The following is a 56,408-nucleotide window of genomic DNA, read 5'->3' as shown; positions in this document are numbered from 1 at the left end:
CAAATTCTGAACCTACCATCTGAATGTCGCATCTAAAATTGAGACTCATCAGACCAGGCAATGTTTTTCCAATCTTCTATTGTCGAATTTTGGTGAGCCTGTGCGAATTTTAGCCTCAGTTTTCTGTTCTTAGCTGACAGGTGTGGCACCCAGTGTGGTCTTTTGCTGCTGTAGCCCATCTTCTTCAAGGTTTGATGTGTTGTGCATTCAGAGATGGTATTCTGCATACCTTGGTTGTAACAAGTAGTTATTTGAGGTACTGTTGCCTATAATCCCAAAATAGTCTGCCCATTCTCCTCTGACCTCAACAAGGCATTTTCCGCCACACAACTGCCGCTCACTGGATACTCTCTCTTTTTTGGATCATTCTGTGTAAACCCTAGAGATGGTTGTGTGCAAAATTCCCAGTAGATCAGCAGTTTTTTAAATACTCAGACCAGCCTGTCTGACACCAACAACCATTCCATGTTCAAAGTCACTTAAATCCCCTTTCTCCCCATTCTGATGCTCGGTTTGAACTTCAGCAAGTCGTCTTCACCACGTCTAGATTAGGGATGCACCGATCCGACTTTTTTGGATCCGATACCAATATCTGGCGTTGTGAAATCGCCGATACCGATACCGGAATCAATCCGGAGCTACACACAAAGCAAGCGGCTGCAGTACAGAATAAAGCCGCTGCTTCATGTGTGTGGCTCCTCCATTCACAGGCGGAGTGCATCTGATATCACTCCGCCTGTGAGCCGGACCTATACAGGAAGTAGCGGCTCCCATCCCATACTACTACTGCACCTAGTAAGGGATGGCTGAGCCGTTACTCAGCAAAAACCGGATCGGCCAGTGGATTGGTCAATGTTACCAATCCCCTGATCCATCAAAAATAGCCATATCGGCGCCGATATCCGATCCGAATATCGGATTGGTGCATCCCTAGTCTAGATGCCTAAATGCATTTTCTGTCATGTGATTGGCTGATTAGCAGTTTGTGGTACCAAGCAATTAAAGAGGTATACCTAATAAAGTGGCCAGTGAGTGTATACATACTGTAAATTAACCTACGAAAAGATTCTCTCTAGCCGGACTTGTGATGCACTTATCCCCCAATGGACAGTATATCATGATCAATGATAGTTCACATCTTGTTGTTGCACTAAGCGTTAACCTGTGCTTTGCTCATACTTGAAAAATGAACAGGTGAACATTAAGAGCCACCATAAGCAGCCTCTACTTACCTCCCCATGCTTCCCTGCCACCTCAAACCACTACCAGAGTTCCCTGAAATAAAAGTTTTAACTTTCTGAAAGTCAAAACACGCATAGTGTTCTCTCCAGCATGCTTGCTCTGTAAACGCTTCCATACCTGATAGTACTATGTTTTCCTTCGGATTACAGTAGTAAGCAAGGGGAAGGAGGGTAAAGACAGCTTATGGTGTCTAAAGTGGTAGACACCATAAAATCAAAACTTACACAGTCTGTTGCTAACATTAACAAAGCAGTCTTTTTCTTAAGTTTCCCTGTAACTTTTTTTTTTTTTTTTTAACTTGTTGATCTTGAAGGTTGAGACAAACCATTTAACCCCTTCCTTCCGCTGCCTCCTTGCCCTTTAAGAACTTGTGAATGCCAGGAAGTGAAGGCAGGCATTCAAGTCATGTGACTGCTGTGATTGGCTGTCATAGTGGTCACATGATTGGAAAGCTCCCAATGGAAAGCATGCATTGGGAGCTTTGCAGGCCCTGGCAGTGACTGTTCTGGGAGCACGCAAGGTGTGTGCTCTCAGAACAAAAAAAACTGCTCATGTAAGGCCGCATATATGTTAAAGCCCACCCACCGAGAGGCTCCATAAATGCGGAACCTTGGCTGGAAGAGGTTAACATTGGCAGGGGTGCTTACAATGGGGTCAGCTTTTATTTATTTAGTTAAAACCTTTATCTAAATCAAATAGTCCATCTAAAACTACCCTCTCCAGACAATGCTGCTGTCCAAGGGTGTCTCATTTGCCTCTTCATTGATAGAGGTGCCTCTCTAAGACAGGAAGTGGCTGGATTACCAGGTGAAAATAAAGGAAAAAAAATCCAAAAACAGTAAATGAATGCAGCCATGATATCTAAGGTTTGGTAAGCTATAATAGATTACATTTTCGTTTTTCGTATGTAAATATGAGATAGTGTTGGTCAACTTCTTGATATGTGGGCCTCAATTGCAGCCACCGACATCACCAAAGGGACTCTCCTAAAATTTAATAAATATTTATTTTCCTGGTCACATAGTACACATACGGCAATGTTTCAGAGCCATGCAGGGGCCCCTTGTTCAGGCAAAGGGGCTGATGAAGGGGCCCTGCGTGGCTCCAAAATGTTGCCGTATGTGACCATGAAAATAAGGCTTTGGACCTGACGAAAGGGCCGTGCGTGTCTCGAAACTTTGCCGTATGTGTACTATGTGACCATGAAAATAAAGCTTTGGACTTTTTGAGGAATCCTTGGTGTGCTGATGACATTTCTTCACTCCAAGAAGGCTAAACTCCACAAGGTCCGTGACTAAACAGTGTATATGGTATCCAAAAAGAATATCTTTCTGATATAATTGTGTGGGTAAATCAGCCAATGAGAAAACCACTGTGGCTCCTGGGTAAATTTCTGCCTATACCCTAATTGATGGCAATGGTTTATCTATCAGTGTAGCCCATATGAAGATGTAAATAGGTTAATCAATATGACAGGGAACCTCATATCATTACAAAGATACATCTCTTAACTGTGACAAATTCCAGTTGTATGAATCCAAAAATAATCAAAATGTCCATAGAGGCCAGTAATCTGACCAGAACACCACTACACAGAGGAGACTGGATCTGCAGGCACCTTTTTCACTAGGTTTCCTCTACAATTATTTGGAGTATTAGGGTTTCCTCCTGAAGTGCTATGGACTGATAAATATGCATTCTTTCCATCTCTGTTTGGCTCCGGCTAAATATGCAATGTAGCAATATTTGATGGCCTTGTATGCTGATCTAATGACTGGGGAATGGTCCAGATGCAGAGCCAGTTTCCTTGGCTGGTCAGCAATGGTAACCCGCATGTGTCTCTAATAAGAGGTCTCCTCTAGAGTGACCCTTTGAGGAAAATATATGTGGTCAAAAAGCTTTCAAACAAAATATAGTAAATAGCTACCTCTCCCAACACCAAATGCTTCTCCATTGAAGGGAAATCTTTATGTAGTCAGCTGAGAAGCTGAAATTTTCGAGAGTGTTGCTCTCCTGCCGCCTCCTCTGCTATGCACCGTAGCTCTTTCCACCAACTCCTATATCAATATTGTGTCCTGTAATTTTGTGGAGAGCAGTGGAAGAGAGTAAACAATGGTACGATGGCGTGGTTCTTGACATATGTGTTTTACCTTAATAAAGTCTTAAATTTATAACTGTACTATGAATAAAAGAAAGCAATCTGTAGGACTGCACATTACAGTATTTAGACAATAGGATATTTTATGTCCTACAGTAAACAAATTACATCAGTATCCTATAAAATTATCTATATAATGAGAGAGTACAGGGGCACCCATGCCTCACTTGAGCAACTAGGGGGATAAAGGAGTCCGATTATTGGTTGGTACGCTGGTCTGGGTCAGAGACTCAAACTACTGCAGCCAACTGGACCCGCTGACAGCCTTAGAACTAGCATGATCAGATGAAAGGATCAGAAATACAGAACCTGTATTTATTTCAGAACAAGTTGACTTGCCCCAAACCTGCCAAGTTCAGTCTGAGCACGGGATGAAAAAACAGAATAAGTAGTGGCTAGCTTCAGGGAAAACACTCTGTATCTGAAGAGAAAATAAAACAGTCTAATGAAATTATATGCAAATAGGTAAGTATATACATTTTTCTTACACTAGGTGTTAGAAGAGGGAGGGAGCATTTTTAAAATAAGTAATGATTTGTAACGGAATTCCACTCTAAAGTTGAGCTCCAATCGTTTTTGTGTTTATTAAAAGTCAGCAGCTACAAAAAGTGTAGCTGTTGACTTTTAATAAACACACACTCGCCTGTCTCACGATCCAGCGATGTGGTCACCCAAACCCTCGCTCCTCTCCTCCCCTGTGCTGGCATTTCAACTGTGGGCTTTCAGCTTCCCAGCCAGGTACACAGTGCAAATTTGCGATGCGCCTCTTGAATAGTCTGGCAGTCTTCTGGAACCCATGACATATCCCGGAAGACTGTAGGGAGGGAGGGGGAGAGGAGGACTTGGTACTCGCTCCCCTCCAAAACAAATTACATGACAAACATGGCAGGAGAAGGGGGGGTGCTTAAAGCAGAACTTACCCTTTTGGATGGAGCTCTGCTTTAACTTTATTTTGGAGCTTCCCCCTCACCCTTCTGAAATTCACGAGGAGTGGGGACCAAGGTTGACTTGTACCGGAAAATTCATCTTCTATCTTTGGATCATCTGCTGTTTTTCTGGTTTTTACACATGGGATTGTACACCCCAATAATACCCATCATACCATAAGAACATACCAAAATAATAAAATAAACACATAAGGATTATGGAAAAGTTTAGGCCACGGCCCCTTTATTGGGTTTTAAAAACTATTTCAATTAATCAATTAATACCAAAGAGAACCGCTGTTAACCATTAACAGACCAACATGCCTAGTCACTAAGACTCAAGCAGCAATATCTTATACCAACCAAATACCAGTTTACCAACCACTGTCCACCCACAAAGTGGGCGACATTACCAAAAAGCCAGGTTATCAACCTGGTCCCACCATAGCGGCCTAAAAAAATCACTCTTTATAATCCAGCATTAAAAATGCCATTACCAATGACTGAGAAAATGTACCAAAATAATACCTCCCAAACTTCTTAAATTTTAAAGAGGGACACCTTTTTCCACTGTAAGTAGAAAAGAACATGTCCCCGGTTACAGACACCTCAACGATCTAATATGCAGAAAATTATTGGATAAACAACACAATTGCATTTTTCTTATATCTACTTTTCCTTTATAATGGTTTTTCAAAATAACAAATGCAGTCATCTAGAGGCTGGTTGTAAGGCTGGATATAAAGTTTAGTGCAGCATAACACTTTTGGCAGTAAAATGGTACATTTTGTATAGAGATGTACACATCAGACCAAAATGAGGGACAACTGAAGCTTCATAAGGGACAGAGGGATTTTGTCCCAAAGAAGGGAAATTGGGTGCTATGCCAAACACTGCTAGACCTCTGATGAAACTCTCCAGTTCACAATAGAGAAAACTTAAGTCACTAATTAATGAGTATACAGTCAGCATATCAATCAAGCCACATTTTATGGTAATTTTACCATGAACTGAAGCCCGGGTCTAGAAAACAACTTATTTGTAGACTGAAGAGTTCTCATTTTTTTTTTTCCCCCACCTAAATCATTCCTTTCCAGGTGAACATCAAAGATATCCAAAACAGCTCACACTTGCAAATAGGGAATATGAGCAGCCAGCTATTCCAAATACATGCCCCATATACCCTGCAAAATCCTCCACACCGGAAAACATATGAATGTCAACTATTCATACTATTAATTTCTTTTCTTTTTTTTTTTCATTAGTATAAAAGGTGGGGATGTGCATAATAAATGCAAAGAACAGAATAGTCATAAAGAGCAGAACGCCCATCTGTCTTGATGCTCTCCCTATGTAGCAGCTGCATATCCTGCACCTTGAACATTTTTAAGCACAGATTTAAAATATGATTCTGATAAAGGAGAGCCAATCACATGCGACAGAAAAAAAAAAAAGAAAAGCCTTGAGAATGGTTAAAATTGCTCAATCAGCTCAATTGGCCAATGTGAATGGTAAGGCATGAAATGATAACTGCAGAATCGGATTAGCAAGACAAAGATAGGCAAACACTTCTGTCCTGCAAATTAACAACTTACCTCAACTAAACAGACTAAACTGAGTTGGAAAGCAGGTCTGAAGTGTTTTGTGTGCAGACGATTAAATTGATTCCATACTACCAAAATTACATGACATGTTAAACGCAATTTGTGACCCAATTGCAGCATATAAAAATAGCTTTTAAAATTATTTTCGGAACTCCTTACCAAAAGCGAGCATTATATGCAAAGTCATTGTGTCTCAAACTCCTACTAACAGTTTTGATGAAAGAGTGTGGAAACAACCACTTTGATACCTGTGATATAAAGGCCAAAAGAGTTCTACAGAGTCCCCAAAGGAGATGCAACCAGTGGCGTAGATAATGAAGGTTGTTTCAGAAAGGCAATTGAATATCATATCGGATATAACTGAAAGCAAAAAACTGGAATTAAGGACATTGTAGGCCTTTGCTCACTGCTGGGGTACGTGTTGTCCTGAAATCCTGAAAACAAGGCAAAACAAAGCATCTGCTATCAAATGTTTTGCTACCCTGAAAATGTCTTACTTTAACTTAAATCTTTAATGAGGACAAGGAAGGACCCTATATCGTAGACAATTTATTGCAGAAAAATGTTATTCTAACGTTTATGAATAAGAGGCTCTGGCAGCTGAACTGCTTGATCCAAAGTGCCACAGCCACAACAACAGGGAAGTGCCCAAGTGAACAATATTCTTTGGAATACCATGTAAATACAATATTCTGGTCAAAACGCTGAACACTATTTGCCACACTGGAAATTTCAAATTCAATAGTGTTCTGTCTCGGCATCGATTGTACCTGTGACCTTCTTGTAGACCCAGTCTGAAAGTGTGTGCAGCAGGTTGAATGATGACTTTAACAGATAGTTTACTCAATGAATAAAGACTCCAGAGGTGTTCTCCAATGCTTCTTTATGCTTCAAGTTAGCAAAGGCATAAACATAGAGACTTTTCCATAGGTAAATTTCCAATGAAGTTACACAGCTCTCACACTCTGCAGTCTTTTCATAACAACTATACAAAATGAAGTTACAGCAGGAAATGCAGGGTGGGAGCAACCAACTAGCCAGAAACAGCAGGGGTGCAAGGATGATACCAATAACATAGCATAACATAACATGTAATAACAACTGCTGGACAGTTAAAGCTGCGTGGCAGCACACTCCCCGCCTGGTATCGTGAGATACCACTACACAATTATTTTCCATAAACATACAATTAACATTGCATACAGTAGAATGCTATGTAGCTCTCTAGTCTAAGCTAACTATACTAGAGGTCTAAGTGACTCCTTCACATAACACTGAATCAGAATTTTTGGAAGTAGGCATAATTAGGACTGTCTCAGTGACTGGTCTCAGGAAGGTTTTTGGGCTCCCGTCCTTTACAATCCTGACTTCCACACTTCGGACCTTTCCATCATCACTAGCAATGGCCTTTGTAATAACTCCAACTGGCCACTGGATCAGGTGAGTTTGCTTGTCTTTTAGAAGAATCAGGTCCCCTTCCTTTAAGTTAGGCTTCTGGGTTTGCCACTTTTTTGGTATTATCAAGGGGTTCTGTTCTTTCCCTAGCAGGTTTGACCTTTTCAGTCGTCCACCGACTCGAAGCATGCCCTCGTTGTCGATCACTGGGTTCAGTGTGAATAGTGGGCTACATGTTGGGACTGGTCCATTGCCTCTTAAGCACTTAATCTCTTCCACAAAGACTTCTTCTTGCACACAACGTATGATGAACAGCTCAGCCCTCTCATACTCTAATGCATTGGGTGACTCGTTACAGGTGTGCCATCCATGGCAAGACGATGTCTGATTCGATTTGCGGAAAATCTGTGCAATATGACTCAATCTTGCTATAGTCTTCACCAACCTTTTCCAAGAGGAGAAACGTTCAAAACGTCTTACCTCCAAATTTCTTCTTGAGCAGATGTTGGAACTCAATGCTACAACTTCAGGCCAGATTTCCGGATGAGTATCCGGATCCTCCAGGTGGAAATCAATATCTTCTTCTGAGTTAGTAGAAGACTGGTATATTAAAAACTTGGGTCTGTTGGAATTGTCCTTGAAGAACTCTTCATCCATAATCTTGATGAACTCCTTGTCTTTGACTGAAGGAGCAATCTTGTTGTCATCACAAGTAGTCTGGTACACTGAATCACCAAAGTCCTTTTGAGAAGTGAGCTTGCAGTTAATACTTTGAAGTGCTTGATATGAAACTTCATTTTTGAAATCAAGTCTTTCCTTCACATAATAGTGCAATGGACATTTCATCAATCGATAGGTAACATTAGTTTTGTAGGAAGCTACATCCAAGAGCTTGTGAGATTGGTCTAAACAGACTTCTCCTATTATCACCCATCCAAGATCAAGTTTCTGGGCCTGAGGAGCATCATCTGGACCGTTACATAACTCTTATTTTATGAACTCTAGGAATGTCTCTCCCTAGTAGAATAAAAATCTTAACATCCTTGTTAAGTGGTGGAATGTAGTTAGCAATGTGGCTCAAATGAGGGTGATGACGTGCAACCTCTGGTGTGGGGATTTCTTCTCTGTTGTTCGGTAGCTGATCACATTCAATTAGAGTTGGAAGAGGAAACTCTGTGTCCTCATATTCTGACGCAACTATGAAGCCATGGGCTCTTCTTCCAGAAGTATTGATCTTTCCTGCACATGTCTGCAAGGTATAGAACCAGGTCTCTCCTTGAATGTTGAATAGGTCAAAGAATTCTGTACTGGCCAATGAACAATTGCTCTGATCATCGAGTATGGCATACATTTTTATGGAATTTTGTGGACATCCTTCAGGAAAAACCCTTACAAGACATATCTTGCTACAAGACTTGCTATGAAGCCCTTCTCCACATACCTCTGTACACCTTGCGGTTACAGGGTTGGCATATTGCTCAGTTCTCTCCCCGCCATCATCTGATGTAGTCTTGGGGTTGCTGCCGGGTGAAGGTTTCCTTTTGAACAGGTCTGAATGAAGAGCATCCACATGTTTGGCACTGTTACAGAGAGAACATCTGATGGCGATCTTACAGTCTCTAGCTAAATGATCGGAGGATGCACAACACTTAACACAGATATTATGCTCTTTGAGAAATGACTTGCGTTCTTCAATAGGCTTGTCCTTAAATGCACGACATTTGGAGAGAGAGTGTGGCGCATTATGAATAGGACACTGTTGATTAAGATTGCTAGCTTTGATGTCTGTAGCTAAGACGTTGGATGCTATCGCGGTCTTCCTCACGGCAATAGGATGCCTTAAATCCTTGAATTTACTGTTGGTGGCAATACTCCTTGAAGTAGTTAAAGGAATGGTGGTTGTATCTGGATAGAGGAAGCTTGGGTCATTCTTGGATCTTGCAACATTCCGCACGAACTCTGCTAAATAAGAAAAGGGAGGGAAGGAAACATGATGTTCATACTTATACTTTGATCCTACACTAGTCCACTTTCCCTGAAGATAACTAGGCAACTTTGCTACAATAGGATTTATGCCCTGAGCAGTGTCTAAATAGCTAAGACCTGGTAAACTAGGATCTAACTTAGCAATTTCAAGTTCATGAAGGAGGTCACCTAACTCTCTAAGCTTATGATTGTCCTTAACAGAGATTTTAGGAAAGTCGTTTAGTCTCTGGAATAAGGCAGATTCAATGACTTTGGGGCTCCCATAGTCTTGTTCTAGACGTTCCCAGCCAGCATCAAGGCCTGCTTTAAAGTTATAGATGTAGACAAATTTAAGTGTCTTTACTTGTTCTGAAGATTGACCCCCCAACCACTTTATTAGTAAGTCGAGCTCTGCTTGAGGTTCAATGTCCAAGTTCTTGGTTACCGCCTTAAATGTAGATCTCCAACTCCTGTAGTTCTCTGGGCAGTCAACAAATCTAGACAGTCCAGTTGTAATCAACTCTCGTCGAATCATATACTTGCTGAACTCTGCAATGTCAGTGCTTTCAGTTTTTATAGCCACAGGGGGTACTGATGGTGCGCCATCTTGGACCATGGTTGGTATATGATGTGGGCTGGTAGGTAGAGAGAAAGGTGTTGCAGATGGGTTTAATCTAGGTAAGGGTCTGTCGTCTGAAGGTCTCTGAGCATTTGAAGTTAAAGAGAGCTGTATCAAAGGGGGTATAGAGTTCATTCTGTAGTCTTCTGCTGTGCCCTTGTAATCTCTATGCACATAGGGTTGTGGTGGCACATGAGCTGCGTAGGTTGATTCACTCTATTTTGTGACGTGCAGTAGTTGTGGAGGGTCTCTGTTAATAGGTGTGTCTAGTTGACCAGCTTGCTTTGGTGACACATTGCCTTCTGATCCACTTGCTGGATGATTATGAGAAGAATCTCCAACTGTAGGTGGGACTGTATTGTCGTGGTTCTGAGTTAAGACAAACTGTAGGGTCCTTTCTACAGGGTCTTGACAAGCAGCCAAGCTGGTACAAGCTGCTCCTTCTTCTTCCAATAGGGCTTGTTCCAAGACAGATAACTCTGCTAAAGCTACTTCCTTTTCTCTATTCTTCTGAAGAATTTCTAGCTGAGCCTCTGTTTCTGCTTGTATTCTTGCTTGAATGCGTTTAGCTTCTGCTTCCTTGCATTTAGCTTCTGCCTTGAAGGCTGCTTTTTTTTTCAGAGCAGGCGGCTTGAACCTGGGCTACTGCAACCTTTTGGCAAGCTTTGAGTATTTGGTCGCTCAGTATTGACCTTATAGAGCAGGACCGTAATGACTTAGAAGAAGATTTATGATATGAGCGGGCAGACCTAGATGATTTTCCTGGGTGTCTGGAAGAAGCAGATTTACAGGATGTAGTTTCATGTAGCTGTGCTAATCTACCTTCTATCTGTGCCTTTGCTTCAAGATATGTGCTATGCCTCTGCTGGTCAGTAGAATTAAAGTCCTTTAATTCCAATGCAGCTTCCACTATGGTGGAATGTGACAATAGGGAATAGTACTTCTCAGAAAGTCTTTTATAATTATCAAATGCCTTCTTAACCCTTGAGAGAGCAGTGTTCAATTGCTCAGAATTGTTGCTAGTTTCATTAGTGGCTGTTATACAACTTAAAGTCTTTTCCCATAATGCAGTCAGGTTACTAGATGTTTCTTCCTTACTTGCTTCATAAACCTCCCTTGCCTTCAAAGATGGATGCGGGGCTCTAACAGGACGAGGAGAATGAAGTAAGGAGTCTGCTTTATCTTGACTAAATGCAGGTAACTCTGTGGGATCTCTGTCAGACATGATGAAAAGTACTGTAGTTTTGGTGTCTTGTTAGAAATCTGCCAGAGCTCAGCTCTGTAAGTAGTGACTTCTGTTAGTAAGCAGGCTGGGCTGAGGAGCTGGATATTTGTGACAATGAGCCAGCTAGTGCTGCAACTGGTTCAGACTGGATAGCTCAGCTCAGAAGGCTGTAACAGTAATGAAGCATTCAGTAGGTGGCTGGCTTCATATGCAGAGTAATGCTTCTGGTGACACACAGGCATTGCCTTTCAGTGCACAGTCTGACGATGGGTTCCTGTCTTAGGGTGTTTGTTATTCACATAGGCATGTGGATACTCACGTTTCTGAAGCTGCAGAGATAACCATGTGATGGATTCTTCTGGAAATTTACTGTTCTGTCTCAGCATCGATTGTACCTGTGACCTTCTTGTAGACCCAGTCTGAAAGTGTGTGCAGCAGGTTGAATGATGACTTTAACAGATAGTTTACTCAATGAATAAAGACTCCAGAGGTGTTCTCCAATGCTTCTTTATGCTTCAAGTTAGCAAAGGCATAAACATAGAGACTTTTCCATAGGTAAATTTCCAATGAAGTTACACAGCTCTCACACTCTGCAGTCTTTTCATAACTATACAAAATGAAGTTACAGCAGGAAATGTAGGGTGGGAGCAACCAACTAGCCAGAAACAGCAGGGGTGCAAGGATGATACCAATAACATAGCGTAACATAACATGTAATAACAACTGCTAGGCAGTTAAAGTTACGTGGCAGCACAAATAGATTCTGTTGCATCTGTAGACAACTGGAAAATGCTCATTTTAAACAAATTCCAACTGCCACATAGAGCTAACATTTTAAATTGAAATAAATTTGCACCAAAACCAGTAGATCCTCTTTTGTCTTCCAACAAAACCAACATTACAGTAAGGGAATTTAACGCCTGAGGTGAGAAGCACCCAGCCCACTTGTAAAATTCTGCTCATAGGCATAATGTGTAATACAAACACCAAAAAAACAATAACAACTGATTCACATAAACCATATACTAGTTTCTGATAAGGTGGTTCTGAAAATATACAGTGTCTTTTGTGGGAGTCTAAGGCTCTATTCACATACTGGCGTATCAGATCATGGGCAGAATTGCCACGATTCTGCCCACAATTCCAAATCATTGCAAATCGCGAGACGCCCGTGCGATTCCCGTGACTTGCAATTGCACCCCAAACGCGGCGGGATTTGGCCACGATTGTCCCCCGATGAATCATGGTAAAACAGCACAAACAGAATCGCAGGATGCCTGTCGCTCAAAAGAAGTTCTTGTACTTTTATGAGGCGACAGGCGTCCCGAGATTCTGTTTGTGCAATTTTACCATAATTCCTCGTATGATAATCACAGCAAAATCTCGCCGTGTTTAGGGTGCCATTGTAAGTCACGGGAATCGCACGTGTGTCCCACGATTTGCAATGATTCGGGATCGCGGGCGACTCTGCCCGTGATCCGATACACCAGTATGTGAGTGGAGCCTCAAACTCCATCCTGGCAAACTCTATACCAATACCCAGGAAATAAATGTGGAGCAAGGTAGAACTGTGATTCTTGAGCCAAAGGGACGTGATATCTTGCATTAACCTTCAAACTGGAAGACCAGGGGATCACTTCCCCCATGCTCACTGGACTCTGACTTTGAGAACAAACTTTGTACCAGGCAATAGTGTTTCACAAAGCAGATTTTTGCAGCACTGTAGTAGAAATGCACTGTAATTTTCTAAAAGGAAAGTAGAGCCCTGTACTGAACTGAGAGGAGCAGGAGCTTTGGAGAATGCAGATCTCTGTGTGGCTGAGCCACAGAGTGGATCATGTAGCTACACCAAAAGCCTTCCAATGCTTCATCATTGAATCTTTATGCTGCTTATCAAGAAAATACATTTGAGATGAAGCAAGAAGGGAATGACCAGAGAGTTAGTTGTTGCTAGGAGACCGCAAACTCTCCCTGGGAAGGCGAGGGGCTCCGAAACCGGCATAGCAGACAGTCCGTCCTCTCAGTGTCTTAATATGGAGGTGTGGTGCATGGGATAAGAGGGCATCTGCATATCAGGCTGTGACCCCTACCACCAACGATCCTTGTGAGCGGGATTTAGGAAGAGTGGAATACAGCCCTACCGCGCTCTGTACAGAGTATACAGCGGAGCCACCACAAGAAATATACCACCATTCCAGAGGAGGATCTTTAATGCCCCCTAACAACTAGAGGAACCCCAGAATTCACCCTATCAACTAGAGGGACCCCAGAATTCACCCAAAGAACCACCTACCTACGCTAGACCCCAAGGGGTCATCTGGTAAGTGGGCTGCATTATAGGTGAAGGATACTCCACACCACAAGTCCCACTGGATTCTCACAAGTCCTATTTGAGCACCTTTGGCACTTTATCTTAAATAATTGCACTATTCTTGGACTATTATAAATATTGCATATAAAGTGTATATCTTGCACATTCCATATCACTTTGTGCACAGTCACTTTATAAACTTAATATTTTTTAGCACAATTTTTAGCACTTATAAGTGTATATATGCTGTGCACAGTCACTTTATTTAAGCACTAATTGGTGTTTTAACCACCTCAATACTGGGCACTTAAACCCCCTTCCTTCCCAGACCAATTTTCAGCTTTTAGCGCTGTTGCATTTTGAATGACAATTGCGCGGTCATGCAACACTGTACCTACACCAAATTTATGTCATTTTTTCCCCACAAATAGAGCTTTCTTTTGGTGGTATTTGATCACCGCCAGGTTTTTTCTTTTTGGTGCACAAATAAAAAAAGACCGAAAAGTTTGAAAAAAAAAAAAAAGTTTTTTTGTTTAGGTTATAAAATTTTGTAAATAGATATGTTTTTTCCTGCACTGATGAGCACTGATGACGCCGCACTGACAGGCACTGATGAGGAGACACTGATGGGGTGGCACTGATGGGGTGGCACTGATATGCAGCACTGATGGGCACTGATAGGTAGCACTGATATGCAGCACTGATGGGCACTGATATGTGGCACTGATAGATAGCACTGATATGCAGCATTGGTGGGCACTGATAGGCAGCGCTGATGGGCACTGATAGGCAGCACTGATGGGCGGCACTGATGGGCACTGATAGGCGGCACTGATGGGTGGCACTGATGGGCGGCACTGATCAGCACTGATGGGGGGGCACTGATAGGCAGCACTGGTGGGCAATAATGGGCACTGGTGGGCGGCACTGATAGATGGCAATAATGGGAACTGGTGGGCAGCACTGATAGATGGCATTGGTGGGCAGCACTGATAGGGGGGCACCACTGGCAGGCTCTCTGAGCCCTGTTTGCCATCCCTGGGGGCCATGGTGGGCATCCCTGGTGGTCATGGGTAGGCATCCCTGGTGGCTCTAGTGGCATCCCCTCCCCCCAGGGCTGCACTGGTAATCAATTATCTGATTACCAGCACAGACCCCCCCTGTGATCAGTGAGTAATTAGAAATACTCACTGATCACCCCGGCTGCAGAATCGATCCTCTGATCTTCTCCTCACTGACAGGATCTGTCAGGAGGAGAAGAGATCGAAGCCGTTACAACGGCTGTATTGACATTACATGACGGCTGTGATTGGTCACAGCCGTCATGTGATCAGGAGGGCCAATCACAGGGCCCTCCTGCCGAGTCTTGTTGCTCTGTGTCCTAGGGACACAGGCACATCGAGATCGCGCCGCTGCGCGTGCCCGCGGCGGCGCGATCTCTCTCCTTCTGAAGGACGTTCCGGAACGTCCATTCAGAAGGACGAGACTCCCACCCGGCCGTATATGTACTATGGCCCGGGTGGGAGGTGGTTAAAACTACTGTTATATATTTATTTGTACATTTGTTTTGGGGTTATCTACTTATGAGTGCTGTCTAACCTTTTGTTTTATACGTTTCAACTTTATGTTGTTTGGATTAGCAGCTCACAAGCATTCTTGTTTTTGTTTCCCCAACATATATGTAATTTTTCCCAATTTAGTTATTATTTATCAAGTTAATCTTTGGCGCAACTACCTGAGTTATCTATACTCCCTTTTTTTTTTTAGAGAGTTAAAAGCTCCTGAATAAATAAACTTATTTAATGTCAGATTTGACCAACTTATCTAATCACAAAAAGAGCTTAATATACTCTGTAGATTTAGGTATATCAATGAGTAAAGGTTATCAACAGTTAGATCAATAAAGAACAAGAACCCTTATGCTGGCCATACACTAGCCGAAAAATCATTCAAAAATCTGTCATTTGGTCCGATCGTTCGTTTTTCATCCAGTTAACCACTTAAGCCCCAGAGGATTTTCCTGCTGAAAGACCAGGGCCTATTTTGTGATTCGGCACTGCGTGACGTTAACGGACAATTGCGCAGTCGTGCGACGCTGTACCCAAATGAAATTGACGTCCTTTTTTTCCCACAAACAGAGCTTTCTTTTGGTGGTATTTGATCACCTGTTTTTTTTTTTTTGCGCTATAAACAAAAAAAGACTACTAACAATATTTTTCAAATTTTTTTATATGAAATTCACCCCAAAAAAATTTAAAAATCAAATTTTTTTAACATTTTAGGCCAATTTGTTTTCTGCTACATATTTTTGGTAAAAAAAATTGCAATAAGCGTATTTTGATTGGTTTGCGCAAAAGTTATTGCGTTTACTAACCAAGAAACAAGGATTTCGGGCACAAATGTTTTTTTAAAAAACAAATTATTTTATTCAAAACATATTAAAAACCAAAGAAAAATACAGGCATATAATTGTGTGTTAAGGACCAAACCAGACCCATAGATGGTCTATACTGTGGTGTACCTTAATACATACAGTATTTTTCTTTGGTTTTTAATATGTTTTGAATAAAATAATTTGTTTTTTAAAAAAACATTTGTGCCCGAAATCCTTGTTTCCCAGTCCTCTCACTCAATTAGCAATTAAGGATAGGGACACACCCTAAATTTGATACTTCATGACCCAGATAGCTGCTGTCTGTGGATACATGGCCTAGAATAAAAGTTTACTAACCAAGGGAAAGATTTATGTAATTTTTATTGTTTTTTTCTTTAACTAGTAATGGCGGCGATCTGCGATTTTTTTTTGCGGGAATGCGATATTGCAGCAGACATGTCGGACCCCTAACATTTTTGACACTTTTGGGGGTACCAGTGACATTACTACAGTAATCAGTGCTATACATATGCACTGGTACTGTAAAATGACACTGGCAGGGAAGGGGTTAACTTTATTAGTGATCAAGGGGTTAAGTGTGTCCCTAGGGGCATGATTCTAACTGTAAAGGGGCGTGGATTGTGATGTAACCACAGAGGCATACGATCCTACATAGCAGGATCGTATGATCTCTGTTCTTACATCAGGGAGAATGACAGGCGGCTTTGTTTACATCAGCCGCCTGCCTTTCTCCCTCTCCAGCGGGAGATTGCGAGTGGCCGGCGGACATCGGAGCCGCTGGTCACTCGCGCGGGGATGCCCGTGAATGAGCAGGGGCGGCAACGCGCCTCCGGCGGTGCGTGCTCGCCCCCTGCAGGCTCCTGGGCAAGCGACGTAGTACTACGTCGCTTTGCCCAGGAGGGGCTGACTGCCGCAGTAAATATACTGTGGGTGGTCGGCAAGCGGTTAATGGGCACAAATAGAAAATCGTTTTTAACTTTTCAGAGCCGAAAAATGGAAGGAACAGTTTGGAAAATTCTGCCGAACTACCAATAAATTGAAAGGTTAATGTGTTTCTCGGCCGAACTGTTTGCATTAGGCATATGTGACAAACTGAACGAAAAACGTCCATTGAACAATTTATCGTTCAAAATTCGGTCATTACATGATGGCACGATCGTCTGCTCTCACGGCCGATTTTTCGAAAATTAGTTTGAACGATTTTTCGGCTAGTGTATGGTCAGCATTAGGAACTGACAAATGAGTAAAAAAAAAATAGTTTGTAAACAAAAGGAACTGAGAAATGATTAAACTCTTTGTACTCTTCCAGAATCACAGCTAGAGGTGATAGAGGAACTATATGAGGTGGGATCCTCTCTTCATACATTTTTTTTTTTTTTGAAAATTTTAAAACACAACCATGCTTACATGTCGTGTTCTGTGACACATTGTGTACTGTATGCGCACTGCTCTTTAACTTTTCCTAATAAAACAAAGTTGGAAAAATATATATATTTATATATATATATATATATATATATATAAAAAACACAACATCAGGCAACTCATTTCGGTAATAACAATGACAGCTTTGAACCCTGACATGCTGTATACAGGACAGGAGCACTAACCATTCTAGCACAGTACCTCCAATAACTGCAGCAAATGAAAACACAAAAATGAAAACACAATGACGACATTTCACAGGTCAGAAGTGTGATAAGTGAAATAGAAATGAATGCACTAGAGACAGGAGAGTGAACAGGAAGGGGTGGCTAAAGGCTGACAGACGGAGCACACTGCCATAGAGGAGACTGAAACAGAGTGGTCTGTGTACATTCCCAGTCCTCAGAGCTTTCACTCACCCCTAGCCTATGATGATGATGAGGGTTGTGATGGAGAGGTGTTGATCACACTGTCGGGCCATGGTAACAGCTTCATACCCCGCTGCCTACCTGACTCACGGTGGCATGAGCAGTTTCGCTGAGGGTGTCTGGAAGTGTCAGCACACAGGCTTACAGGGCAGGAGCTACCGTGAGGCCCTACTCTTATTCAGTCATCAGTCCTCCTCTTCTGGTCCCTCCAATGGCCACCCGGTCCCAGTGGTGATGCTCCTATGGTCTTACTGCAGGCTCTGGTCTGCTTACAGGTGGATGAAAAGTTCCTTGACTGACCTCAGGTAACCTTTTACCATCAGTATACGGGGTAGCCCTGGTACTTCAGGAATGAGAGGCACAATACTGGCCTAGTGCCCACAGATGTAAGTGATGATACAGCTGTCACCAGTGAAAACTGGGGGGGGGAAAAAAAATAATAATTAATTAAATGAGTGAGGCAAGCCTTCCTCCACGGGAATTAGTCCACTGAAGTAGTTCATGAAGTGGAATATCCATTCTGGGCTGAGAGCGGGTCAAAAAATCCAGAAGGAAGGCTGAGGAGAATCCCAGCGGTGAGTCCAGCTGACAGACCTGAAGTAAATGCTGACTCCGCCCAGTGACTGGAGAGGATAGAAGTAAAAGGTTACACTCATTGGCTAGATGTTTCCCGCCACTAGATTTGTCACCAATCTAGTGCTCAGCAGCTGAGGTAAATCTTCCTAGCAACAGCAGGTAGCTTGTCACCTGAAACACAAAACAGAAAGAACCAGCACAGCAGCCATGGAGAGACATGTACTTACCAATCACCATAGCCCTCTATTAAGAGTAAAATGTATTTATAAAACAAATGGGTGTTAGGGGTAACAATCCCATGGGGCCACTTCTCTATTTTATTCTTTCGTGGCCCTGACATTCCTCCTACATAAAGCTTTGAAATAAAGTATTTCCATAGGGCTAATTACACCACTCCCATTTGACAGTGGTCTGACCTGGTGATTGGTCACTCAGGTACCATAAACTCAATGGAAGGCTGGTGGAAGTGTACATTTGTACTCCATACCTGGATGTACCAGGTTGTCAATGATGTTGAAGCAGCTGATTAGGGCATGTTTCATAGGTGTTTGTTATACAACTTTTTACTTTTTTTTATTTCAGACAATTTAGGCTCAATAAAATTTGCTTTATTTTTTATTGTTTTACTTCTAACTAGGAAAAGTGCTAAATATATATATATATATATATATATATATATACACATATATATACACACACGCACACACTATCTCACAAAAGTGAGTAGATGTACGCATTTTTGTACATATTTTATTATATATTTTCATGTGACAACACTGAAGAAATGACACTTTGCTACAATGTAAAGTAGTGAGTGTACAGCTTGTATAACAGTGTAAATTTGCTGTCCCCTCAAAATAACTCAACACACAGCCATTAATGTCTAAACCGCTGACAACAAAAGTGAGTACACCCCTAAGTGAAAATGTCCAAATTGGGTCCAAAGTGTCAATATTTTTTGTGGCCACCATTATTTTCTAGCACTGCCTTAACCCTCTTGGGCATGGAGTTCACCAGAGCTTCACAGGTTGCCACTGGAATCCTCTTCCACTCCTCCACAACGACATCATGGAGCTAGTAGATGTTAGAGACCTTGCGCTCCTCTATCTTCCATTTGAAGATGCCCCACAGATGCTCAATAGGATTTAGGTCTGGGGACATGCTTGGCCAGTCCATCACCTTTACCCTCAGCTTCTTTAGCAAGGCAGTGGTCGTCTTGAAGGTGTGTTTGGGGTCGTTATCATGTTGGATTACTGCCCTGCGACCCAGTCTCCAAAGGGAGGGGATCATGCTCTGCTTCAGTATGTCACAGTACATGTTGGCAATCATGGTTCCCTCAATGAACTGTAGCTCCCCAGTGCCATGCAGCCCCAGACCATGGCACTCCCACCACCATGCTTGTCTGTAGGCAAGACACACTTGTCTTTGTACTCCTCACCTGGTTACCGTCAAACACGCTTGACACCATCTGAGCCAAATAAGTTTATCTTGGTCTCAGCAGACCACAGGACATGGTTCCATAATTCCATGTCCTTAGTCTGCTTGTTTTCAGCAAACTGTTTACGACTTTCTTGTGTATCATCTTTAGAAGAGGCTTCCTTCTGGGACGACAGCCATGCAGGCCACTTTTATGCAGTGTGCAGCGTATGGTCCGAGCACTGACAGGCTGACCCCCCCAGCCCTTCAACCTCTGCAGCAATACTGGCAGTATGAACAGTCTATTTCCCAAAGACAACCTCTGGATATGATGCTGAGCACATGCACTCAACTGCTTTGGTCGACCATGGCGAGTGCCACCTGTCCTCTTAAACTGCTGTATGGTCTTGGCCACCGTGCTACAGCTCCGTTTCAGGGTCTTGGCAATCTTCTTATAGCCTCGGCCATCTTTATGTAGAGCAATCATTTTTTTTTTCAGATCCTCAGAGAGTTCTTTGCCATGAGGTGCCATGTTGAACTTCCAGTGACCAGTATGAGTGAGAGCGATAACACCAAATTTAACACACCTGCTCCCCATTCACACTTGAGACCTTGGAACACTAACGAGTTACATGACACCAGGGAGGGAAAATGGCTAATTGGGCCCAATTTGGACATTTTGAATTAGGGGAGTACTCACTTTTGTTGCCAGCGGTTTAGACATTAATGGCTGTATGTTGAGTTATTTTGAGGGGACAGCAAATTTACACTGTTATATAAGCTGTACACTCACTACTTTACATTGTAGCAAAATGTCGTCATTTCTTCAGTGTTGTCACATGAAAAGATATAATAAAATATTTACAAAAAATGTGAGAGGTGTACTCACTTTTGTGAGATACTGTGTGTATATATACAGTGCCTTGCGAAAGTATTCGGCCCCCTTGAACTTTGCGACCTTTTGCCACATTTCAGGCTTCAAACATAAAGACATAAAACTGTAATTTTTTGTGAAGAATCAACAACAAGTGGGACACAATCATGAAGTGGAACGAAATTTATTGGATATTTGAAACTTTTTTAACAAATAAAAAACGGAAAAATTAGGCGTGCAAAATTATTCAGCCCCCTTAAGTTAATACTTTGTAGCGCCACCTTTTGCTGCGATTACAGCTGTATGTCGCTTGGGGTATGTCTCTATCAGTTTTGCACATCGAGAGACTGAAATTTTTGCCCATTCCTCCTTGCAAAACAGCTCGAGCTCAGTGAGGTTGGATGGAGAGAGTTTGTGAACAGCAGTTGTCAGTTCTTTCCACAGATTCTCGATTGGATTCAGGTCTGGACTTTGACTTGGCCATTCTAACACCTGGATATGTTTATTTGTGAACCATTCCATTGTAGATTTTGCTTTATGTTTTGGTTCATTGTCTTGTTGGAAGACAAATCTCCGTCCCAGTCTCAGGTCTTTTGCAGACTCCATCAGGTTTTCTTCCAGAATGGTCCTGTATTTGGCTACATCCATCTTCCCATGAATTTTAACCATCTTCCCTGACCCTGCTGAAGAAAAGCAGGCCCAAACCATGATGCTGCCACCACCATGTTTGACAGTGGGGATGGTGTGTTCAGGGTTGATGAGCTGTGTTGCTTTTACACCAAACATAACGTTTTGCATTGTTGCCAAAAAGTTTGATTTTGTTTTCATCTGACCAGAGCACCTTCTTCCACATGTTTGGTGTGTCTCCCAGGTGGCTTGTGGCAAACTTTAAACTACACTTTTTATGGATATCTTTAAGAAATGACTTTCTTCTTGCCACTCTTCCATAAAGGCCAGATTTGTGCAGTATACGACTGATTGTTGTCCTATGGACAGAGTCTCCCACCTCAGCTGTAGATCTCTGCAGTTCATCCAGAGTGATCATGGGCCTCTTGGCTGCATCTCTGATCAGTCTTCTTGTATGAGCTGAAAGTTTAGAGGGACGGCCAGGTCTTCGTAGATTTGCAGTGGTCTGATACTCCTTCCATTTCAATATTATCGCTTGCACAGTGCTCCTTGGGATGTTTAAAGCTTGGGAAATCTTTTTGTATCCAAATCCGGCTTTAAACTTCTCCACAACAGTATCTCGGACCTGCCTGGTGTGTTCCTTGTTCTTCATGATGCTCTCTGCGCTTTAAACGGACCTCTGAGACTATTACAGTGCAGGTGCATTTATACGAAGACTTGATTACACACAGGTGGATTCTATTTATCATCATTAGTCATTTAGGTCAACATTGGATCATTTAGAGCCGGTTCACACTGGGGCGACTGCCATAGATTAGCACAGGACCCGTTCTAATAGGAGCGACACAAGTCGCTCCGACTTAGAAAAAGGGTCCTGTACTACTTTGGGGCGACCTGGAGCGACCTGCATTGACTTTAATGATATGAAGTCCGTGCATGCCGCTCCGAGGTCGTGGTGCGAGCTGCGCACCGAGACTTCACAGGTCGCCCCGGCAAGTCGGGTCGCGCCTATGTGAACCGGCTCTCAGAGATCCTCACTGAACTTCTGGAGAGAGTTTGCTGCACTGAAAGTAAAGGGGCTGAATAATTTTGCACGCCCAATGTTTCAGTTTTTTTTTTGTTAACAAAGTTTGAAATATCCAATAAATTTCGTTCCACTTCATGATTGTGTCCCACTTGTTGTTGATTCTTCACAAAAAAGTACAGTTTTATATCTTTATGTTTGAAGCCTGAAATGTGGCAAAAGGTCGCAAAGTTCAAGGGGGCCGAATACTTTCACAAGGCACTGTGTATGTATGTATATATATATATATATATATATGTATTATTAACACCCTTCCTTCCAACATATGAGAATGTTTTGCTCATCTTTCTAATCTAGGGGATGTGGTCGAAGTTATAATTACCATAATTCCCAGTCCTGCAGTATTCTTCACCACCAGTTCCAGTTACGAGGACCAGTCACCCCGAAGCCTCTTTTTTTGTTGGGTCCCTGACCAATCTTATCAACGCCACTCTCACCAACGCCATGGTATACAATGCAGGCCCAAGGAATGGCCACTCCCATTCCAGCACTGGAGTTCACGGGACCGTGGAGTAAGGTAAATAAATAATCTGTTCATTCCCTAGATAAACAGCATATCCTTCATAAAGTGGAAGAAAGTGGAAGTGGGGGGATGCAGAACTTTTATTTTTTAGCACTGCCTGGATTTATCCTTTAAGAAAAGACACAACTTTAGGCAATTGCTAGAACTAAAAATCCTCTCTGGCCACATGAGCCCATTATTGATGGAATGTTGTACTGGCTTCTAGAGTTATGTAGCTCAAGGTGTGGTATAATGGTTACATGATACTAAACCAAGTTGTGTTTACAGGGAACAAAATGGTTCTCTCAAATCTGACCAACCTAAAACAATGTTGTACAATCATGGTATATAACTGTGTGTATGTGTGTGTGTATATATATATATATATATATATATATATATATATATATAGTGTATATGCTAAAGTGGTTATAAAGTCAGAAGGGTTTTTTATCATAATGCATTTTCTGTGTGCCGCAGCCCCCCTAATATTTACCTGAGCCCCATCTCTATCCAGCGATGTCCACGAGTGCCTCAGCCGTCCGGGACTCTCTCTCCTGATTGGCTGAGACATAGCAGCGGCACCAGTGGCTCCTGCTGCTGTCAATCAATCTCAGTTAGCAGGGCTGAACGTCAGCTTCATTTCTGAATGGATACACCGAGCTGTATCTCGGCTCAGGTGCCCCCGTAGCCAGTGGGATCGATGTGGGGGCACTCAACAGGAGGGAGGGGCTAGGAGCACCAGCCAGGGACCCAAGAAGCGGAGGATCCAGGCTGCTCTGTGCAAAACCACTGCACAGAGCAGGCAAGTATAACATGTTTATTATTTTAATCGGGGAAATAAAATGAGACTTTACAATTACTTTAATATAACTAAAATAGCAAATATGCATTAAAATGTTAGGCTGCAGTAGTGCCGATATGCATCCAATAATCAAAAAAAAAAAAAGGATGACAACAATATTTAAAAGAAAAAGCAAAGCATGTTGTGATGAACTAGAGAGCACACATGACCCAATATGCAGGGTGTTTAATGAGGAGGATTCGGCACACAATAGGATAGGAGGTGCCAGGCTGGTGGAGGTAGGAATAACAAGAGGAGAGCAAAGTCCAGAAATTCAAACAGAACTACAAGTCCTAGCAGCCCCTTAGGAAAATCTATGGTCATGGCCTACACTTTCATTTTATAATAACAATGTAATAGTAATCGAATAGTTATATTTGACAGTCTAATTTAACCCCTTGGTACTGGCTGGATGGAAATATGCAGCCTCTTGGGGGTCGGGCCTTGGCGCCGAGTGGCTGCATATTTGCGTGAATAGGGCAAATAGAGCTGTGCAGAAAGCCTGAGCTCTAGGCGCCCCTAACAAAGTTACCGGTGGCTAACGGAAAGTTCCTGATCGCTAATTTCAAATGGGAGCTTTCCGATCATGTAACCGCCATGACAGCCAGTCACTGGAGTCACATGATCATAAACCCTGTGCCGCCTCCCGGCATCTTAAATCTCCTAAAGGACGGGGAAGCACTGGCGCCAAGAGGTTAAGCTTACTTTAAAAATGTCCTTACATGTGATAGTTGCCTGTCTCCTAGCCATCTCTGTCCAAAACCTCCAGCATTCCCTGCATGCTTTGCAGCTTCTCCTCTGCTGTTTGCTTTCAGTTTCTAAGGACCACATATCCCATGGTACCTTGCCACCTGCAAGCAGTGATCCCTGTACGGACTCCTCCTCTCAGCACCTCTGTAGTCCAGAAGGCAGGCTCTGTGAAATGTGTGACACAGCAATGCCTACTCACAGGGCATTGTGAATACGTTCCAGAATTCAAGGATGTAAACATGTGGGGATCTTCACAAAAGTTGTGTATATGCCAGGGAATAACTAAATAAAAAATGCATGCCTGAATCCAAATTGGTTTCCAAAGCTCAATTGCAAACCAAAACAAAGTAAATACGGATCTGACACCTGTTATCTGGTAATACAAAAAAATGTATTTCCAAAAAAAATAATAATTTAGTGCAAAAAACAAAACCCAAGAACCCCCCCTCCATATGATACTAGCTCACCCTCACCTACCTATATCCTACCTAACCCCGTTCCCTAAAAAACCGTTTAAAAAGATGTCAAGATCATTCAGATTGATAGGAGCAGGCTAGAAATTTTTAAATACGACATGGAAAAAAATTATATGATTTTACATTTTGACCATAGATATGCTTTATGGTACTTTACTCTATTCAGTGATAGAACTGCAGCTTTCAGTTAAGTACTCACAGGGACTGTTAGAGCAGTCCAGCCTTCTTGGGGTTCACAGCCGTCTGCTTTAACCCAACATTAGTGCACCACAACTGTGTGCATCTCCTGGGGTTGCAGGGCAACCCCATTCAGTTGAATGGGTCACATTCAGCAGGCTCTACTGAACGCAACAACGGGGAACAATTTTGCCGTACCGCAATGCAAATTACAGCCACTGCATATGTTCTCCCCCTTCTGCTGCCTTTGCAGCATAAGGGGAAGCAGTAAAAACACAGCTAGGCCACGTGTTTTTACCGCTCCCCAAACACAAATGTAAACAAGTCCTTACTGTGCAACAAGGGTCACTCTGCTTATGGCCAAGCAGTGAAGGAGCTGCATGCAAGTCAAGCATGCTGTGAAGGTGTGCACAAGTCAGGAGTTTTATTCTGCCAGCTATATACAGGGAGAGCAAGACTAGGGTTCCTGTCCTGGAGAAGGTCTCGCTGGGGCAGGATATGAGGCTTTCAGATCTAGAGAGCCCTTCCGCCCACACATGGTAAATGCTCTTGCTGCACAACACTTTAGCAAATCGAATATCATACATGTACTTTACAATTTGTGTGTTCTAGACAATAAGCATGAGTAGTTTTTTTTCTGCAGAGTTTACCATCATTGGGGGAGGTACTGACAGCCATTGTCTAGAAAATTTAATGCAGTGCAAAGGGGACATTAAGCCACTTCCCTGCGCAAATGCTGCAGTTTATTCCTCATACCCCTCCTTGTCAGCACATATATATATATATATATATAAAAATATATCTGCTCTGTACTAAACGCCAACACCAGTGCCATGGGAAACAAGTGAATAATGATCATGTTCTGACTTGCACACAAAATTATCTGGCCTGATGACACAGTAACAGGTACATCGACAATAAATTGACACTAAACCAGGACTTACTGTTATAAGTCAAAGGGGTTCCAAACATGAGGAATCAAAAAAAAAAAAAAAAAGAAAGAGAAATTCTAGGAATAAGCATAAAACAATGGACTTGACAATATGGCGTTTCAGTGTAAAAGCAGTAAAGAGATGGGAAAGGAATACAATCAGGAAACATTATGTATATATGCATTGAATCATATGAACACTATTCTTTACAGAGAGAGCCATGGGGCACATATCTGTGGTATGCAGCACCTACTGAGATTAGCTGAGCTCATCCTTGCATAGCTATTTTCTGCACCAGGCTGGGAGCATCCTTGTGGCTGTGTGGTGTGTAAAGAGAGACACCCCATGGCCAAATACAGTACTACATACAGAAGTCTTGAAGCTGACCACAATTCTCATCTACTTTATGAATAAGAGAGATGTAGGCAAATATAAAAGATAAGGTAAGCACAAAAAACAGTGTTGAAAAACGTAGGTGTAAATGGTCTTAACTGCCAGTAAAAACTGTACCGCTTTTCAGCTAGTTGCCTCATCTAGAAAGTACCGGATCCTTTTCTAAACTGCAGTCAAAGCAAGGTACCATGGTCATGATTGCAATTTAAAGAAGTACAGCCACAAAGCTCATTTGGATGTACTTATCCTGTGGATCGTTCTGCACTCCTGTGACCCAGTTTCAGCAGACAGCAGGCTAAAGCCCGCTGTCGGCTGATGTCACAGAGCTGGCCCATGCTTTTGAAAGATCACGACCATATTGTCTGGATCCGCCCACATGCTTGGAGCGGCACCTGGCTCAGCCTCTCAGTGAGGCCCCTGAGAGCCTGAGCCGGCCACTCTCTCCCCCTCCACAACCTAGCGTGAGCGCATGGGGGGGTTGGCAGATCAGAAAGCAGTGACCAACAGGCACCAGCTCTCTGCTCAGGGAGCACTGAGAAGGGAGCGATGTATGTTTGATTGCCTGGTTCTCAGTCTTAGAGTTGGCAGGGGACTGATGCTGCATCCACCTAGTTAAGTAGGATTCTAAAATTTAGGAAAAAAATCCTATACTTCTTTTAAGAAACAGCAGCTTATTGACAAAGTCATATCTATGCTCTCTCCTGCAATGAGGAAGCCCCCTGCTGCCTCATCTTCTCAAATACCAATATGCAGGGGAATTACCAGGAAAGTACTGAGGCAGATCAAGATACTATTAAAAAAATACATTAAAAGTACTTTAATAGGACTCCTAACATGTTAAAGAAACCTGGCCAAATCACTATCTGCCACCATGGACATCTAGAATAAACTGCATATATTGTAGATATAGACCCCTTCACCCATTCTTTGTGTTTTTTTAAATCTCTAAATGGCAAATGTGTTTTATTTTCGACCTGCACAAAAGTGGACAGCATGGTACAATAACTGGAGTCTGACATCGTTTTCTTCTTGCCACTACTTGAAAATAACATTGTTCACGGCAGAAGAGTGCAGTATGTAAGTTCATGCAAGCGAAGAAAAGAGTTAATGACCAATGAAAACAGCTCTCATTATCCAATTAGGATTTGGCTGCGCTTAGTTTTGCCAGCATCATTAATGCAATGTTGGTTATTTAGAACTTTCGAACACCCAATCCCATTATCCTGGAATGGTCATTAAATAATTAAACACATTTCAAAACATACACCGCTCAAAAAAGTTAAAGGAACACTTTTTATACAGAGTTTAGCATCAAGTCAACTAAACTCCTGGGATATTTATCTGGTCAGTTAAGTAGCAGAGGGGGTTGTTCATTTCAGCTGCTTTGGTGTTAATGAAATTAACAACAGGGACACAAGAAGGGAGGCATATCCATGGAGGGACACACAGACCTCTACAGGCAAGACAATGGCACCCTGACTGCCATTAGGTATATCTAGATGAAATCCTTGGACCCATTGTCAGACCTTACGCTGGTGCAGTGGGTCCTGGGTTCCTCCTGGTGCATGACAATGCCCAGTCTTCATGTGGTGAGAGTATGCAAGTTCCTGGAGGGTGAAAGAATTGGTACCATTAAATTGCCCCCACGCTCGCCTGGCCTAAATCCAATACAACACCTCTAGCACAATAGGTTTTGATTCTTCCGATGCCGCCAGGTTGCACCTCAGTCTCTTCAGTAGCTCAGTGATGCCCTGGTCCAGATCTGGGAGGAAATACCCCAGGACACCATTCAACGTCTCTATTTTTTTTTTTTTCACTTTTGTTTTAAGGCTGTTTTTGAATTCAGCCCACTGTAGGTTGATCATTTTTATTTACCCCAAATGATGTGGCATCCTTTAGTTCCTAACACATTACCCAGTTCATATCAGTATAGATATCCAGCATGACATTTTTCCCCATTGAGATCTGATGTGTTTTCAAAGTGTTCCTTTAATTTTATTTGAGCAATGTAGATGGGGCGTATATATACTGGGCATGTGGTAGAGATGATACATACTATTCACATTTTACAAAGCAAGTTGCAAAGAAAAAACAAATCTTACATTGTGATTAACAGCACATTTCCTGGAGAAGTCCCAGCTTCCATATTCACCTGAATTGTGTGTGTTTTATTATGTTTCATATACTTATGCCAAAGTTGTTCCCAAAATTTAACACAAAACCCTTGTGGAATAACCTGTTGCAATTGAACAGCAGCTAAAAACAGTAAAAACACCTCAGTGTGCAATAAAAACACAGTGGTACTTACTGAAGAACTGTATTTAGTAAAAACGACAAGAGGGTACGTGTAAGTAAAACAGATTAAAGCTGAAGTTGGGGTATGGAAATTTTTTAGATAGTATGCGCCATACCTGTGGGAACTCTTTGGAAGCTGGAAACCGATATAGTAGGAAAAGTTACTACAGTGATCCCCACTAGCTCTGGGTACCAAGCCAAGCAGCTGCCCTGCTGCTTACTGAATGCAGGAGGTTAATGGCTCAGCATGGCCACCGTTCAGAGAACATTTTCTAATTTGACTAGGTGGTGATTGTGATGCAGATCACCTCTCAACCTCCTCCACGCAAGGAATGCATTGCAATTTTATCAAGATAATGCAAAATGTCCCCTGAAAAGCACCGTTGACAAGCAAGCAACCTTGTGTGTTCACAATGCAGCTGCTTGGCAGGGAACCCAGAAACTAGTGGGGATCACTGTAGTAGCAGTGCCTACTTCAGTGGTTTCCAGCTTCCAGGGGCATCCCACAGGTATGGCATATACATACTTACATTGGTCCAAGCTGGACCAAAGAAACTATGTAAAAATTGCCATATCCATGCTCCAATTTTATAGTCTTAATACGATGTATAGCTGTTTGAGATGTGTTTGCCATGCATTCACATTGGTTTGTATGGAGAAATAAATGCAAAGCACAAACTGATCTCAATATATTCTAACTGAAGGCACTGCACATAAAGGATTTATAACTTCATAAAGTTGAAATATTTGGTACCTCTTCCAAAATTTGTACACTAGTAATATATTACTACAGTATAGGGTTGCAGGGATATCAGTGCACAAGTACTCGTACAAAATGCTGCAATACCTTTGTGGTGCGATTTGAACCTATACAAAAATGGATGGACTCTTAGATCGTACTGCAAAGAATCGCATGGAATTTAAACAGGAATGCGGTAGGATTCCTGTCCGAATCGTGTGCAGTTTCCCGCACTGCTACTGTGTGAACCCATTATAGAAAGACAGGGACGTGCCATCTAAGTGCAGCAATGGCCAAACCGTTTTAAAAAAAAAAGGTTATAACAGCTCACATGTTAAAAGTACATATCTGTAATATAGAGCTGCACGATTAATCATTAAAAAAAAAAAAAAAATCCAGATTTCGATTCCCCCCCCCCCTCTTGATCTTAAAATGGCATGTCCTCGATTCTTACAGAGCTGTTCTCTGCTCACACCCAGCTGTCAAAAAAAGCCTTCGGCAAATGTTTATAGTTATCTAGCAGCCTTAACAATGTTGATAAACACTTGTCCTGCGATTTGGGACTGCAAGGTCGCATGACAAGTCGTACCCCATGATTTCCAATGGATACCGTTCAACTTCAAAATAGTCCCTGCACTACTTTGGTCCAACTTTGATGCGTTTTGTGGTCCATAGACATAGGCATTGCTTCAAGTCCAGTCAAAATCACGCCAAAAAAAATTGCAGTAAAATTGCGCGACTTTTAGGTCGCACAAGTGTAAAAGGGGCCTTACAATGTATCAGTTCGTTCTTTTTAGATCAAAAGAATGAACTTTTGTCTGTGAGGGCAGTTTAACTTCTTAAAGACTAGGCCTTTTTCTGACACTTGTTGCTTACAAGTTAAAATCAGTATTTTTTGCTAGAAAATTACTTAGAACCCCCAAACATTATATATATTTTTTTTAGCAGAGACCCTAGAGAAAAAAAAAAAACTAAACAGTAAAGTTAGTCCAATTTTTGTATAATGTGAAAGATGATGTTACCCATGAGAATCGTGAGAGTCGTGATCTTTATTCTAAGCAAAAAAACTGATTCTCATTTTATCCAGAATCGTGCAGCTCTACTGTAATATGTCAAATCCAAATCTGCATGGTCATGGAGTCTGCTCATAATGGAAAATCACGACCGATTGCAGTGCTCACAGGGCTGGATGAGATGTGGGAAGTTCAGAGACCGTGCAGAATTGTATTTGGCATATCACTGATATGTACTTTTAATATGTTAGTTGTTAAATTTTTTAATAAACCATTTTCCCATTGTTGCACTTAGATGGAGTTTCCCTGTCTTTCTATACTGGGTTCACACAGGAGCAGTGGGGGAAACCGCATGCGATTTGGACCTGAATTGCATTGTATTCCTGTTCAAATCGTCTGCAATTCTTTGCAGTGCAATTTGAGCCCATTTATTTGGGATGGGCTCAAATCGCACTGCAAAGGTATCGGTACTCAATATCGGCGAGTACTTGACCAAAAGTATTGATACTCGTACTTGCCAGTAAAATACGGTATTGGTGAAACCCTACCACTGTATGCTAACATCATTATAAACCAAATTGACTTCCACCTAAATTTAAACAAACAATAATCAGATGTCCACAGTATCCACAGAATTTATTTCAACATAAAATTGCACTCTGTATAAGTACAGGTATGAAAGATGGCATATGAGGAAATTCACAGTCAACCAAAATGTCTTCCTGTGGCCAGTACAAGAAGCCCCAAGAGACACTCTTTGAAGCACATAGATTTTAAGGGCGTATGACCATACAGACATGATATAGAATGTAAAATTTGAAACTGTAGGTGGTGCTCCAAGTAACATTAAAGGCACTTATTGACTGAACTCCCAGAATTGCAGGTAACAGATTCTACATCTCCAGTGATGGTAAGATTTCGCATAGAATGCAAATTAATTGATGTGTGGTCCAGTATTCTGAACTGTATAGTCCTCAGTACAAGCACATTCCACTTCTGCTTCCATGCATCAGAAACGATACTGGAACTTGGTTTTCTATGTGATATTCCAGGTTTATGTAATGGATAAAAACCCACTCATAACATACTCAGTTCAATGCAGCACACTGTATAGCTGGATTCCTCCCACAAGGAGGAGAGTCACATAATTAAAAATTAGGTCTTCTCTTGCGACCACTGTACTTTGTATCTGCTCGAACTTCCCTGAATTGACAAAAAAAACAAAAACAAACAATCAATCACCAGGTAAGCACAAAACTTCACAGTTCCAAATAAGTTTTGATTTATTGCAATCCACTGGATTCACCTGAATTCATTATGCCTTTAAGAGAAAAATTCATAGACACATCAAGCCAATCTGAGTATCTCCAATTGGTTCAACAGGAATTATGTTGGTGGTATTATTATTTTTTTTTTTTTTTATCAGCAGTAAAGTTACTGCAACTCCACAACATAAAAAAAAAAAAAAAAAAAAACGTAGAAAATAATACTATTTGGATAACAAAAAATATATATATTGCGAATGTCTGCCTTAATTTTCACCAACATTTGTTTGGCCTTTCTGTATGTAGTGCACAGCACACTCAGGTTTGCCATACTGTAAGGAAGCAACATGCCAGAGAGAACATTGGAATTTTTATAGTAGTTTTCAAAAGTTTTAGTGGCTATGGATTGAAAATAAAAGGTGGCGTTTACCTTGAAGAACCGTGGACAATACTTTTTTCCCCCTTTAACAGACATAGGAAGGTTAGGTTTTTTTGTCATCTAGTCATCACTGTGTGTGATCATTTTTAGATTTACTCTTATTTCCCAACTAGTGAGCACACAGTGTTCATATTTGTATACTATAATTTCCAGAATAACTACTTATTTACATATATCCTCTTACTATAGCAGCTGCCAATAATATATTTATGGGACTATTTATGCACTGTTTATTGTATGTCTTTTAGAGCAAGCGCTATAGGTAGCCTCTCCTAGACTACTCATATATAATTCCCAGAATATATTACACTATTGTTAATTTGAGCATATTTTAACATTGTTTACATTTTTGAACTGTTTGCATTTGAACCCACACCGACAGATCTTACATCAGTGCTTATCATGGCACCTAAAAAAGGTATAACTTCTGTATTGTACTTGATCGGTATTGGCGATTCCAAATAGATACAGATAAGGAATTTAAAAAGTAACCATATAAATCTAATGGTGGACATACAAAGTTCAATAAAACTGAATGATGGATTTGACAAAATGATTAAATTGGACGTTGGTTAACCACTTAAGGACCAGGCCTATTTCTGACACATGTTTACAAGTTAAAATTGTCCATGTTGTCCATACAAGTCTTTTTATGATATAATTATGAGGGCTATTTTTGTATTCTTCAATAGCCCCTTGTCTTCTTCCTTTTTTCTAATTTGATGCTTTTTTATCAAAGTGCCCCCCTTTTTAATTGAGGTCATAAGTCACAGTTCGTATATAAGTTCATGACAGTGGAGGGGCGGCCCTGCCTGAAGAAGGAGGAGGACCTCCGAAACAACGTTGCGGCTTGCCCTCCACTACTTGTTTTGTCTTTGCTGTCTTTTGCCCCTGCTGGATTCCGTGGAGGAACTGGCAGTGCGCCACTGCGTTATTTCCGGTCACGGGCTATAGTGAGGCTGCCATTCAGGGAGTCTCCGCTATACCCAGAATCAGCCCAGTGTCTGCACAGCCTTTCACACGTGATTAGATTGCCGCTGGGGGTCTGTAGATGAGCATGCACCATCTGTCTTCACTGTGAGGATCCTTCTTGGCTACTACACAGGCTGATGACTGCTATTCCCCATGTAAGTTGCTAAAATAAAGTTCTCATCTTTCATTTACTCCTTTTGACCTGGCACCCTTGCTTTTTTTATTTCAACTGCAATAGTTGGGAAATGCTACAGATAGGAAGACATTACCTAGAAAGTGTTTACTGAGGAAACAAATGACTGCCCATCAATCTTTAAAAATCCAGTATGAAACCATTTCCAAACAATGCATCGACTGCACCACAGAGGTGGGGTAAACATTGTTTTCTTAGGGAAACTGGTAAGGTTTAGTTTTAGTATGCTCTCCCCCCAGCTAGCAGGAATGCCATTCTTAAATGTAAGAACCTTGAACTGTAAGTCCAAACTGAAAGTTTCCAAATAAAAGAGCATTATGACTTCATGAGACTTTGACATAATCAGAAATAAACAACTACTCACTTTCCTTGCCGTCTGCGTCGTTCTTTCTTTTCAAGTATCCAGTCTTTGCTCTTCTTTACAGATTTCCCTTTGGCATTTTTAAATCTCATCCTGTATATTAGTAAATGGTTATTATTATGTTATCATGTAAATGTAAGAGGCAGGAAAACATGCCAGCACCTAATAGCAGGCATGACGTATAACCTCTATTACTGTGGTCTGTCTTGTAAGCTGTAAGGTGGATCCTGTTCCTTCCAGCATAAATAGACAGACATCTGTGTCAGCACACCAAATAATATTCCACATAGAGAAACATTAAGGATTCAAGGGAGAAACAATCACATTTTTTTAAACTTCTAAAACTGTGGAAAAATTATCAATTGTGAGAAAGGACAACTGTGATATTCTGCCATAAGCAGGTATGGGGAGAGAAAAATTGCCAACGGGCAATGTGTATGATGACTCTGCAGGTCCATCTTCTGGCAGCACAGTGTAACCACCAGCAAGAAGGAAACACACAAGGCATTGAGCTATCTGGACCAATAAGCCAAAATAAGCAAAATATGGATTCATCTATAATATTAAAACATCTATAAAAATGCTAGGGGTTTCATTCAACAAGCAGTAGGCTTTACTATGGCCTTACCCCTGCTTTAAAAAGTTTAAAAAAATACAAATTTATAAAGCACAGCTCTATAAAGCTCTACTGCATTAAGCATAGAAAAATTAGATATTCAGCAAACTCCAACATCAAGGCCTGCATTTTATAAATAGGCTGTAAAATGCAGGACAGAGTGCGGAGCAATACTGCTGTTTATAGTGGAGAACGGAAAACAATATCTACATACATCAAACACCACAGAACTGTGCACAATAACAATATACATTATAAACTAAGTACATATACAACAAAATTACCTCTCTTTGACAAATGAAGCTTGATGTGTTACTCCTTGTTCGGCTGACTCTTCACCCAATCCCTGTCACATGAAAGCACAAAGTGATAAAGTCACCCTCCATGCATGGTACTTGACACTTGGTACCGGAGCCGGCAGGCTTACAGTAAAATGCTGGCTACCACTGAATTTTCAGAGCACCTCATATGCTTTTCTTAATAGGTCAGTAACTCAAAAAGCAGAGAAACAATGATAGGAATGACAACCCCAAAGCTTACATCTTAAAAAACAAGTCTACAATGGCAGCTCCCATATCTATGCTTTGACAGATTTATTTTGTCAACGTCCACATTCTGCATGCTAAGACCTTCAAAGAGCGCATCAATGAATTTTAGAAGCATAGAAAAGTGATGACAGTAAATATATATATATATATATATATATATATATATATATACACACATATATACATATATATATACATACATACACACACACACAATACAGACCAAAAGTTTGAACCCACCTTCTCATTCAAAGAGTTTTCTTTATTTTCATGACTAGGAAAATTGTAGATTCACACTGAAGGCATCAAAACTATGAATTAACACATGTGGAATTATATACATAACAAAAAAGTGTGAAACAACTGAAAATGTCATATTCTAGGTTCTTCAAAGTAGCAACCTTTTGCTTTGATTACTGCTTTGCACACTCTTGGCATTCTCTTGATGAGCTTCAAGAGGTAGTCACCTGAAATGGTCTTCCAACAGTCTTGAAGGAGTTCCCAGAGATGCTTAGCACTTGTTGGCCCTTTTGCCTTCACTCTGCGGTCCAGCTCACCCCAAAGCATCTCGATTGGGTTCAGGTCCGGTGACTGTGGAGGCCAGGTCATCTGGCGCAGCACCCCATCACTCTCCTTCTTGGTCAAATAGCCCTTACACTCCCCATACCGGCCACCAAAAAAAAAAAAAAAAAAAAAAAAAAAAGCCCTTACACAGCCTGGAGGTGTGTTTGGGGTCATTGTCCTGTTGAAAAATAAATGATGGTACAACTTAACGCAAACCGGATGGAATAGCATGCCGCTGCAAGATGCTGTGGTAGCCATGCTGGTTCAGTATGCCTTCAATTTTGAATAAATCCCCAACAGTGTCACCAGCAAAGCACCCCCACACCATCACACCTCCTCCTCCATGCTTAACGTTGGGAACCAGGCATGTAGAGTCCATCCGTTTACCTTTTCTGCGTCGCACAAAGACACGGTGGTTGAAACCAAAGATCTCAAATTTGGACTCATCAGACCAAAGCACAGATTTCCACTGGTCTAATGTCCATTCCTTGTGTTCTTTAGCCCAAACAAGTCTCTTCTGCCACTCGTTTTCCTGTACTTAGCTGCTTTTTTCTTGCCATAATACAAATTCTAACCAGGGCCGTCTTTATTCTTGATTGGACCCTGGGCAAAAATTTTCTTGGGCCCTCTTGAATCCACTTATCAACTATTTGGGGGCTCAAGGGGCAGCTGCTTTGGGCCCCACAACAATGACTAGACCCGGGGCAGCTGTCCCTTTTGCCCTGTGTTAAAGACAGCCCTGATTCTAACAGTCTATTCAGTAGGACTATCAGCTGTGTATCCACCTGACTTCTGCACAACACAACTGATGGCCCCAACCCCATTTATAAGGCAAGAAATCACACTTATTAAACCTGACAGGGCACACCTGTGAAGGGAAAACCATTTCAGGTGACTACCTCTTGAAGTGTGACTCTAAAATTTTCAAAGTCTTGAAAATAAAGAAAACTCTTTGAATGAGAAGGTGGGTCCAAACTTTTGGTCTGTACTGTATATATATATATATACACACATATATACACACACACACATACATACACACAGTGTAAATTATGTGTGTGTGTGTATATATATATATATATATCACACACACAGTATCTCAGAAAAGTGAGTACACCCGTCACATTTCGTAAATATTTTATATCTTTTCATGCGACAACACTGAAGAAATGACACTTTGCTACAATGTAAAGTAGTGAGTGTACAGCTTGTATAACAGTGTAAATTTGCTTTCCCTTCAAAATAACTCAACACACATCCATTAATGTCTAAACTGCTGGCAACAAAAGTGAGTACACCCCTAAGTGGAAATGTCCAAATTGGGCTCAAATTATCAATATTTTGTGTGGCCACCATTATTTTCCAGCACTGCCTTAACCCTCTTGGGCATGCAGTTCACCAGAGCTTCACAGGTTGCCACTGGAGTCCTCTTCCACTCCTCCATGAACACATCACGGAGCTGGTGGATGTTAGAGACCTTGCGCTCCTCCACTTTCCGTTTGAGGATGCCCCACACATGCTCAATAGGGTTTAGGTCTGGAGACATGCTTTGCCAGTCCATCACCTTTACCTGCAGCTTCTTTAGCAAGGCAGTGGTCATCTTGGAGGTGTTTGAGGTCGTTATGTTGGACTACTCCCCTGTAGCCCAGTCTCCAAAGTGAGAGGATCATGCTCTGCTTCAGTATGTCACAGTACATGTTGGCATTCATGGTTCCCTCAATGAACTGTAGCTCCCCAGTGCCAGCAGCACTTATGCAGCCCCAGACCATGACACTCCCACCACTATACTTGACTTTAGGCAAGACACACATGTCTTTGTACTCACCTGGTTGCTGCCACACACACTTGACACCATCTGAACTAAATAAGTTTGTCTTGTCTCATCAGACCACAGGACATGGATCCAGTAATATATGTCCTTAGTCTGCTTGCCTTCAGCATCATCTTTAGAAGAGGCTTCCATCTGGGAAGACAGCCATGCAGACCAATTTGATGCAGTGTGTGGCGTATGGTCTGAGCACTGACAGGCTGACCCCCCACCCCTTCAACCTCTGCAGCAATGCTGGCAGCACTCATACCTCTATTTCCCAAAGACAACCTCTGGATATGACGCTGAACACGTGCACTTAACTCCTTTGGTCGACCATGGCGAGGCCTGTTCTAAGTGGACCCTGTCCTGTTAAACCACTGTATGGTCTTGGGCACCATGCTGCAGCTCAGTGTCAGGGTCTTGGCAATCTTCTTATAGCCTATGCCATCTTTATGTAAAACAACAATTCTTTTTTTCTTTTGATACTCAGAGAGTTCTTTGCCATGAGGTGCTATGTTGTACTTCCAGTGACCAGTATAGAGTGAGAGCGATATCACCAAATTTAACACACTTGCTTCCCATTAACACTGGAGACTTTGTAACACTAACGAGTCACATGACACTGGGGAGGGAAAATGGCTAATTGGGCCCAACTTGGACATTTTCACTTACGGGTGTACTCAGTGTTGTTGCCAGCGGTTTAGACATTAATGGCTGTGTGTTGAGTTATTTGGGGGGACAACAAATGTATACTGTATACAAGCTGTACACTCACTACTTTACATTGTAGCAAAGTAACATTTCTTCAGTGTTGTCACATGAAAAGATATGATAAAATATTTAAAAAAATGTTAGAGGTTTACTCACTTTTGTGAGATACTGTGAGATAGATAGATAGATAGATAGATAGATAGATAGATAGATAGATAGATAGATAGATAGATAGATAGATAGATAGATTGGATAAAATGAGAATCACTATTTTTTTTGCTTAGAATAAAGATCACAATTCTCAGCGTAACATCATCTTTCACATTATACAAAAAAATTGGGCTAACTTTATGGTTTTGTTTTTTTAATTAATTGAAGTGTATTTTTCCCCAAAAAATTGCTTTTGAAAGACCTCTGCAAATACAGTGTAGCATAAAAGATTGCACTGACCACCATTTTATTCTCTAAGGTCTCTGCTAAAAAAAAAAAAATTATATATATATATATATATATATATATATATATATATATATATATATACACACACACTGTATATAAATATATATAATGTTTGGGGGTTCTTCTTTTAACTTGTAAGCAACAAGTGTCAGAAAAAGGCTTAGTCTTTAAGAGGTTAAACTGACTTAAAGCGGTTGTAAACCCTAGAAACAAAAAAAAAAAAAAAAAAAAAAAAACCTGCAAGACAAAGGCATAATGGGCTAGTATGCATCGCTTTAATTTGCAGACCGAAGGTTATTCCTTTCATCTAAAAGAACCAAATGATACAATGTTTCTTTTTAGCTCTCAGCACTGAGCAATGTTGTGAGAAACTTTGCTGGGTGCTTTTTTTTTTTTTTTTGACTTGACAGCTGTGAGCAGAGAACTGCTCTGCACTTGTTACTTGAATCCCAGAAATGGTGGATTAAAGTTAAACTATAGGCAAAACTTTTTTTTTCTATTTTGGATAGAGCAGCTCGGGAGGGTCATAACCCCTGCTAGATTTTTTTCGCCATTTGTGTCCATTGTGGAGATTTTCCTTGACTTCCTGTCCTATAGCCAAGCAGGAAGTGAGAGATAATCCCTGCAAATTAAGGGAAATTATTGAGGACTCCCCTGTCCCCAGAATTAGTGCCCCCATCTGAAGATTTCCACTCTATTACTTTTTTGGGGACAACCCAAAATTTGGGGTTTTCGGTTACTTTCATTTTTAATAAAAAGGGTAAACAGGACAAATAGAGAGGGTGAATCTCCTTAAGGGGGGCACAGACAGTAACACAATCTGGTTCTAATCCAGTTCCACTCTATGCAAAACTAAAATAAACGTTTCGCCTTTAGTTATACTTTAAGATCATGGGTCGAAATTGCGATTTTTTAACAATTAATCGTGCAGCTATACCAACCATCAACTACCCTATCAGTAAAATAATACTTTAAACTTTCCTCCAGTTAGTTTGAGATCATGACCCCGTGTTCTTGATTTTGGTTTCACATTGAAAGTACCGCCCTTTTGAACCTTATTCAACCTCTTGATGTAATTAAAGATTTCAATCATGTCTCCCCTTTCCCTTCTTTCCTCCAGACTGTACATATTAAAGAATATGTCCACCGTAGCACTATAATCCCTGCATCTATAGACCTCCACAATCTAACACTAACCTATCTAGCCCTGTAAAGAAGAAATCAGTATACATACCTTTTCTGAAGCCGATCCGACCCGATCCCACACTGAGCTGTCAGCCGCAGCTTCGCTGTGGAGGTGGGTTCAGAGGTCACAGCCGACAACGCAAGCTCCATAGTAACTCTCTGGGTGATGTCACTTCCCATTCATTTCACAGCAGTTGTCGGCCGTGTCCTCTGCAGAATTTCCTCCAATGAAGATTGGGTCGGATCAGCTTCAAAAAAGGTAAGTATACTGATTTCTTCTTTACAGGGATAGATAGGTTAGGGTTAAGTCGTGGAGGTCCATAGATGCAGGGATTTATCCTTTAAGTTCCTGAAGTCGCTCTTTTTCTTCCCTTTCACAATGTTTGATCTGGGCCCCTTCTATCGTATAAATATCTTTTTGTAAGTTAAGTATCCAGAACTGGACACAATGGGGTTGATTTACTAAAGGCAAATAGTCTGTGCACTGCAAGTGCATGGTAAGCTCTGCTGATTTCTATCATCCAATCATGTGCAAGCAAAAATGTTTTTTTTTTCCTTGCATGTCCCCCTCAGATCTAGAACAACTGCATTTGCTGTGCACAGACTATTTGCCTTTAGTAAATCAACCCCAATATTCTAAATGAGGTGTCACTAAAGATCCATATAGGGGAATCAGAACCTCCTTCCTCCTGCTGGTGATCCCTCTAGTGATGCATCCTAAAATTCTTTTCACTTCCCACTGCCTGGTCCCACTATTTTCTCATTTTGCAATCATCTGAAATAAGTAACCCTGAATCCTTTTCCCTTCCAAGAGTAGCATTTTTTTTTCTTTATAGGTTAGTCAGACGAATAATTTAATGCATGACTTTAACAGCAATGACAGACACAGAAGTATGTCATATTGCCAAATTTTTTTAATTTTTAACTTTCCACTAGAATGTTTCATAGTTAAAGTATACTCTATATACAAGAGGCCAGTCCCATAGTCATAAGCCTATAGCCAGTTTACTGTAGTGAGCATTCAAATTACGTAGCCAAAAACTAGTGTCTATGAATAACTTCAGATACCTCTACTACTCAGACAGATTGTAACTTAATAGCAACCCTTGAGTTAAGTGTAATATAGAATTTTACATTTACCCTAACTCAGATATCAATGTATTCTTCTTTAGGTTGGCCATACATGTTCAGCTTTCTTGAACAATTTTCTGTTAGATTTACCAAAAACCATATAATAGGGAGGTCAAAACGAAACACTTTCACTTGTATCTAATTATACAGGCCTTTGTACTACATAGTTGAAGGTAAATTTCAAGAAAATTGTATAATGTATGACCAGATCTAGTGACTAGAACTCTTAGATACCTTGTAATCGTGTTTATACTAGAACAGAGGATTGCAGCCATTCAGGCCAGCAAAATGTATTTAGTGCACAATGCAAAGAACCTGTCTGGGTAAACTTACCTTAGGTAACACCCCTGATACGCCTGCAAACAGACACAGGAAAAATCTGGTAGAAAAAACAAATCTGTAAGCGTGTGTGTACATGCATGCAAATTAATGAATACACAGTTGGGGTGACCCTTCAGAACTACACCTTTAAGGTAACAGTGGCAATGGAAATAACATTTATTCTGGCACTAAACATGCCCAGTGTTGATGCACGCTTAGACACGCTTACACTCGTTTAGGGGCGTCAAGTGTTTTTTCCTGCCAAAATACTGCTGCTTCTGAACACACTGGCAGTGGGTTTGATTTCCACCTGCCAATCCAATCCAATGCCTCTGTGTACATGGACACATAACCTAACATTGAGGGGCGTTTAGAGGCAGATAAAAAACGACAAACGCTCCTAAAAGTGGCGTTTTTAATGCCCAGTGTGCTATAAGATAAACATGTGAGAAAATAATTTGTGTGTAAAATTTTGGGTTTGTAGAAAAAAAAAAAAGGAGGGACTTACTTTTTAGCCTTTGTACTGTTTGGAAAATCGACTACCATCCCTCCAGTAAATCCAGCTCTCATTGCCTGGGCTGTAACTAATTCCAGCTTCAAGAGAAGATACACAGCAAATCAGTAGACTTCATAGCAGGGTTCATACACATTTTCACCAAAAAAAATTCCATGACTTTTCCATGACTTCACGTAAATATTCATGACCTAATGTTTCATGAAATGTCTATGTATACATGTTAAATAAGAAGAAAATCCATGTCACACCCAGCATATTTTTACTAAAATAAATGACAATCTTTGTAGTACCTCTGCAGTTAGGGTTTCGTTTCTGGATACAGCGTGCCTCAAAATGGTCCCTTGTTTTACAGTGGATGAGATGGAAGCACCGCTGCCGCAGCTGGGAGCCGGTGTCACTTCAGGCGCACGGGTGAAAAAGCCAGCGAACGGATTGGAAGCTGTCAAGCACGCAGCTGCAGACTGGTGCTTTGCACATTTAGCGTGGCTAGACAGCGCTGCCTCTCCCATGTTCGAAATGTCAAACGTTTTACGACACACACTGTACATTTAGCGGACATGATACAGGAGAAGGTCAGAGGCTGCGGACATGATGCAGGACAAGGTCAGAGGCTGCGGACATGATACAGGAGGTGGTCAGAGGCTGCGGACATGATACAAGAGAAGGTAAGAGACTGCAGACATGATAGAGGAGGTGGTCAGAGGCTGCGGACATGATAGAGGAGGTGGTCAGAGGCTGCGGACATGATGGAGGAGGTGGTCAGAGGCTGCAGACATGATACAGGAGGTGGTCAGAGGCTGCGGACATGATACAGGAGGTGGTCAGAGGCTGCGGACATGATACAGGAGGTGGTCAGAGGCTGCGGACATGATACAGGAGGTGGTCAGAGGCTGCGGACATGATACAGGAGGTGGTCAGAGGCTGCGGACATGATACAGGAGGTGGTCAGAGGCTGCGGACATGATACAGGAGGTGGTCAGAGGCTGCGGACATGATACAGGAGGTGGTCAGAGGCTGCGGACATGATAGAAGATAGAAGAACACAGGGGAAGCAGAAAGCACTGGAGGAGCGGAGCTGAAGGGCACGGGGGGGGGGGGGACTGGAGAGAATTAAGGGGGGGTTTGGAAAGCATTGCAGGGGGGTTGGAAGGCGCGGGAGGGGGGGGGGGCATGGAAAACCAGGGGGATGGAGAGCACAGGGGGGGACTGGAGAGCACTGTCTGGGGGGAACTGGAAATCACTGAGGGGGGAGCCAGGGAGCTGAGAGCACTGGGGGAGCCAGAAAGCATATGGGGGGGGGGGGGGGGGAAAGATGAAAAGCACTGTGGGGAGCTGAAGAGCACCAGGGGGGGGGCATTTTTACATTCAGCGTATAGCACTGGTACAGGTAGGTGTCCTTCCGGGTCCGCAGTTTTCCCTTACTGTCAGTCACTGGCCAGCAGCAGCCGAGGAGATGACCCAATCAGGCAGTGAGGAGGGCCGGCCGCGGTTTGCCTGAAGACACTGTGACTGGCTAGCAGCAGCAGTAACAGCCGGGAGATTATCAACCAATGAGGCAGCGGAAGCGTCACTGGAGGGCGGGCCGGCCGCATGAACGTGATGACGCGGGGGTGCAGTAACCGAAACGGTTACCACCCCCTTCCACGTCATCATCACGTTCATACGGCCGGCCCGCCCTCCAGTGACGCTTCCGTTGCCTCATTGGTTGATAATCTCCTGGCTGTTACTGCTGCTGCTAGCCAGTCACAGTGTCTCCAGGCAAACCGCGGCCGGCCCTCCCCGCTGCCTGATTGGGTCATCTCTTCGGCTGCTGCTGGCCAATGACAGCACGCGCATACCACGGACCCGGAAGGACGCTAATACAGCGAAATGTAAATACAGTATGTGGCAATATAATTATCATAAAATAATTAAGCATCCGCTCCCCCACAGTAATTTAATTCCATGACTTTTCCAAAACCTAGTGTGTTTCCTAATTTTCCATGACCTTTCCAGGCCTGGAAAGTGTCATCTAAAAATTCCAAAACTTTTCCAGGATTTCCAGGACCGCATGAACCCTGTCATAGTCAATTCCGATTTTTTTTATTATGGTTTGTGTACTGAGCCAAGATACTAGAGGTGTTGAAAATAATCGGCGCTTCGATGCATCGAGATGCAGCCTTTTCCGATTCGGTTACAATGCGGGAACCCAGAATAATTGATTCCTGGCTCCTCCCCCTCCCTCACTCCACAGAAGTGTCATTGCTGGTTTAAAATGCACCGGTGGCCTGGCTGCATCCAGCGCTGTATTGTTCCCCTCTCATTGGATGGTGGGTAGCCTCAGGAGGCGGGCGCTGCAGAACACAAACCTGCCGCCCCCACCACGCTCTCCCCCTTCCTCGGGATTTGTAGCTGTCCCCTCCCCCATGGGCCAGTGTAGTGCTGCTCAGCGCCGACACAAGACATCGCTGCAGCTATCATCACATCCCGCGGATGAAACAGTCTGCTTCAGGAAATGAGATGCAAGGGGAGGAGGAGGGGTGCTAGGAGTGCTCGGAAGATGAGAGACCAATCTGTCATGCTTCATGTAAGTGAGGGGTGAGTGCATAGAAGTGGCACATCCCCCACCTCTGCTGTACCCCTAGTCTGTGTACTATTGTGCCTATCACATTGGGGCTTTTTTCTGTCTAGTTCTTTCTGAGATTTCCCTATAAACTTTCCCACCTGGAAACATAGTATACTTGTAGATAGAATGCCTTCCTTTTTTTTTTTTCTTTCATTGATGTTGACCTGCATTCTATCCAAGTTGCTACCAAAAGACTTACCAATGATTTGTTAAAGTGATACTAAAGGGTATTATTATTGTATCTCTTGTACCATGTCTGCAGTCTCTGACCCTCTCCTGTAGTGTGTCCGCGGTCTCTGACCCTCTCCTGTAGTGTGTCCGCGGTCTCTGACCCTCTCCTGTAGTGTGTCCGCGGTCTCTGACCCTCTCCTGTAGTGTGTTCACGGTCTCTGACCCTCTCCTGTAGTGTGTCCACGGTCTCTGACCCTCTCCTGTAGTGTGTCCACGGTCTCTGACCCTTTCCTGTAGTGTGTCCGCGGTCTCTGACCCTCTCCTGTAGTGTGCCCGCGGTCTCTGACCCTCTCCTGTAGTGTGTCCGCGGTCTCTGACCCTCTCCTGTAGTGTGTCCGCGGTCTCTGACCCTCTCCTGTAGTGTGCCCGCGGTCTCTGACCCTCTCCTGTAGTGTGTCCGCGGTCTCTGACCCTCTCCTGTAGTGTGTCCGCGGTCTCTGACCCTCTCCTGTAGTGTGTCCACGGTCTCTGACCCTCTCCTGTAGTGCGTCCGCGGTCTCTGACCCTTTCCTGTAGTGTGTCCGCGGTCTCTGACCCTCTCCTGTAGTGCGTCCGCGGTCTCTGACCCTTTCCTGTAGTGTGTCCGCGGTCTCTGACCCTCTCCTGTAGTGTGTCCGCGGTCTCTGACCCTCTCCTGTAGTGTGTCCGCGGTCTCTGACCCTCTCCTGTAGTGTGTCCGCGGTCTCTGACCCTCTCCTGTAGTGTGTCCGCGGTCTCTGACCCTCTCCTGTAGTGTGTCCGCGGTCTCTGACCCTCTCCTGTAGTGTGTCCGCGGTCTCTGACCCTCTCCTGTAGTGTGTCCGCGGTCTCTGACCCTCTCCTGTAGTGTGACAAAAGTGTCCTTTAAAAGCAAATGAAAATAAAAATGATTCTTTAATTTGTGACTGCTTGATGTTTTGTTTTTTTTATAAAGTTTTGAAAACCATTGGGCAGTGCAGTAATCGTGATGCATCGCGGAATCAAATCGTTGCCTTGATAATCGTAATCGAATCAAATCGTGAGGTGAGTGAAGATGTGCAGCCCTACAAGATACAGACATACAGGGATGAAATATTTTTTAAAAATGCCCAAACCTGCTCAGCATTTTCAGGATATAGCTGCAGAACTGCACGGGAGCCACGAGCCTGTCGGGAAGAAGTACAAATATCTCATGGGATACAAGAATTGCAACTTTAGGTTAGGTTATAGTTAAGCGATTGGTGCAGGTCACGCTTGTGCAATCACAGCAGCTCATGTAAATAGCATTCAGCTCTGCATCTAGTCAAAGTCGGGCCTAAAAGGGGTTGCTTCTTTCAATTTCCTGGAGCTGAACAGAGTGGCAAGACAGAAAGGAAGGTGGGTATATGCAAGTGGAGAGAGGTGGCATGAGCTAGCCTTTAGCTTTGCCTTCCATGGGAAAACTGCTGGTTTACTTTAAGCCTGTGTCAGCATAGGAAATGAATAAGTGCACCGCTTTCCAGAGCATTTTCCCTTCAAGGCAGCTATCTGCTTCCTGTCCTCTGGGTCAGTCACAAAACTCCTACTATTCATCATCGAGAATGTGAATAAAGGGGCAGATGAATAGCAGGATCTTCTGTGCCTATTCACAGAATGAGAATAGTGGTTCTTTGAATGACTGGGGGGACAGGAAGAAGTGGGTGAGTGGTACAAGTACTTCACAGTTGTTGCAGGAGCTGTTATTAACAGCGCCAAAAGTTCATAGATATGGGAAGGTCTCCAGGATCACTTAGAGGCGTACAGTAACCAGAAGCCAGCAGAATGTGAGACAGATCATTAGGAGGTACTTTATTATCCTGGGGAGGTATGCCCTAAAAACGTTTTTTTTACTAAATTTGAGCTTTAATGGAAAGCCAGATACGAGCACATCCTGAAATGAAGGCACATGGTAATTCAATCTCATACAAGGATAGATGTGTGAGCTCCTTCTCTAATTACAACAGACGGCGAACCTTAAAACTCGACGCGTTTATCCAGAAAACGTTACCAAAAGTCATCATTTATCCATCTTCTAAATGCTGCAAGGGTTTGCATTTCTACACTGAACAAAATTATAGTTTTTGCCCCCATTTTGCATGAGCTGAACTCAAAGATCTAAGACTTTTTCTATGTACACAAAAGACCCATTTCTCTCAAATATTGTTCACAAATCTATCTAAATATGTGTTAGTGAGCAGTTCTCTGTTACCGAGATAATCCATCCACCTCACAGGTGTGGCATATCAAGATGCTTATTAGACAGCATGATTATTTCACAGGTGTGCCTTAGGGTGGCCACTCTAAAATGTGCAGTTTTACTGTATTGGGGGGGGGGGTCCAGTATCTGGCGTGACCACCATTTGCCTCACGCAGTGCAACACATCTCCTTCACATAGAGTTGTTCAGGTTGTTGATTGTGGCCTGTGGAATGTTGGTCCACTCTTCAATAGCTGTGCGAAGTTGCTGGATATTGGCAGGACCTGGAACACGCTGTCTTATACGCCAATCCAGAGCATCGCAAACATGCTGAATGAGTGACATGTCCAGTGAGTATGCTGGCCATGCAAGAACTGAGATGTTTTCATTTTCCAGGAATTGTGTACAGATCCTTGCAACATGGGGCCGTGCATTATCATGCTGCAACATGAGGTGAGGGTCGTGGATGAATGGCACAACAATGGGCCTCGGGATCTCGTCACGGTATCTCTGTGCATTCAAAATGCCACCAATAAAATGCACCTGTGTTCACTGTCCATAAAATACGCCTGCCCATACCATAAGCCCACCGTCACCATGGGCCACCTCATCCACAACGTTGACATCAGCATGCCGCTCACCCACACAACACCATACACGCTGTTTGCCATCTGCCCAGTACAGTGAAAACCGGGATTCATCCGTGAAGTGAACACCTCCCCAAAGTGCCAGACGCCATTGAATGTGAGCATTTGTTCACTCAAGTCGGTTACGACAATCTGCAGTCAGGTTGAGAACCCGATGAGGATGACGAGCATGCAGATGAGCTTCCCTGAGACGGTTTCTGACAGTTTGTTATGCAAACCGATTGTTGCAGTAGCTGTCCGGGTGACTGGTCTCAGACAGTCTTGGAGGTGAAGATGCTGGATGTGGAGGTCCTGGGCTGGTGTGGTTACACATGGTCTGGGGTGGTGAGGCCAATTGGTTGTACTGCCAAATTCTCTGAAGAGAATGGAGACGGCTTATGGTTGAGAAATGAATATTCAATTCACGGGCAATAGCTCTGGTGGACATTCCTGCAGTCAGCATGCCAATTGCACGCTCCCTCAAAACTTGCGACGTCTGTGGCATTGAGCTGTGTGATAAAAATGCACATTTTATTGTGGCCAGCCTAAGGCACACCTGTGCAATAATCATGCTGTCTAATCAGCATCTTGATATGCCACACCTGTGAGGTGGATGGATTATCTCGGCAAAGGAGAAGTGCTCACTAACACAGATTTAGACAGATTTGTGAACAATATTTGAGAGAAATAGGCCTTTTGTGTACATAGAAAAAGTCTTAGATCTTTGAGTTCAGCTCATGAAAAATGGGGGCAAAAACAAAAGTTTTGCGTTTATAATTTTGTTCAGTGTAATATATGGAAACAACAAGCCCTGTCTTTGATGGCTCAATGGCTTGCCAGGATGAATGATTTAGAAAAAATGACGGTCGCCCCATTCATAGATACAACCAATGAGGTTCCCTCCTTTGGGTGCTGAAATATTTTGGGAAATGCTCTTTGTGTTATACTATGCATTGATTCATGCTCTGGATCATTTTCCTATTTGACTGTACTCATTCAGAATTTTGGGTGATTTGTAACATAATGGTCAATTTGTTGTTTTATGGTGAAACCTTTAAAATTAAATAATTAAAAAAAAAAAAAAAAAAGAATAGTGAAATCACCACTCATAAAAAACTTCACCTGCATGGCCTATTTTTTACCTTCTGATTTGACATTTAATGAAGCCAACTTTTAAATAAGAAACTATTTTTTTTATGTTTCTAATTAGACTAATTAGAGCACCCAATGCAAATTAAGCTTCAAAATGAGTTATTTGCCACTATGTGTTGTAATTGCAAACATTGCAAAATTCTAGTATTATGGTATGTTAAAGCGTTTGCTACCCAAAAAAAAAAAAAAAAAAAGGATCCTGTACTTTTAAGCATGTTATAGAACACAGTGCTTGTGCTGTGTAATTTGACCCCTTGTATCACCTGAAATACCTGGCTGGCTATGTCCTCCCCTGTAAACTGACCACAGTTATTCATGGCTCTGTAATTCGCTCTCTCCTCTGTCCTCTATCCCCCTCCCTGCCTGCCAGCTAGGGCCAGTGCCCGCCCCCTCCCCTCCTGCTGCCAAAATTACAAATTTTCATATAATCCTGTGGTTAATAATGTTAGGTGCCAAGTGTTTGTTTTGTTTTAAAAAAAGCCGTTCTATATCTAATTTCAGAGCGCCTCTCACGTGACTGGCCGCCTCTCTCCTCCTCTCCTCCCGACTAAAATCAGTGAGGGATTCTGGGTCCCTTCCACTGTAGCTGTCAGATTGAGAGAAGGGAGTGGCAGCCGGTCACGTGGGAGCAGGGAGGCGCTCTGAAATCCGGTATAGAACGGAATTTTTTTTTATAAAACACAGACACTGGGGCACCTAACATTATTAACCACAGAGGAATATATGAAGACAACACAGTGGCTTAACAACTACTTTAAGGCTGGGTCAATCACTGTATAGATACTCAAAATTACAACTATTTTTCTCATGCATTTCCTATACCACTATACTTACCAAGGCAGAGTAAAGAGTTGTGAAAAAGCGGAAAAGGCGGCGTGGGGGATTGTGGGATTTCTTGTCAGCGTTACAAAGCCATTGAAGAGCTGAAATGCTGAGAAATAAAAAATGTGTCAGTGCCATCCCTCAGATATGCTTACTAAATCTATAGCTTTCTTTATTTCACTGACCATTACTAAAGTTGACAGTCTCATGTCATAAAGATTACAAGCTTTTTCCCACCAATAATATACACAATACAACTAGACCACTTTCTATACAGCCATCATACCTTATGCAACCATCAAAGGTCCCAGGACGAAATGGGATACCTTGACCCATATCACCAAGGATCAGATCCCCTTCAACTTCCCGATCCAATGCCACATCTGCAAAAGCCAAGAGTAAAACAGTAAATGTAAAAGCAATTACTAAAACATCAGCATAAAGGCAAAATGAGAATACAACATAGTTACTAACTGTCCCAGTTTCCCTCCTTCCCAGTAGAGATGCCAGTGCCCAGCCCCAGTGAGGCCCCTGTATATTGCACCTCTGAATGGTCCGGGATGTTTGTTTCCCTTTCCCTCGGAAACAAACATCCCCGACCATTCAGAGGTGCAATATACAGGGGCCTCACTGGGGCTGGGTACTGGCATCTCTACTGGGAAGGAGGACATTTTTTTTTGTTTTCTGTGTGCACTGGCCTGGATGTTAGGCCCTGCACACCCTTGCATTACGCACTCCCGAGCCCTGCACACTTTACATTAAGCACTTCCGACTCCTGCACCTCATGCATTATGCAATCCTGACCCCTGCACCTCATGCATTATGCAAACCTGACCCCCTGCACTTCAGGCATTATGCAATCCTGACCGCCTGCACCTCAGGCATTATGCAATCCTGACCGCCTGCACCTCAGGCATTATGCAATCCTGACCGCCTGCACCTCAGGCATTATGCAATCCTGACCGCCTGCACCTCAGGCATTATGCAATCCTGACCGCCTGCACCTCAGGCATTATGCAATCCTGACCGCCTGCACCTCAGGCATTATGCAATCCTGACCGCCTGCACCTCAGGCATTATGCAATCCTGACCGCCTGCACCTCAGGCATTATGCAATCCTGACCCCTGCACCTCATGCATTATGCAAACCTGACCCCCTGCACCTCAGGCATTATGCAATCCTGACCCCCTGCACCTCAGGCATTATGCAATCCTGACCCCCTGCACCTCAGGCATTATGCAATCCTGACCCCCTGCACCTCAGGCATTATGCAATCCTGACCCCCTGCACCTCGGGCATTATGCAATCCTGACCCCTGCACCTTATGCATTATACCTTCCTGACCCCTGCACCTCAGGCATTACGCCTTCCTGACCCCTGCACCTCATACACCCCTGACCCCTGCACCCCATGCATTGCACATCCCTGACCCTTGCACCTCATGCAATACGCACTCCTGACCCCTACACATCATGCATTAAGCACTTCTATAAAACAGGTCTTACTGTACACAGTTTCTACTGTATACACTGGCATGTGTAATAAAAACTCATGACCCCTGCACTCAGTGTGCATCTGTCTCAATGCATGCCTCTTATTCTGAAATCTGTGACCAATTGTTTCAGAGTGTGTTAAAAACAGGGACCTGGTTTTGTGAGTGTGATTTGCAGTTTTGGTTTAAAAATGAGCATGGTCTGTAGGGTGTCCCCAGATTTCATTTTGAAAATCTGGAAAGCTTAGAATACATGACAACTTACCCAGCATGGCAGTACTGATGTCTATTCCAACCCAATGATGTCCCTGCTCAGTTATGTAGTCTCCACTCAGCCCTGAGCCACAGCTACAGAATAAATGGGAGAAGGAGAGTAATAAACAGTTTGTATTCTACAGGATATACACAAATTTAATATAAAGAACATTCCTGATAAGGCAACATACCCCACATCCAGCAGGTAGCACGGCTGATCTTCTGGCAAGCACAAGAGCTCTACCGCACGCTCTGACATCTGCGACTGGATCTCTATTATACGAGAGCTAAGAAAAAAAAAAAAAAAGAAGAAGCAATAGCAATCTTAACATACAGCTATAATTGTCTGCCAAACAGAGTGCACAAAACACATTTCTTCCTTACTTCCGTGTATATTTTCTTGCTTCATCTTCATTGTAAAACTAAAAGAAAATAAAAATTACAGATTAGAACTGCAGCAGTTCCAGAGTAGACAGCCGATAGAAAATGGTGCTCTGATCATACATATAGTTAAACTGGTGTTGTACGTAAATTTTGAAAAAGTGCTGTTAAGCAGGGTTTTTTATAACAAAAGAGACCCTGTCATAAGTCCCTCCATTAGCCTGTCAGTGGTAATGTAATCGAATCCATGCATGTGGAATACAGACCACACTTACATCACCCACTGTGTGCCGTGGTAATGTGACTCCCATGAGCATGTGTGACCCGGCCATTCAAGAGGTTGAAAAGACGGAACCCAGAAAAATTACCGGTCAAAGATGAAAGCGCCACCCGGTACTAGGTACCCCCTTCCTGCCCAGGCCAATTTTCAGCGCTCTCACTTTGAATGACAATTGCATGGTCATGCAACACTGTACCCATATGAACTTTCTATAATTTGTTTCACACAAACAGAGCTTTCTTTTGGTGGTATTTAATCACCACTGAGTTTTTTTTTTGCTAAACAAAAAATTACCAAACATTTTGAAAAACATAAAATAAAAATGTTTTCATAGTTTGTTATAAAATTTTGCAAACAGGTAATTTTTCTCCTGCACTGATGAGGCTGCACTGATGGATGACACTGATGAGGAGGCACTGTTAATCAGGACACTTCTAATCTGTGCCCTGATTATCATGTCCCTTTTACACATGCCGGATATCCGCTCTCCTCACGCTGTCAGCGCCGATACCTGACTTCTATTTACATCCATGATCAGCTGTGATTGGACACAGCTGATCCCGTGGTAAAGAGGCGCTGATTGGCTCTGTACCTCAATCTGTGATCATAAGTGCCTGGCGGACACTGCGATCACGCGGTGGGCACAATCATGGGAGAACATTATATGACGGCCTCCCAGAACTAGACGGCCGAGCTGTAGACGTCATTCGGCTATAGCTTGGTCGGAAAGTGGTTAAAGCGGAGTTCCACCAGTTTTTGTGTTTATTAAAAGTCAGCAGCTACAAAAAGTGTAGCTGCTAACTTTTAATAAACACACACTCACCTGTCCCACGATTCAGCAACACGGCCGGACGGAGCCTCCATTCTCTCCTTCTCCCAGCGGCACTGGCATCACTACTGTGGGCACCCGGCTGTGACAGCTTGCGGCTTCACAGCCGGGTGCGCACTGTGCATGTGCGAATTGCGATGCATGTCCTGAGTGGATGGGCAATCTTCTGGGACCTGCGATGGGTCCCAGAAGATTGCAGGAAAGGTGGGGGAGAGAACATCCGCTCGAATCGCCTAGGTGGCCCGAGCGAAGTGGGAGTGGGTACCTGTCAAAACTAAGTACCCCTCCCAAAAAAAATGACCTGCCAAATGTGGCATATCAGGGGGTCAGGAGGCCTTAAAGCGGAAGGTCCACTTTTCCGCTTTAAACTGATGCGCTGTAAAGGTTTTTAAAGTGACACGTATGGAGATTTTGGGGTATACACGCACGCATTTTTAGGACATGACACTTTTGGTATCTGTTTACTAAACACAGCCTCGTCTTTTATATTTTACCAAAAATTGGGTATTTGTGTTTGTCTGCACTAAAATTCATTTTGTTATATTCTATTCCTGAAAATGTGTGGATAATAACCAGTTGCACAGGTATCGATCCACATAAAAAACTGCAATTGTAATCTTTTTATTCTACAGGTCCTCTGCTTTCAGAACATATTTAATGCTCTGGTGATTTTATAGCCCAAATTGCAGACTTTTACATGTGTGCAAAAAAAAAAAAAAAAAAAAAAAAAAACTACAGTAGCGCCGAAATGGTTAAAAAGAAATGCCCAGCCATAGCTATCCGTCCCCCTCCGCCCTCTCACCAGTTCTGGGGGTCCAGTCTGCTCCGGCCTCTTCACACTCCCAGCCATGATACCAAATTCTGTAAACTCGTGCAGTCCGCGCACACAATGTACGTCAGAGCACACGGCGCTCTAGTCGCTAGATGGCGAGATGCATGAGCCATTTTCGTCTCCACAACTTTGCCATTTGATTGAGGGTTATAACCGAGGCTAGTCGTACAAAAGTCTTCAACAAAATGGCCTCCACGGCAACTTTAGCTCAAATATTTGGAGACCAGAAACATGGGAGGAAGTGCACTCTTGCGAACTGCGTTCAGATTTGTGCGTCTCAAGCCTCGCTGTGGATTTTTTTCCATTTACTTGATTGGGTAAGATTGTTGAGAGATTTGACTTGACTACCAATAGCTGCACGGCTTGGATTGACTGCCGGCGTGACTCCGCCTTCCTTGGCAGCGTGTCATGCTACTGGCTGCCGGAGACCGGCGGCTGCTCCGGTAGATATGGCGGAGGTCAGGCTGAGGTTGTTGCAGAGAAGTGCTAAGTTTCATATTACAGAAGATATTATCCCGGGTGGACGGGCACGGGAAGCTGTGCTGGCTCCATTCTGTGCAGGTAACACAGAGACAGCTGAATGCAGCTATAGGAAACGGACATTGTGGCCCTCTGTCCTCAGGGGCCAGTGTTGGTGTGTGCCAGGTGACATGCCACAAATTGCCACATGGGGGGCCCGCTACTACAGTCAGGGCAGTGGCTCCAGAGCATCCTTCCACCAGACTGGGGGTCGCCGTCGCGGGTATAACAATGGAGCGTTGGAGTCTGAGGTGCCGCTGTACATGACCCGCACCGGTTACTATGACATCCTGGAGGTGACCGGCAATGCCACGCAGGCCCAGATCAAGACTGCCTACTACAAGCAGTCCTTCCGCTTCCACCCGGACCGCAACGCCGGCAACGCGGCCGCCAGCAGGCGATTTGGCCAGGTGACTGAGGCCTATCATGTCCTGGGCAGCACCAACCTGAGGAAGAAGTACGACCGGGGCATCCTGAGCCTGGCGGACGTCCGCACCGCCAGGAAGCCCAGCGGGAAGAGCCCGTCACATAAAGAGGCTGCTGGCCAGAGACAGGCGTCCAGTGCCTCAACCTCCTCCACCCCTGCCAAGCAAATGTTTGACTTTGACGCGTTTTACCAGGCGCATTATGGAGAGCAGTTAGCGAGGGAGAAACAATGGAAGGAAAGACGGGAACAGATTGAGAGGACGAGGAAGGAGAAGAACATAGGAACTGAGCTGAACAAGACGGCTGAACTGGCTGCTGTGCTGGTATTCCTGCCAGCCCTCTTGTTGTACTTGTCACTCAAAGGCTGACCAAGGCCTGCCACGTTCACCATGCCAATGATCCCTCTATCGGAGTTGTTTGAAGCCCGCAGCCAAAGGTTTACGCATACTGGTGCTTGTTTGGGTGTCTTTAAATATGTCTGATCAGAAATTGCTTTGGAGTCCATTTAGTATCTGAACATCATCTCTTCATATCTGCCTATAGCAGCCAATCTGACTTTCCTTGTCTTTTTTTCTAGTGCAGATTGAAGAATGAAACAGAGATTCTGATTGGTTACTTTGGAAAACAGAGACAGTCCTTCTCCCAGACCCTGATAAAGAAGACCAAATGTGAATTCGTAACAGAAAATTGTTCAACTCAAATACCACAATTTTCCTTTCCGTATGCCTCAACACGCCTGGATCATGCTGTGCCACCCTCCAGGACAGCCTCTTGACTAGCCAATTCAATACTTGACTCCTGACACGCTTGCTGTTCCAGTTGGCTGATCTAACAAATACACTAGAGTTGGAGAAATATGCTGATATAGAGAGGCATTAGGAATGGAAAATGACTGCATTTGATAACATTATTTCTTTTTGCAGATTACTCTCCGTGTCGGCACACATCTAGGTACAGAATAGTAATTAAGGAGACACATGGGTTGGTGCTTGCCAAAGAAAATAATAAAATTAGATTTAAATACAGCGTAAAGTAAAACTCCAGGAATTGCAGGACGTTTAGAAATATGATGACTTAAAAAGGGACAAGTCCAACAATGTGAATGTCATATCATGGACTGATCTCTTATGTTTACTTTTGACATTTTTACTAATCACTGGGTGTGCAGCGATCACTATACCCTACACTCTAAAAGGAGAGAGGAACTTTGCTACATAGCAGCCTCTCTGCCCGTCTCTCCACTCCACTGTCCATTTACTGAGTACTTTGTAATGTGTGAATGGATTCACATATAACTTTCCATGTGTGGGTCAGAGGAAAGGAGGGGCAGGTAGAGCAGCTGTTGTATCAGAGACCCAAAGGTCCAGAGTTGTAAGTAGGATGGGCTCAGGCATGTTCAGGATCCTAGTCCCAACCCACCTGCCCGATCCTGCCAGAAAGCCGACACTGCACACCGCTAATCGCAGACACTGAGAAATTTCCTAGTCTATGCCGCCGCAGACTGGGAAACGTCTCCCTGCCTGTGATTAGCGGTGTGCAGTGTTGGCTTTCTGGTAGGATCGGGCAGTTGGATTGGAACTAGGATATGAACACACCTGAGCCCATCTCTAGTTGCAAGTATAGGGATCGGTAAAAATGTATATGAAAGAGATAAGGTGGCATACACTTTTTTGGACTTAACTCTTTATTAGCCAGCACATTTTTTAAAAGGGCTGCAATTCCTGGAGTTCCACTTTAAGGGTCCATGCACACAGGCCTAAAGAACGCTGCTTCTACAGGAGTTGTGTGTTTAGTAATGTATATATTGAAAGGACGCCAAGCCTATACATATATAATATATACAAAATCTTTGGGGCATACACAGAGTCCGTGGATTGTGGTTTACCCCACTCTTCTCTCTTGTGTGTTTAGTAATTTAAGGTTAGCTTGTGTCTATGCACATTATAACGTTTAAAAGCATTTTTAAGCTCAGTTTTTAGGGACAGTGAAAAAACCCTTCTGGTTTGTGTTTTTGATTGGAGCTTTCTGGAAGAAATAACGCAAAATCTCCTAAGCTCTCCTAAACTCCTGTACAAAAATGCTCTAGTTTTTTTGTTTTGTTTTTTTTTTTGCCATGGGAACTGGTGTTTTTTTAAGCCAGTGTGCATGGAGCCTAAGACCCCATTCAGACTAGCGCGACTTGTCAGGCGACTTGGTCGCCTGACAAGTCGCGGTGGGTCACCTGCCATTGATTAGCACAGGACCCGTTCTAATAGGAGCGACACAAGTCACTCCGACTTAGAAAAAGGGTCCTGTACTACTT

At 42.9% G+C, this 56,408-nt stretch overlaps 2 protein-coding genes across 2 annotated transcripts; one reads left to right on the top strand and one right to left on the bottom strand.

Annotated features, from left to right (window-relative positions):
* Window positions 1-31,210: 31,210 nt before the first annotated feature.
* BUD23 (BUD23 rRNA methyltransferase and ribosome maturation factor) lies at window positions 31,211-53,244 on the bottom strand. The gene is made up of 12 exons (XM_082246028.1): window positions 53,132-53,244; window positions 51,224-51,261; window positions 51,031-51,126; window positions 50,850-50,932; window positions 49,378-49,474; window positions 49,104-49,200; window positions 45,393-45,443; window positions 41,475-41,560; window positions 40,979-41,024; window positions 34,522-34,583; window positions 33,625-33,714; window positions 31,211-31,594 (listed from the first exon to the last, which is right to left on the bottom strand). The coding sequence occupies exons 1-12, from the start codon at window positions 53,177-53,179 to the stop codon at window positions 31,540-31,542; spliced, it is 849 nt and encodes a 282-aa protein (XP_082102154.1). The 5' UTR covers window positions 53,180-53,244; the 3' UTR covers window positions 31,211-31,539.
* Window positions 53,245-53,554: 310 nt separating this feature from the next.
* Window positions 53,555-55,067, top strand: DNAJC30 (DnaJ heat shock protein family (Hsp40) member C30). The gene has a single exon (XM_082244735.1). The coding sequence runs from the start codon at window positions 53,611-53,613 to the stop codon at window positions 54,472-54,474; it is 864 nt and encodes a 287-aa protein (XP_082100861.1). The 5' UTR covers window positions 53,555-53,610; the 3' UTR covers window positions 54,475-55,067.
* The last annotated feature ends 1,341 nt before the right edge of the window (window positions 55,068-56,408 follow it).

Source organism: Pelophylax lessonae, assembly GCF_965119305.1.
Source record: "Pelophylax lessonae genome assembly, chromosome: 2".
NCBI classification, from domain to species: Eukaryota; Metazoa; Chordata; class Amphibia; order Anura; family Ranidae; genus Pelophylax; species Pelophylax lessonae.
The sequence above is the reverse complement of the archived record's forward strand: the minus strand, read 5'-3'. Positions and strand labels throughout refer to the sequence as shown.

Bases quoted from the DNA above. Each gene is read 5' to 3' on its own strand.
- BUD23 (XM_082246028.1), bottom strand. From the start codon at position 53,179: ATGGCTGGGAGTGTGAAGAGGCCGGAGCAGACTGGACCCCCAGAACTG. The intron at 50,933-51,030 runs GTATGTTGCCTT...TTTATTCTGTAG, and splicing joins TGCTACCTGCTGGATGTGGG to CTGTGGCTCAGGGCTGAGTG. The intron at 33,715-34,521 runs GTAATTTTGTTG...ACTAATATACAG, and splicing joins GCTTCATTTGTCAAAGAGAG to GATGAGATTTAAAAATGCCA.
- DNAJC30 (XM_082244735.1), top strand. From the start codon at position 53,611: ATGGCGGAGGTCAGGCTGAGGTTGTTGCAGAGAAGTGCTAAGTTTCAT.